A 60948-nucleotide genomic window follows, 5' to 3' on the forward strand; every position below is an offset into this window, starting at 1 on the left:
GAGAAAGACCAGCAGCACTGCTTCACTGCTCATGAAGTTTCCCTTCCTGCAGCTGGGATGCAGAGGCTTGAACCAAGATGCTTGCACATGGTAATGTGTGCACTCAACTAGAGCACCACTGCCCAACCTCCTGAATTATTATTTTATTTATTTATTTTTTTATTATCACCAAGGTTATCACTGGGGCTTGATGCTGGCACTATGAATCCACTGCTCCCAGTGGCCATTTTTTCCATTTTTTTCCCCTATTTTATTTACTAGGCTAGAGAGAAATTGAGGGGGAAGAGGAGATGCCTGGCTGCTTGTGTGAAGCATCACTCCTGCAGTTAGAGTGAGAGCTTCAATTTGGGTCCCTGTGTACGGTAATGTGTGTGCTCAATTGGGTATATCACTGCCCAACCCCCTCTGGATGATGTTTTTTTCTTTTTGTCACTAGGGTTATCACTGGGGCTCAGTGCCAGCACTACAAATCCACCAATTCCAGTGACCATTTTTTTTTCTTTTTTAAATACTTAATAGGACAGAGAGAAATTGAGAAGGGAGGGGAGATAGGGAGAAAGACAAGCAGTGAAGCAACCAACTCCCTGCAGGTGGGGAGAGGGGGCTTGAACCTATTTCCTGCACATGATAATATGCATGCTTAACCAGATGTGCCACCATCTGTTCCCCTCATTATTATCTTTTTTTCAGATTTATTTACTACATTAACTAGAAAGAGAAGTAAAGAGAAAGAACAATAGCAGCACTCTTGCACATGCAATGCCAGGGATTAAACCTGGGACATCATGTGTCAGAGTGCAACATTCTAGCCATTGTGTCACTTAGAAGTTCACTTAGAAGTTTATTTTTATTTATTTATAGGCTAGAGACAGCCAGAAATTGAGAGGCGGGGAGGTATAGAAAGAGATACAGGGAGTCGGGCGGTAGCACAACGGGTTAAGCGCACGTGGTGCAAAGCGCAAGGGCGGCGTAAGGATCCCGGTTCGAGTCCCCAGCTCCCCACCTGCAGGGGAGTCGCTTCACAGGCGGTGAAGCAGGTCTGCAGGTGTCTATCTCTCCTCCTCTCTGTCTTCCCCTCCTCTCTCCATTTCTCTCTGTCCTATCCAACAACAATGACATCAATAACAAAAACAATAATAACTACAACAATAAAACAAGGGCAACAAAAGGTAATAAATAAATATTTTTTTAAAAAGAAAGAGATACAAAGGGAGTCAAGTGGTAGTGAGCGGGTTCAGTGCAGGTGGCACAAAGCGCAGGGATCGGCATAGGGATCCTGGTTCAAGCCACCGGCTCCCTACCTACAGGGTAGTTGCTTCAAAGGCGGTCAGGCAGGTATACAGGTGTCTATCTTTCTTTCCCCCTCTGTCTTCCCCTCCTCTCTCGATTTCTCTCTCTACTATCCAACAATGATGACCTCAAAAACAACAACAACAATAACTACAAGAACAGTAAAAAAGAAGGGCAACAAAAGGGAAAATAAATAAACTTTTTAAAAAGTATATGCGGCCTGGGAGCTGGCGCATTGGATAAAGTATTGGACTCTCAAGCATGAGGTTCTCTCTCTCACTAATGAAATAAATAAAATATTTAAAAATTAAAAATGAGGGTCTGGGTGGTGGTGCACCTGGTTAAGCACATATTACAATGTGCAAGGACATGGGTTCAAGCCCCCAGTCTCCACCTGTAGAGGGAAAGCTTTGCAAGTGAAGCATTACTACAGGTATCTCTGTTTCTCTCCCTCCCCCTTCATCTCAATTTCTGGCTGTCTCTATCCAAAAATAAAGATATAATTTAAAAAATCAAAAAATTAAAAATGAATAATAAGTATTCAAGTGCTTTGTTTCATAAGTACCTGAAAAGAAATTCAATTGTGTGGTGGGGGTAGATAGCATAATGGCTATGCAAAGAGGCTTTCATGCCTGAGGATCCAAAGTCCCAGATTCAATCCCCCACACCACCATAAGCCAGAGCTGAGCAGTGCTCTAGTTAAAAAAAAAAAAAAAAAAAAAAATATATATATATATATATATACATATATATATATAAATATATAAATTCAAAAAGGATGACAGAGGACCTAGTGGGGGTTGTATTGTTATGTGGAAAACTGAAAAATGTAATGTACAAACTATTGTATTTACTGTAGAATGTAAAATGCTAATCCCCTAATAAATTTAAAAACTAATATATATATTAGTTTTTAAATTTATTAGGGGATTAATATAAATATATTCTTTAATATATATATATAACATATATATATATATATATATATATTCTCTCTTTTAATAGGACAGGGAGAAACAGAGAGGGGGAGTGGAAGACAGAAAGGGAGAGAAAAAGACACCTTCACCCATGCATCACTTCTTGGGAAGCTTACCCCTGCAGGTGGGGAATGGGGGCCGGAACCGGGGTCCTGGTAATATGTGTGCTCAACCTGTGTGCCATTGCCCAGCCCTCACCCTGTTTTTCTTTGATAGATAGTTTTCTTTTTGTAAGAGATGGGGTGGGGGAGGCACAGAGAAGAAATACCTATAGCACTGCTCCTTATGCTTCCTCTCTGCAGGTGAGGACTAAGGGTTGAACCCTGGTCTTTACACAAAGTAATGTGTTCACTCTATTGAGTGAATGACCACCCAGCCCATATTTTCAAAAGATTTTTATAGCAGCCAACCTACTTTTTCCTTTTCTTCATTTTTATATTTACTTTTATTTTAATGAGAGACATACAGAAAGAGATGAAAGCACTACTTAGCTCTGACTTATGGCAGTGCTGGGGATTGAACCTGGAATCTTGGAGCATTAAAGTTTTTTTTCAGAACCATTATGTTATCTCCCAGCCCCTTATTTTATGTTTTTCCTTTTGTTGCTCACATGTTTAGAGACATATAAAAATCTGTTGCCAAGCCCATGGCCACAAAGATTTGCTCTTGTTTTCTTCTAAGTATTCTTAAAAACTGATTTGTGGGAGCCAGGCGGTAGAGCAGCAAGTTAAGCGCACATGGCACATGGCGCAAAGTATGACAATCCTCCTAAGGATCCCCACCTGCAGAGGTGTCGCTTCACAGGCTGTGAAGCAGGTCTGCAGGTGTCTATCTTTCTCTCCCCCTCCTCTATTTTTCTCTGTCCTATTCAACAACAGCAATAACAATAATAACAACAATGATAACAAGGGCAACTAAAGGGAAAAAATAGCCTCCAGGGGCAGTAGATTCACCGGAGCCCCAGCAATAACCCTGGAGCCAAAAAAACCAAAACTGATTTGTTGAGTCCTTTTGGTATGTGTATGGGGGGGGGGCTTTATATGTTGCTTATCTTTTTTTTTTTTAAGTTTTTTAAATATACATATTTATTTATTTATCCTTTTGTTGCCCTTGTTTTTTATTGTTGTTGTATTGTAATTGATGTCGTCGTTGTTAGCTAGGGCAGAGAGAAATCCAGAGAGGAAGGGAAGACAGAGAGAGGGAAAGATAGACACCTGCAGACCTGCTTCACCGCTTGAATCAACACCCCTACAGGTGGGGAGCTGGTGGCTGGAACCGGGATCCTTCGGCCGGTCCTTGAACTTCGCGCCAAGAGTGCTTAACCCGCTGCACTACAGCCCGACTCCTGTTGCTTATCTTTTTTTAGCTGTTTTGCCACCATCATGCAGCAGGACCCCAAAGCTTTCTCCACCCCCTTCTTGTCCCTCCCCATAGTACTTTGCTTTGGTGCAATACACCACACCAGTTCAGGTTTCACTTTTGAGTTTTCCCTTTTGCCCTTTTTTCTTAAATTTTGCCCACAAGTGACATCATCCGGTAATCTAATTGACTTATCTCATTTTTAAAAATTTATTTGTTGCCCTTGTTGTAGCCATTATTGTTGTTACGATGTCTTCGTTGTTGGATAGGACAGAGAGAAACGGAGAGAGGAGGGGAGACAGAGAGGAGGAAGAGAAAGATAAGACTCCTACAGACCTGCTTCACCGCTTGTGAAGCAACTCCCCTGCAGGTGGGGAACCGGGGACTCGAACCGGTATCCTTACACCTGTCCTTGCGCTTTGCGCCACCTGCGCTTAACCTGCCGCTCTACCGCCCGACACCCGGCTTATCTCACTTAACATGATTGCTTCAAGTGTCTCCAAGAAGAGGAAGAAGAGAGGAATTTTTTTAAATTAGAGCACTGCTCAGTTCTGGTTTATGGTGGTGTGGGGGACTGAACTTGGGACTTTGGGACCTCAGGCATGAGTCTCTTTGCAAAACCACTATGCTATCTACCCTCCCAGAAGAGATTTCTGATGTGTTGGTCAGGAGCCAACAAACAGAAATGAGCTAATGCACTAGACTATTCCTCTCTAGGGTGTGGGTGGGCACACAGGGACTTTAGTGACATAGGGCATGTCCAGATGCCCAGAATGGAGTTGGGGAAGGCTCGGCTTTGCAGCACTTGGTTTACAGAAGTGGGTCTATGCTCACTTGCGTGAGACACCCTCAGCTCTACCATCTCATTGCATCTGCTCCGGAATTGCTGAGGGTTCTGCTCCCTCGTCCTGCGCCAGGAATTGGTGAAATTGGTGACCAGGCTTCGAATCTCCCAGACGGCTGTAGGCACACTGGCAGGCACCACGGCCCATACAGCCACGCTCACTGGAGGTGAGCACAGGAGGGCGGCGGCCTGAACTGCGCGTGCGCCTGGGGCGCCTCCATGCGCGCCGGCGCAGCCTCTCTTCCTGGCCTCGTACTATTACCCTGCCTCCGGAAGTTGTCCTGTCCCGCCTCCCGAAAGCAAAGTAGAAGGGCGATTAGACATTCTGGCTGTTCATCAGCCTCCCCAACAATTTCATTGGCGGTCGTGAAAAAGGTCTGCGGGCGGCCACCGCGGAAGCCGCCATTAGCGCAGGCCCGGAGCCCGGCCCCACTTCCGGCGCGGGCCTGCCCCGCCTCCGCCTCGCAGCCCCCGGGCGCCGCCCCGCCCTTCCACCATGGCCGCCTGTGTGTGGTGTGGGCAGAAGCTGGCGCTGCGTGCCTCCCCGTAGCTCTCACTGCGGCACCTTCATCTCGAGGGGCCGGACCCAAAGGAACTTCGCTCCCCAGCCCTCGGGTGCTAGCTAGGGGGGTCCCCTACCCTCACTTCAGGGGCAGGACGCCTTTGCCCTCCTCTCCTGATCTAGAAGCTTAGGGTCCCCCGCTGCTTGCAGGGGCGGGGGCTCCTCCTCAAGGGCGGGGACCCCTCCTGCCCTTCCCGGCGGTGCAGGCTCTCGCCCCGGCAGGCAGGCTCAGGGGCTCCAGGCAGGACCTGCAAGGCCGCCTGCGCGGTTGCGGCCTTCTGGCGCGGAGTGAACAGGGCGCGGGGTTCTCCAGCCTTGCCCACTGGTCCCTTCTGTCGCTGGCCAACCGGGGCCTCCAGTTTCTAGGACCTGTCACCCATCTCCTCGGCCCTCCCGCGTCTCCCGGCTGCAGCCATGGAGCTGCAGAAGGGCAAAGGAGCAGCAGCAACAACAGCTGCTTCGGGAGCAGCGGGAGGTGGAGGAGGAGCGGGAGCAGGAGCCCCAGGAGGGGGGAGGCTGCTACTGTCCACCAGTTTGGATGCCAAGGATGAGTTAGAGGAGGTAGGTGTAAGGGCGGGGAAGGGAGTTAAGAAACTGGGTTGAGGAGGGATGCTGGAGCGGATGTGGGGTGCGGGCGGGGGCTGGAGCGGGGGCAGAGTGAGGAGGCCTGCAGGTCTGGTTTTTTCCCTAAGGCCACACCGACACTGCCCCAGACATCCTGCTCCTGAAGGAATTGGTGTGGACGACTTCCTGGACGGGTTGTCATAGCGACAGCAGCCACCAGGGTGAATATGGGCAGGGATTGCTGGTGATGAGGAAGGAATCCATCATTCTTATCTACCAGATTTATTTTCGACATTCTTTTCCTCATCCAGGCCACGTTTCCCTTTATCAGACTTAGGTCAGGTAGTGAGTTGAGAAGTGTCTGAGTCGGGCAGACATTGGATTCTCCTGTTAGGTAATAGTGACTTCATGTAGTGTTCACTGGGCATTTAGAATGCGTAGTTCACAGCATTTAAGGAAAAGTGAGTCCTGTTTACTTTTATTCCTTTTTTTTAATCTGATAAAACAAATTGAAAGGGAGAGAGAGAGACACCTGCAGCACTGCTTCACCACTTGTGAAGCTTCTTCCCTCCACCCCAGGTGGGGACCGGGGACTTGAACCTGGGTCCTTGAGACTGGTAGCCACCCAGTCGGTGAGTCTTGTTTAGTTAGCATCCACTGCACGAGTGAGGTGAATGCAACCAAGGGGTCCTTGACACCAGCTCATACATATACAAGAGATCCTGGCACAGATCTGAGCAAGAGGGTGGACTGAGGCAACTAGATGGGCCTGAGTGGGAACTTGAGGCATCCAGTTCGTTGTCCCTCCTCAACCTGTTTTCTTTTTCTTTTTTTCTGCAACCAGTTACTTGTCCCTCCTCAACCTGTTTCTTTTTCTTTTTTTCTTCCCCTTCCACCCCCTTCCCCTGAGTACTACTCAGCTCTTGCTTATGCTGGTGCGGAGAACTGAACCTGGGATTTGAGAGCCTCAGGCATGAAAGTCTTTTGCAGGACCACTATGCTGTCTTCTGCCTCTTATCCACTCCTGCCCTCCCGCCTGTTTCTTTTGCCTTGTCATGGACACCCCAGAACTGGTCTTGAGTCCAATTGTACCACTATGTCCATAAGGGACATTTAGGAATAGGGGACCTGGCTAGACCTGTGCCAATTTTCTGCTTCTTACTTTGTTACTGCCTCTTATCAGATACTAGAGGTTGGGCAGGCATGTAGGTGAGACTCACAGTTCCATCGGGGAAAAAAAAAGGGGGCATCAGGTAAAAGACTTTGGGATATGTATGGGGAAATGAACTGTGTGAATCAGGTGGTGGAAGGGTAACCGTTCTGCCTCCCCCTCAGTTTATATCTCCACACAGAGGAGCAGGCAGGCCTCCAGTCTCTGTGCACGTAGACGAATCAAGGCTTGTTTTCTGTTGTTTTTGTTTTTACCAGCTGAGATAGAGGAGTGTAAACAGTGCTTTGGAAAATAATGTCCACTCCAAACAAGAAATAACTTGAGGATGGCCTCCAAATTTGGGTCACTCATCAGCTCAGAAATGGTCACAGTCCTTATCAAAGTCTGCAGGGCCATGGGCTCCAGGTCTGGGGCTTTAGACTCACAGAAAGGAAGTAACTGCCTTGGGTTCCTCCAGCTGGTGGGGTGGAGGGGAAGAGACCCAAGGGTTGGGTGGAAGTGTGTTTCCTTCCCACCCTGATTGCTCAAGGAGTCATCCTGCCTCTGCTCTTCTTTGTACCCCGGGAGAGTGCAGCATCCTGTTCCTCCAAGCAGTGACGCATGTGCTGGTAAAACAAGTGTTGGAGGGGACCCCAAGAGAGAGGAAGCATTTATTTTCTTGCTTCTTTGGGCTGTCTGAACAAGTGAACTTTCAACTCTTTCCAGGGAGGAGGGAGAGGAGGGGTCTTTTCTTTTTAATTCCCTTGACATTCTTCATGGTGTAGATGTTTCCCAGCCTGTCTTGTGCTCCCCCTTCCTTGCCCTTTGTCCTCTGCATTTGGATTTTCCAGCAAGTCTTGCCATTCTGCTTTTAACCCCGTGTTAATGGTCCTGTTATTCTCCAATAGGCCAGAGTGTCTCTCTCAGTCATACTGTGGGCTTCTTCCTCTAGATCGTATACCCCCTACACCCCCCACTCCCACATACCTCCTCAACTCAGAAGTTAGCAAAACTTCCTGTTGATTTATCTCTGTGCCGACTTGGTTACCTTGACGGCATTGGCCTACTGTGTGCTAAGGATGATGGGAAGATAGACTAGGAGACCCCAAAGACTGCAATGTAGAATTTACCCCAGGACTGAGTTTGTTGGGATGCTCCTGTCCCAGTTTTGACCCCCAGCACTCCACAGGAGGTGCAGTGGCACTGTAGGGAGCTCAGGTGTTGTGGTGTCTCTCTGTATTTCTTTCTCTGTCTGAATGAAAAAGTGGCCTAGAGCTGTGAGATTGCACAAAAGCAAATTAAACAAACAAATAAATAAATACTGAGTCAACACACCCATTAGGAACTAGGGTACCAGGCAGTGGTGTATCTGGTTGAGTGCATTACAGTGCACAAGGACCAGGTTTCAAGCCTCTGGTCTCCACTTGGCAGGGGGGAAGCTTCAGAACATTGAAGCAGTGCTACAGGTCTCTCTTCCCATCTCCCCCTTCCCTCTCAATTTCCCTGTCTCTGTATCCAAAATAAATATTTTAAATCAACAGCCACTGGATAGGAGAGTGAACAAGTTGGAGGTGATAGGTCAGGTGTCTTAGAGGTCTGGAGTATGAAACATGACTGAAGAGCCTCCCAAGCAGGAACTAACTCCTCCCCTAGGGAGCATCGGTTGTATCTCTTCTACTTGGCCCAGTTCCTTTCTTTGAAGAGGGAAGTCTTCTTGCCTGTCCCCACCCTCATTTGGGGAAAAACATAAAAATTATGCAAGAGGCAGGAGGCATTTAAAGCCTGTGTTCCTGGTCATTCATTTGCCCAGGAGGACCTGGGCCACTTCTACATGTAGCACTGTGACCCAAAGAACTTCCTCTTCAACAGCTTTCAGAGTGGTGCATGTTAGAGGTATATTCCTTACAGGTTTTCTCCAAGAAATCTGTCCTATCCATCTTAGCAGTCTCCAGGGATTAGATAGGAGTTATTTCTAGTTTTCCATTTAAATCATCCTTTCACATACTAGTAACTCTTGGCTGTGGAATACTTGAAACCAGCTTTTTGAATAATTTTCCTAATGTAGGTCCTTGGGAATTTATTGTTGTTATTGCTAGAGCTTTCCTGCTCAGGGCTAGCTTTCTTAGAGAGTAAGAGAGAGAGACACCACATAACTGAAGCTTCCGCCAGTGCTGCAGGGCCTAACTCAGGTCTCATGCATGGCAAAGTAGGTGCCTTCCCAAGTGAACTATTTCACATACCAGGTCTTTGAGGATTTTGTAGATGGGATTTTTTTTTTTTGCCTCCAGGGTTATTGTTGGGGCTCAGTGCCTGCACCATGAATCCACTGCTCCTGGAGGCCATTTTTCCCCCTTTTGTTGCCCTTGTTGTAGTCTCGTTGTGGTTATTATTGTTGTTGATGTCATTTGTTGTTGGATAGGACAGAGAGAAATGGAGAAAGGAGGAGAAGACAGGGAGAGAAAGACACCTGCAGATCTGCTTCACCTATGAAGTGACTCCCCTGCAGGTGGGGAGCCGGGGGCTTGAACCGGGATCCTTACGCCAGTCCTTTTGCTTTGCACCACGTGTGCTTAACCCACTGAGCTACTGCCTGACCCCCTATTATTATTTTTTTTTAATGAGAGCACTGCTCAACTCTAGCTTATGGTAGTGCTGGAGATTGAGTCTTACTTTGGAGCCTCAGGCATGAGTCTTTTTTTTTTTTTTTTTTAATATAGACAGGGGAGAGACAGAATTGCAGTACTGTTTCAGTGCTTGTAGAAACTCTCCCGTTCCCGCCCCCCCCCCCCCCCAGCAGCTGTGGAGCAAGGGCTTGAACCCAGGTCCTTCTGCATGGTGATGTGTGCAGTCAACTGGATGCACCACCTCCCAGCCTCGGCATGAGAGTCTTTTTGCACAACTATTATTTGATCTCCCTGGCCCAATCATGTATTTTCCCTGGGAATGGCAAAATTTGCTTCTTAAGAGTCACTGGCATCCCATAGAGGATAGTAAATAATTCATACTTTTCAGACTGTTGAAGGGGCAACACAGACTCTAGGGAGCCCTCTCCCCACTTCATTCTCCAGCTTCAGGCATCCACTGCCCAACTGCAAAACCCTTCGCACCTCCATCTATACACTAAGGTTGCAGTCCTGGGAACCATGTCCAGATAGTCTTAGTACTAGGAAAATGGATTCAGGAACTCCTGGAGATAGTAAATATTTACGCAGCTCAGAGGTGGAGGGCTGACTGAACACAGCCCTGCTGCCAGCACTTGCTGACCCACACGTACGCGTCATCTTTGCTGAGGGCCTCTGGAGATGGAGGGAGGTTCTTGCTGTCCCTTAATTGTAGGAATTGACTGCAGGCCTCTTCCAGGGGACTTGACCTTCCAGTCCCCTAGGCTCAGTTGTCATTTTTCTCACCCTCCCCCATTTATTTATTTACTTACTTACTTAACTTATGCCTCCAGGGTTATCACTGGGGCTCAGTGCTGGCTCTATGAATCCACTGCTCCTGGTGGCCATATTTACCTTTTTTTTCTTTCTGCATTATCATTATTATTATTATTTGCTCCAGGGTTATTGCTGGGGCTCGGTGCCTGCACCACGAATCCACTGCTCCTGGAGGCCATTTTTTCCCTTTTGTTACCCTGGTTGTTTTACTATTATTGTGGTTATTATCGTTGTTATTGATGTCGTTGTTAGGACAGAGAGAAATGGAGAGAGAGGGGAAGACAGACAGGGGGAGAGAAAGGTAGACACCTGCAGACCTGCTTCATCACCTGTGAAGCAACTCCCCTGCAGGTGGGGAGCCAGGGGCTCGAACTGGGATCCTTATATCAGTCCTTGAGCAATGTGCACTTAACCCACTGGTTACCGCCCCTTTGTGCATTATTTTTATTTGACAGGACAGAGAGAAATTGAGAGGAAAGGAAAAGGTAGAGAGGGGAGGGAGAAAGACACCTGCAAGCCTGCTTCACCACTCATGAAGCATCCTCACTGCAGGTGGGGAGCGGGAGCTTGAACCTGGATCTTTGCGCTTGGTGACAGGTGTTCTTAACCAAGTATACCACAGCCCCCCCACCCCCCCTTTAAAAGCTTATCTAGAAGAGAAACAGCATCCTCTGGCACAAGCAATGCTAGGGATTGAAATGAGGACCTCATGTTTGAGGGTCCAATGCTTCATCCACTGAGCTGCCTCTGGGAAAGTAATCTGCAGTACAGGAAGAGCAACTTGTATACTCCTGGTGCTGGAAGGGGCTGGCCTTCACAACTTTCCTCCTTTCCACACATCCTGATTCTAAGTGCTTCTGTTTTGTTGCATCTTTAACAGCTACTCTGTCACTTTTCTCCTTAACTAGGCAGTAACTCAGAGTTAATTGGGGCCTGTGAGTGTAACTCAGGCTGTTAGGGGAGGGACTTGGTGAATGAAACCTGGTGTGGTCCAAGGCCTTCATGTGTTGTGTCACAGGTCAGACCCCATCAGCCTGCAGGGCCATATGTCCACAGTGCTTTGAAGAGGGTCCAGGTGTGGGTCCATTGATCAGGACTCCACCCTGCCCCTCCCCTCCCTCTCTTACAGAGGGGGAGCAGGAGAGCATGCTTTGTAGCTTGATCAGCGGCCTGCCTATGTCCTCTAATGGCCAATTTGCACGACTAGTCTGGGACCTACCGTAAGACTTTGTGGTAGGAGGTGTTGATGTAGTTAGATCCTAGGTTTAGTGTGCGGTTACTGAGTGGATTCTATTCAACTGAGGTTTGCCTACATTTAATAGGTTACCTTGCTTAATCCTCAATGCAATCTTGATCTAAGACCAGGATTTAGAGAAACTAAGAAATTCACCCAGGATTAGCCTAAGGGGAGAAAGGGTCTTCTTTTTTATATTTATTTATTTGTTTCCTTTTTTTGCTCTTGTTGTTTTATTGTTGTAGTTGTTGTTATTGATGTCGTTGTTGGATAGGAGAGAGAGAAATTGAAAGAGGAGGGGAAGACAGACACCTGCAGACCTGCTTCACCGCTTGTGAAGTGACTCCCCTGCAGGTGGGGAGCCAGGGGCTCAAACCGGCATTCTTACCCTGGTCCTTGTGTTTTGCACCACGTGCACTTAACCCGCTGCTCTATCGCCCGGCTACCTGAAAAGGGTCTTTCTATATTGCCTGTGTCGCTTTTTTTTTTAATCTTTATTTATTGGGTAGAGACAGCCAGAAATCAAGAGGGAAGGGGGTGATAAAGAGAGACAGGGAGTTAAGTGCATGTGGCGCAAAGCACAAGGACAGGCATAAGGATCCTGGTTCAAGCCCCCGGCTTCTCACCTGTAGGGGAGTCGCTTCACAAGCAGTGAAGCAGGTCTGCAGGTGTCTATCTGTTTCTCCTCCTGTCTTCCCCTCCTCTCTCCATTTCTCTCTGTCCTATCCAACAATAATGACATTAATAATAATAATAACTACAACAAAACAAGGGCAACAAAAAGGAATAAATAAATATTAACAAAAATTAAGAAAAAAGAGAGACACCTGCACCACTGCTTCACCACTCGCAAAGCTTTCCCCATGCAGGTGAGGACCGGAGACTCGAATCCAGGTCCTTGCACATTGTAATAGGTGTGATGAGCCAGGTGCGCCACCACCCAGCCGGTCACATTGTTTTTTTCATTGAACTACTGTTTGTTTGGTGGTTGGTTTCTTTTGTGGAGCAGGGTGCCTTACATGTGTGCAATTTTACTGCTCCCTACATTTGTTTGTTTGTTTATATTCAGATGAGAGAGCAAAAAGGAGAAACACTACCCAGAGATTCTCCCAGTGCCACAGTTCCTTCTGAGTGGTACTGGGGCTTGAACCTGGACCATGTGTGTGGCAAGTAAAATACCTTCCTGAGTGAGCTAGCTCTCCAGCCCAGTGAGCTGCAACTGACCCCTAACAACTGATGGCTCAACAGAGCAGTGCTTCCTCTGAGTAGGAAGCAGTACCTGCCATGTTAGAAGACTCTCATTCTTTGTTCACTGCTCCCTCCACCTGGGCTGGCCAGACAGCTCAGGCATTGATCCTCCAGTCACAGATAACTGTCATGAGTGAAAGGGACTGAAAGAGAAAGCCTGCCCCAAGGTTCTCCCTTTCCTTCTCTTCTGGCTGTGGAGATGCTGGGCTAGGTGATGCTGGGTCTCAGACCTGGGGTGGTGGTGATGAGCGAGGGGCTGAGTCATAGCTTGAAATCCATGTGATCTCACAGCTCCTTTTCACAAGTGCAGAGGTGCTGGTGACTCAGGCTTGAGCTGACCTAATTGGGTAGTGGTGGTGGGGAGGAGGAGTTCAAGCCTGATGAGCTGACTTCTGCTTCAGTTTTTATCTGCATGTGGCAATCTTGTCATCCTCCTACCTCATTTTTTTTTTCCTTTTTTTTTTTTTAAATTTTTTATTTAAGAAACGATTAGTGAACAAAAGCATAAGGTAGGAGGGGTACAACTCCACACAATTCCCAACACCCAATCCCCATAACCCACCCCCTCCCCTGATAGCTTTCCCATTCTCTATCCCTCTGGGAGCATGGACTCAGGGTCGTTGAGGGATGCAGAAGGTAGAAGGTCTGGCTTCTGTAATTGCTTCCCCGCTGAACATGGGCGTTGACTGGTCGGTCCATACCCCCAGTATGCCTCTCTCTTTCCCTAGTAGGGTGTGACTCTGGGGAAGCCCTACCTCATTTTTAATCAAATCCAAGATAGGCCATTTCATCTGTAGACACTTCACCTTTTTGTCAATGAGAAAAGGATTTTTTGAACTGTCAGAATACCATACCTAAAATCATTAACAATAATTCCTTAACATAGTGAATTTTCACTGTTTACATTTTTCTCTCCATCACTCTCAACTTGGGGCCCTTGCATATTCTACTACCACCAATCAATTTTTTTTTATTCATTTTGGCTATATAGAGAGAAACAGGCAAGAGACATTGGCCATCATACAGGAAGCTTTCCCTGATGCTTAGGTGCTAGCATTTGGATACTGTTTTCAAAAAGTAGGAAATTGGGAGTCGGGCGATAGCGCAACAGGTTAAGCACTCATGGTGCAAAGCTCAAGGACTGGCCTAAGGATCCAGGTTCAACTCCCCGGCTCCCCACCTGTAGGGGAGTCCCTTCACAGGAGGTGAAGCAGGTCTGCAGGTGTCTATCTTTCTCTCCCTCTCTCTGTCTTCCCCTCCTCTCTCCATTTCTCTCTGTCCTATCCAACACGACGACAATAATAACAACAACAATAAAGCAACAAGGGCAACAAAAGGGAATAAATAAATAGTTTCTTTAAAAAGTAGGAAATTTAACGTTGTTATATTGCTACTATTTAAATCATAGTACATATTTTTAAAAAATTAAGGTTTATTATTGAGAAAGAGAACCAGAACATCACTCCAGCCCATTTACATCAGGCTCAACCTGACGCTGTTGACTGGCTACGGAAGAAGGGCAAACGCTAGAAGAAGAAGAAACTCCAGCCCACGTGTTGTTAGGGATTGAGCTCAGGACCTCATGCCTGAGGGTCCAACACTTCATCTACTGTGCCACCTCCCCAGCTGCCATATTCAGATTCTAGCAGTGGTCTTAGTAATGTCCATTATAGCAATCAAGGATTATACTCTGTTTAGGTGTGCTTCCTCTTTAATCTGAAAGAGATTCATATTTTGTCTGTCTTTATGACCTTAGACAATACTGATAGGACAGTTGTTTTATAAATCTCCCCTTTTTTCTCTTTTTTAACTTATTTTATTTTAAATTTATTATTATTATTTTTGAAGATTTTATTTATTTATTAATGAGAAAGATAGAGAAAGAACCAGACATCACTCTGGTATACGGGCAGCCGGGCATTGAACTTAAGACCTCATGCTTGAGAGTCTAGTGCCTGAGCCACTACACCACCTCCCAGACCACTATTATTATTTTTTATTGCCACCAGGATTATTGCTGGGGCTCAGTGCTGGCACTACGAATCCACCATTCTTGGCAGCCATTTTTCCTTCTGTTCTAATTTCTATTAGATAGGACAGGGAAATAGAGGGAGAGAAAGACATATAGACCTGCTTTACCACTCATGAAGCATCCTCCCTGCAGGTAGGGGCTTGAACCCGGGTCCTTGCTCTTGGTAACAGATTCGCCACCTCCCAGTCTCCTCCTTTCTCTTGTTTACAAAGATTTACTAGAAGAGAGAATGAGAGGAGACAGAGCATTGCTTAGCTCTGGCATCTAGTGGTGACTCTGATTGAACTGGAAGACTCAGCTCTAACAGGCTGAGCTATCTGGTGCTATACAATATTTCTCATTTGACTTGTCTGAAATTTCTTCAGGATTAGACTGAGGCAGGATATTAGATTCTCAGGTCCTTAGTTTTTCTTTTCTATTTTACTTACCTTTTTTTTTTTTTTTTGATTATAGAGAGAATTTGAGAGTGAAGAGAGAGAGAACTGCATCACTGCTTCACTGTTTATGAATCTGCTGTTGGAGACTGGGGGCTTGTGCACTGTAACATATGTGCTGTACTTGGTGTACTGGATGCCCATTTAATGTTTGATTATTTATTCAAAGCCTCTTGATACATCATCCCCCCCCTTCCTGTTTGTTGTTTATGTGTTAAATCAGGCCACCTGAGGCCAGGGAGGTGGCTTATTAGGGGGAGCACATATCTTGCATGTGTGAGACCCTCAATCCCAAGCATTACCAGAGAGTTGCTCTGGGTTCGATTTAATAAATTGACTAGATTATTTATTTTTCTTATAGAGACAGAGAATGGGGGGGGGATGAGACACCTGCAACACTGCTCCACCACTTGTGGAGCCCTTTCTTTCTTAAAGAAGAAGAAACCATGTCATGATTTCCATATTCTGGATTTAGCTGATTATATCCTCATCATTACTTTATTTGTAAACTGATCATTAGATCTGGAAACATGAGGTTCAAACTAGTTCATGGCTTGTGGTGTGATGCACTCTGCCTCTTCTCTACTTTCCAGAGGCTGGAACGATGTATGAGTATTGTGACCTCAATGACTACTGGTGTCTCAGAGAGAGAGGCCAATGATGCCCTCAATGCCTACGTGAGTATAACGTTTTCCCTATGCCCATTTTTGCTGCTTTGACAGATGAGGCAGGACCAGAAAGATGAAAGGTCTTAAGTGGTCAGGCATTATGGGATTAATCACAACATCTTTTCGCTTCAAACCAGGCTTCCTAGTTCCTTTTTCTTTCTTACTGTAGGATACTTACTGTGGAGAGTCTTTAAATAACAGTTGTAAAAAATAATTTATGGGGGAGGGCGGGCAGCAGTAGCGCAGTGGGATAAGTGCATGAGGCACAAAGTGCAAGGACTGGTGTAGGGATCCCGGTTCAAGTTCTTGGCTCCCTACCTACAGAGGGGGTCATTTCGCAAGCACTGAAGCAGGTCTGCAGGTGTCTATCTTTCTCTCCCCCTCTGTCTTCTCTTCCTGTATCAATTTCTTTCTGTCCTATCCAACAACGACAGCAATTTTGTAAACCAATATTAAATCACTAATAAAAAGTGAAATAAATAACTTATTGGGGCTGAGCAGTAGCACATCTAATTGATTGCACACGTGACTATGCACAAAGGACCTAAGAGCTCCTGCTCCCTACCTGCAGGGATAATGCTTCATGAGCCATGAAACAAGTCTGGCGGTCTCTCTTTCTCTCTCCCTCTGTCTCCCCTTCCCTCTCAATTTTTCTCTGTTCTATCAAATAATAGTAATATAAATAAATAAATGGCTGTCAAGAGCAATGGATTTGTGATTTGGCACAAGCCCCAGTGATAACCCTGGTAGCAATTTAAAAAAAAAAAAATAAAGAAAAAGAAAAATATCTCATGGCTCTATAATAACTTTTATTTTCAAATCATTGTCACATACCTGACCTTTTAAATCTAATAAATCCTAATAAATCTGAGGTTGAAAGGATTTTAAATATTAAGGACATATAAAGGAGTTAGAGTAATTCCTGGCATTCATTGAATGTTCAGTACCTACCTATTATTAATTCTTATTATGTCTTTACCTTCTAGATAACAGATGCTCAGTTATTTCAAGGTCTGGATTTGACAAGTGTGTTTGTCACTCTTTGCAATTCCCTTCTATTGACAATTGTTGGAGGCTGCTGACGGTGGTAAATAGGATATGCCTCCAGCCCTCCCTCTCCATTTTAAACACTTTTTGTTTTATTTATTTAGGTTTTAGGTAGAGACAGAGATAGAGTGAACGAGACCATAACACTGGAGCTTCTTTCAGTGCATCACATAGCAAAGCAGTGCATTGTCCAAAGGAGTTATTTTGCTGCCCCCCCCCAAAAAAAAAAAAAATCACTTGTAGAAGAAGGAAATCATCAGATCTAAGATGATTCTCCTTTCCAGGTTACTCAAGAGCTCTTCTCCTGTGAGTGACTAGTTTTTTCCTTCTTCATTACTTAGGTATGCAAAGGCCCACCCCAGCATGAGGAGATCTGTCTAGGACTTTTCACCCTTGTCCTCACCGAACCTGCCCAAGCTCAAAAGGTAAGAAACTCTGCTCTGGACTCAAGCCCCCCTGAAAGGCGATGATCTGGGAAGATGGTGGAACTTAAGGTCTACCCAAGGAAAATACTAGATCTTTTGCTCAGAACTGGACCACCTTATTTTAAAAATATCTTGACAGATCATTTTAAATTCTAGATTGTGAGGCAAAAAAAAAAAAAAAAAAAAAAAAAAACAAAGTAAAGACAATCCAGTTGCTAGAGTACAAAAACATTTAAATAGTTTTATTTTTGCTGCTGGGCTTTCATGCCTGCACAGTTCCACCACCATCAGTGGACTTTTTCCTCTTCTTCCTTCTTTCCTCTTTTCCAGATAGAGGTTGATAAAGAAGAGGAGAGATAACCAGAGCCATACTCTGATATACACAGTACTGGGGATTGAATTCAGGACCTCATGCTTGCAAGTCCTTCTTCTGCTGCTCCACCTCCCAAACTGTAAATAATTTTTTTTTTTTAAGAATTGGAAAGTTTTTTTTTTTATTTGATAGGACAGAGTAAATTAAGAGGGGAGTAAGAAGAAGAGAGACACTGTGCTACTTCACCACTTGTGAAGCCTCCCCCCTCCCCTGCTTGGGTGCGGACCAGGAGCTTGAGCCCAGGTCCTATGCACTGTGAGGTACACACTCAGCCAGGGACACTACCACCCAGCCCCCAGTGATTTTTTTTCTTTGTTTATTGGAGGGATTAATGGTTTACAGTCAGCAGTAAAATATAGTAGTTGGTACATGTGTAATATTTCTTGAATTTAAAAAAATATTTTATTTATTATTTATTGCATAGAGACAGAGAAATCGAGAGATAAGGGGGAAATAGAGAGGGAGAGAAACATCTGTTTCACTGCTCATGAAGTTTCCCTCCTGCAGATGGGGACCAAGGGCTTATACCTACCTGGGTCCTTGTGCATGATAACATGAGCACTCAACCAGATGCACTACCACCCAGCCCCAGTGAATTTTTTTTAAGCATCCTTGAGGACAAATGAATGTCTCCAGTTTGATGATGTTAAATAGTGGCACTCAGTCCCTCTGACCTGCAGGGGGAAAGCTCTGCGAGTGGTGAAGCAGGGATGCAGGTGTCACTCTGTCTCTCTCCCTCTCTCACTCCCCCTTCCTTCTCAATTTCTGGCTGTCTCTATCCAATAAATAAATAAAGATAATTTTAAATATTTATTTATTCATTCTCTTTTGTTGAATAAAGATAATTTTTAAAAATTAAAAAAAAGAAAGAAATAATTGCCAAAGATGGAGATAAGGGAGTTGGAATTAAGATTTTGTTTTATCTTGTGTGGATTTTTATGAATACAAGCAAAATATTGCTCAGTTACAGCCTAGGAGGTGGTAGGTACAGTGGATAACATGTTGGACTTCGGAGCATGAAGTCCCTCCCAAATTTAATTCCTGCTATCACATGTGCTGGAGTGATGCCCTGCTTTCCCTCTCCCCTTCCCCGCCTCCTCCTCATTAATAAATGAATCCTGGGGGCCAGTGGTGACACACCCAGTAGAGTGAACATATTATTATGTGGGGGACCTGGGTTTAACCCCCCCAAATTTTACCTGTGGTTGGGGTAGTGCTATAGGTGTCTCCACTTGTATCTCTCTCACCTTCTGTCAAAAATAAATATTCTTCATGCCGGAGGCTCCAAAGTCCTAGGTTCAATCCCCTGCACCACTATAAGCCAGGGATGAGCAGTGCTCTGGTAAAAAATAAGTAAATAAATATTCTGCCTCCTTTTTATTTAATAAAGGCTTAAAATTAAATAAGTCTTGGGGGTCAGAAGGTTACCGCACAGCGTGTTAAGCACATAGCACAAAGTGCAAAGACCAGCATAAAGGACCCTGGTTTGAGCTCCTGGATCACCACCTACAGGGGGGTTGTTTCACATGAGGTGAAACAAGTTTGCAGGTGTCTTTCTATCCCCCTCTCTGTCTCCCCTCCTCTCAATTTCTCTCTGTCCTATCCAACAACAATAGCAATGACAACAACAATAACAACACAACAAGGGTAACAAGGGCAACAAAAAATGGGAAAAATGGCCTCCAGGAGCAGTGGATTCATATATAGTGCAGGCACTGAGCCCTAGTGATAACCCTGTTGGCAATTTAAAAAAAGAGAGAGAGAGAACATGCTTGTAGTTCTTTGCTTGGCCTAACAATGAGAGGACTTAGAGTTCTGCATTATGAATGTTTATTATGTTATGAATTTAACCATCCAGCCATGGCAAGAAACCAGAGCTGTCTTTTGATGAGTCTGTGAGCACAGCTCAGGCTGTCGCCTTGGGTTCCAGGTAGTTGACATATGTGAACAGGTTTCCAAGTGAAATCCCTAACTGAATTTCCTGGGAGGACAGATTCCAGGTCTAACCTCTTCAGACAAAGGGACTAGCAATGGAGAAGTTGGGGCTTATAGTGGGTGGAAGCAGGTAAACTAGTAAACTAGCGAATTCAGTGGAGGAAGATGGTAGAGAGTGGAATATGATGAGGTGTATTTTGTTCCTCTTGTGCCTTTTCAACTTGGATCTGATGGTTGCTTGTGTTTGAGTTAATTTCCTAACTGGTGTCTGAACTGAGGAGCTGGGGGCACTCTGGCTTGGGGGCTGTGATGAGGGGCAGAGGAAGAGGTTAAGGTGGAGGCTCCAGCAGTCAGTAGGTTAAGGTAACAGAACAGTCCAAGAGCATTGCCTCTCTTCATCAAGGGGGCAAGGACCCAGGGACTTCTCAGCAAGCATCTTCAGAAAGAAAGTTGGGGGCTGTGAGGACCTCGCCTGGATTATCAGGACATCCCTTCTCTCCCAAGTCAGGACAAGTGTGGTTCTTTAGCATTCTTGTCAACTTTCATTTCTCTTTTTTTTTTGCCTCCAAGGTTATTGCTGGGGCTCAGTGCCTGCACTATGAATCTACTCCTAGAGGAGTAAAAATTTTTCCCATTTTTGTTGCCCTTGTTGTTATTATTGTTGGATAGGACAGAGAGAAATGGAGAGGAGGGGAAGACGGAGAGAGAAACACACCTGCAGACCTGCTTCACTGTTTCTGAAGTGACCCCCCCCCTCAGGTGGGGAGCCAGGCACTCGAACTGGGACTCTTATGCAGGTCTTTGCGCTTCGCATCATGTGCGCTTAACCCAGTGCACTACTGCCCTGCCCCAACTTTCATTTCTTTCAAGACTCTGGTGCTCCTTTCTGTCCACCTGCCCCCACCCCACCCTATCCCTGGTCCTGTCTACTGATCCTACTGCCATTCCAAGCCAGTAAGCAAACTGCATAGAACTTAGTGACAACTAACAGTGTCAGGAATATAATACTCCTGCTATCCTGCTGCCACAGGTGACCATCATGGTGGCCAGTAAGGTTCCTCACCCTCTGCCCATTCTGTGACTCATACCCCTGCCAAGGTTTCAGGGCTCATCTGACAACATGCACTGACAAGTTCATTGGCAGTACTTCACCATGTCCCCTTATCTCTTCCTTTGACCCTTGTTTATACTTTGGATCTCCCACCTCACCCCCTAATGAAGTTAGGATACTCAGTTCTCCTTGTGTGTGAAGTTAGTAACACACAGGGAGCTCTCTCTCTCTCTCTCTCTTTTTTTAATATTTATTTATTCTCTTTTTGTTGCCCTTGTTTTATTTTTGTTGTAGTTGTTATTATTATTGTTATTGATGTCGTTGTTGGATAGGACAGAGAGAAATGGAGAGAGGAGGGGAAGGCAGAGGGGGGAGAGAAAGATAGACACTTGTAGATCTGCTTCACTGCCTGTGAAGCAACCCCCCTGCAGATTGGGAGCCAGGGGTTCGAACCAGGATCCTTAAGCCTGTCCTTGTGCTTTGCACCACATGCACTTAGCCTGCTGCACTACCACCCGACTCAGAGATCTCTTAAGTGCTTGTTTTTCTGACTAGGGTTATCACTGGGGCTTGGCCACTTTTTTCTTTTTTTCTTTTTTTCTTTATATATATATATATATATATATAGAGAGAGAGAGAGAGACAGACAGACAGACAGACAGAGAGGAGTGACACCTGTAACACTACTCTACCACTTATAAGCTTCCCCCCTGTAGGTTGGGACCAAGGGCTTAATTCCAGGTCCTTGTGTATGGTAAATTGTGCGCTTACAGGGTGCACCACTAGACACAGTGCAGCCTTGCCTTGCCTTTCTTTTTCTTTAATTTTCTTAAGAATTTACATTATTGGGAGTCAGGTGATAGCACAGCAGATTAAGTGCACATGGCGTGAAGCGCAAGGACCAGCATAAGAATCCCAGTTTGAGCCCCCAGCTCCCCACCTGCAGGGGCATCGCTTCACAGGTGGTAAAGCAGGTCTGCAGGTGTCTTTCTCTTCCCCTTTTGTCTTCCCCTCCTCTCTGGATTTCTCTCTGTCCTATCTAACAACGACAACATCAATAACAACAACAACAATAACTACAACAACAATAAAAAACAACAAGGGCAACAAAAGGGAAAATAAATATTTTTTAATTTTTTTTAATTAAAAAAATGAATTTACTTTATTTAGAGACATGAGAGAGAATTTCACTTGAGACATAGAGCGAGAGAAACCAGAGTATCACTCTAGTATATGTGATGCTGTGTTAGAACCAGGAACCTCAGGCATGGTAGTCCACCAGTTGAGCCACCTCCCCAGATACAAGTGTTGGTACTTTCATCAGATCAGATGATTTGACGTCCGGATAATAGGGGCCAGAGGAGGGGACAATAGCTCTTCTTTTAGGCATCCCTCAGCTCTGGCTTATGGTTGTGTGGGAGATTGAACCTCGGACATTAGAGCCAGGGAGCAGCTCACTTGGAGAAATAATTCTTATTTGTTTATTACTTCATTATTATTATTGTTGTTGTTGATGTTATTTACCAGAGCACTGCTCAGCTCTGGCTTATGGTTGTGTGGGAGATTGAACCTCGGACATTAGAGCCTCAGGCATGAGAGTCTTTTAGCAAAACCATTATGTTGTCCCCTACCTATTCTTATTTATTTCATGAGAGAAAGATACAGAGAGAGATACCAGAGTTACATTCATCTCTGGCTTATGGTGGTCCTGGGATTAGACCTATGACCTCAGAGCCTTAGCCATGAAAATCTTGGCATAACCATTATGTTGTCTCCCCAGCCCACAAGGAATGGTTCTTTTCTGAGCACTTAGGATGAAAGAGTATAGAAAGTATCTAAAAGCCACTGTGGTCTTCCCTCCACCCCTCAGCAGCTTCTTCCCCTGTAATTTTTTTTTTTTTTTTTTTACCAGAGCACAGTTCAGCTCTGGCTTATGGTGGTGCAGGGAATTGAACCTGGGACTTTGGAGCCTCAGGCATGACAGTCTGTTTGCATAACCATTATGCTATCTACCCTCCGCCCCCCCCTGTAATTTCTAATATTGCTATAAGTAGATGGTTTAGAGCATGGAATGAAAAATCAGTCTGCCTGGTCTTTTGTGAATCCTGGCTCTTCTATCTCTGTGTGACCTGGGAGGAATTACTTTCACCTCTGCCTGTTTTCTCATCTGTAAAAATAGAAGTAGAATAAATATTCAGTAGTAGCTAATTAAAAGGGCTGTTATATGACTCAGCCGTAGTAATTTTCGTTATAGGAAGTTTGTGTGAAAGGCTAGTGCTTGTTAGCTATTGTGAATGTTAGTTCCACCCTTACTGCTCTCTCTCTCTCCCAGGTTGTAGGAGACAAAATGTCTGATATTCACCCTTTGTGTGTGACCCTATAGATAGAATAGCACTCAACAGGCTAAGGAATTTGCTTCTGAGGCTGCCCAAGGTATCCCTCCAGGAGCCTGGTCTCTGAAGAGGGCGAGAAGAGCTCCAGGAGAAGGCAGGCAGGAGCTCTCACAGAGGAAGTTGATGTGCCCTCCCGGGTGGTAGGATATACTTAAAACTTAACGTCCCCCCCCATACTTGGTAGAAGCAAAGGGCCACCCAAAGGAAAGAACAAAGGCATTTGGTTAAGGGAGTTCAGTTGGGCTTTGCCCTTTCTTTCTAGGTCCTTGACCCTGGGTATTCTTTCTTTAATTCTCCTAGCCCTGAAAACCTCTTTGGGATCTTTTCTGGGCTGCTCAACCAAATCCATGCTGCAGTGACTTTCTTCCTGGCAGATGTAAAGCAGATGGCCTCCACCTGGTTTTGTTCAGCTTGTGGCATCAATGTGACACTTCTTAAGGCAGAGATGGCGTCAGGGTTAGGACTAAGGAGCCTTTCTTTTTTTTTTTTTTTAAACTGGCCACAAAGTGAAGGGTAAATACGTTATGTAAGACTAGAGGCCTGGGCCAAGCAGTAGTAGATCCAGTTGAGAGTACAGATTGATGGAGTTGGGTGTAGCAGGTTAAGCACACCTGTTGAGAGTACAGATTGTCTCAACTGCAGGGGGAAGTTTCATGAACAATGAAGCAATGCTACAGGTGTCTCTCTTTCTCTTTTCCCTCTCTTCTCTCAATTTTTTCCCCTGTCCTATCAAGTAAAAGAAAGAAAAAACAGTCACCAGGAGTGGTTGCTTCATCATGTAGGCACAGAGCCCCAGTACTCACACTCGTTACAAGTAAGTAAGTAAATAAATGTTAAGATTAGAAGCCAGAGAACAATTAGGACATAAATTTATTTACTTCTCATCAATAAATGGGTGAGTTCTGGTGAAGGTTCACACCAAAGTAGTGACAGCAGGGCCAAGATAGTAAAGAATGAGAAGAAAAATACGAAAAAGATGAAAAGAGGATGTGGAAGCTCATAGATATTAATGTAGAGGAAAGTTAAAAGGTTTAGAAGAACCAGTGTGGTACATAGGGAAGAGCACTGACCAGGAAGAGAGCAAAGGTAAAATTCAAAGGAGAAACCCAGCTGTATGGTAGCACCCTGTCTCATAGGCAATGCCACAGCAGGAAAAAAGGGTCATGAACTGCAAACTAGCAAGAAATAGCTAAAGTCCTTTCAATGTCAAACATGTAACAGATCTGAACCGTCTGTACAGAAATTTGGCAATAGCTATAAAAGTTTGCTGGGGCTTGGTGCTAAGGAGCCTTTCTTAGCAGGCTTCTGTCTTATTCGTGAGGAACTCAGTCCCTCTCCCCTACCCTACATGACTGAGGAGAGGGTAAATTTAGGATGGCAGGGCCCTTTGAAAGGGTCTCATTGCCCACCTCAGGTGCTATTGAAGACACCAGGTGGGTAGGGGCACAATGTGGGTGAGAGCAAGAACCTGTCCTCAGCTTGCTGCCTACTCACTCCCCCCCTCCCCCCTTTCTCATAGTGCTACCGGGACTTGGCTCTGGTGAGTCGTGATGGCATGAATATTGTCCTGAATAAAATCAACCAGATACTTATGGAGAAGTACCTGAAGTTGCAGGATACCTGCCGTACTCAGGTAAGACCAGAAAGGAAAGAGAAACCCCACTCAAAGACACAATAAAGATTGAATTCTCCCTTTTAAGGAGAAGGGAGGGGGAAAATGGGGAGACATTGTGTCCATCAATTGTAATGTGACTGGACTGGCTCCTTGTAAAATTCATAACTCCTCCACATGCCATTTCCTCTCTCCAGCTGGTGTGGTTGGTGCGGGAATTAGTGAAGAGTGGGGTTCTGGGAGCCGATGGCGTTTGCATGACATTCATGAAGCAAATTGCTGGTGAGTTTGATGGCAAGAGCATGAAAAAGAAAAGAGAGGCAGCCAGAGACTGCACCCAGGCAGTGGAGAGTGACTGTCTAAGGGACTTGCCTCCCAAATTGCTTATACTCCTGCCTACTGAGACAGGTATCTCTTGGCCACACAGATTGCAGAAATGTGTTGAAAAATCAGTGCGCCTTGTGAATCTATCTGTCTTTCCTCATTTTCCTTTTTGCTGAGCCTCAGGGCCTGACAAAATAACTAGCTTATTTTGGCCAGTCCTCACTCTGTGCTCTCATGGCATATGGATTATAAAGGATTTGTAAGGAAGGGAGAAAGAAGTGAGGACAAACAACTTGTTCCCATCTTGTTACACTTTCAAAAAACCAGATATCTTCCCTACCTCCACTCCACTCTTGGTCTTAATCATGACATCCAGTTGGGGATGGTTTGAGGGATGAACGATGTCACAGAACAGACCCTGACATTTCAGTTATATTATCTTCCTGGCATTGGTGATATCTGTGTGAGCCACTAAATATCCCAGAGGTTTGCCCATGCTACCCCTTCTACTTCCAAAATCACGTGTGTCTGTTTAAAAATAACCCTGTCTCATTTGTCTCACCACTATCAAATTGGTATTTGCTGCTTGAAGATTTATATAACATTGGTGCTTCTGCTTGCTGTGTAGTCCTCTATAATGTGTGACTATGTGAACATTGGATTTTTAAATTAGGACCCTGGGGCAAGGCAGAGTGTAGTGCTGACTATTTTTATCCATTCTTCTGGCACTTTCTTTTCTTTTTGGCACTCCCAGTCCCCGCTTTTCATCCTTGGGTCTGCCATGTTATTCTGCCTCAGGAAATTCTAGAGCAAATTCTTGAAAACTCTGATCCCAGGAAACAAGAACCCCTTGACCTGTCAAGAGTCTGATATAGGATTTGGAATATAAACCAACCTGTTCCTCAGATCCTGAGTTCCTTTTCTATCCAGTCATAGGCTTTTCATGTCATATTGCTAGACATTCCCTTTCAAAAGCGGTGGAGTATAGCCCCTCCCTCCCTCCCTTCCTCCCTTCCTTCTCCCCTTTTAATATTTTATTTCTATTTATTGGATAATGTCAGAGAGAGGTAAGGGGGAGATAGGAAGAGAGAAAAGAGAAGTACCTACAATACTGTTTTACCACTTATGGAATTTCTCCCCTGCAGATGGGAACCAGGGCCTTGAACTTGGGACCGTATGCACTGTAACATGCGTGCTCTACTGGTGTAATGTGCCACTGCTGGGCTCCCAAGAGTCAGAGTAGTCTCATGCCAACCCCCAGTTTGTGGAAATGTAGCAACTCTGGTTGGGGAAAAAAAAAAGAAAAAAAAACCCTCAAAGGTGGGAACTTTGAAGCCTGACAGAGCAGAAGGTAGTTTTTCCAGTGCTCAGAACAACAGTGATGGGATCAGAGGGCTGGAGCAGCAAGATGGGTGAAGAAAAGGAAGTCAGTTGGGCAGTAGCACAGTGGGTTAAGCACACATGATGCAAATAACAAGGATCGGCTTAAGGATCCCGATTTGAGCCCCAGCTCCCCACCTGCTGGGGGTGTCGCTTCATAAGCAGTGAAGCAGGTCTGCAGGTGTCTTTCTTTCTCTCCCCTTCTCTGTCTTCCCCTCCTCTCTCCATTTCTCTCTGTCCTATTCGGCAACAACAATATCAATAACAATAATAATAATAACCAGAACAATGATAAAAACAACAAGGGCAACAAAAAAAGGAAAATAAATAAAACATATAAAAAAGATGGGTGAGGAAAAGAATTAGATTAGCTGAGTCGCTTAGAAGATCTGTTCTGATTCTTTTGTTTTCTCCATTAAAATCAGGTGGGGATGTTACAGCCAAAAATATCTGGTTGGCGGAGAGTGTTCTGGATATCCTGACGGAGCAAAGGTAGGGTCTACCATGAAAGGTGGGGCAAAAGGCCAGATATGATAATGATGGGTGTAACTGTGGGAAACCGGAAATATGTGAGGATTGTTAGGTGGCCCAAGAGGTGGCCCAAGAGAGGATGAAGGGGGTAGGGGGTGAGGACAAGTGTATGGTGGCAGATAGTAGAGATTTTTTTTTCCATCAGTGTTATTACTAGGGCTCAGTGACAAATCCAGCATCCCCACTGGCCATTTTTCCTTTTCCTCCCCACCTCTTCATTTTCCTTATTTGACAGAATAGAGAAAAAAAATTGGGAGCAGAGGGAGAGGTAGGGAGAGAAAGAGAGAGACACCTGCAGACCTGTTTTATCACTCATGAAGCTTCACTCATGAAGCTTCCTCCCTACAGGTCATGAAGCTTCCCCCCTGCAGGTAGAGTGAGGAGGCTTGAACCTAGATCCTCATGTATGGTAATGTTTGCGCTCAACCTGGTACACCACCTGACTCCACAAGTGGAGAAATTAATGCCATGCTACTAGCCAAGGAATGAAGGAGTGGGAAAGAACGTCTTTACTAACATATCTCAGAGCCCAGGAAAAACTAGTTTCATCTGATAAGGGTTTATTTTTGATCCAGACCTCCTTGGAATGTTTATCTTTGGAGGGAGGTGGAGGAGGGTGAACTCAGCTGAATTGGGCCAGCCAACCACCCAGGCCTGGCAGGTACCCCTTCTCTCCCTCCCAAGGCCTATTCTTTCTTTGGAAGTAACACGGTGAGGAAAGGGAAGTAGGGGCAGCAGGGGTGTCAGTGAAGGGTGAGGAGGCCATCAGAACCACCAAATCTGCTAGGGCTTGCATGTATGATCTGGAAGCTTCAGTGCTGAAGAGGCCATGGGGGGACCTACTGAACTTTCTCACTGTTTCTTTCCGTTTTCATCAAAGTAAAGGGTTAGACATTTTTTAGGGCTATTCTGTATGAATCTTGTTTGGGGGAGTGATTTCAAAATCTATTTCTAGGTGATGCAGCATAGTTGCAAATGATTGAAAGTGCTAATAGATTTAGAAGACTTTACCTCCCCCTTATTTCCAATTTGTAGAGAGATTCTGCCCAAGCCAGAGAATTGCGCCTGGCCTGCTGTGCAGCGTCACCTAGTGCTCAGCTTGGGCTGTGCAAAAGTGGTTCAGCTGAGGTTGTAGGGACCTGCTTCCATTATTTGGTACTTGACATGGCATGAGGCCCTAGAAATTTCCCATCAGGATGACTCCTATCTCTCTCTTTCTCTCTCTTTTAATTATTTAGTAAAAAAGATAGAGGAGGCAGGGGGAAAGAGACCAAGCCACTGCTCAGCTCTGGTGCTTGGAATTAAACCTGAGACCTCAGAGCCACAGGCATGACAGTCTTTTGCAAAACCATTATGCTGCCTCCCCAGCCCAGGACTCTGCTTTTAGTGTCCTGGGTCAGAGATCACTTGCATCGCTTTCTGACTTCACTCCAGAATTCACCTACTCATCATCTCTGCTTAGCAACCTCCCTAAAATGTGTTTCTTTTTCACTTTGTGCCAGGCAGTGCCAGGTACCTCCTGTCCCAATACCTCATTGGGATGTTTGAAGCACAGTTTTAATGTACAGGTATCAGCTGCCCCACCTTTCCTCCTGCCCTCCAGAAACACTTGCAACAGTTCCTAGGAATGTGTCTTGTTGTTCTACTACCCCTTCCCTCTCACCCCCTCCATATGTCTCTGGGGCTGTGTGGCTGAAAGGTAACAGGTGGGGGAGGGGCCCTCCTCTGGTGTCCTTGGCTATTGCTTTCATTCTCTGAAAGGAAAAGGTCAGAGTCTTTTAATTAGGTGACTTGTATGCTTTTCCGGAATCAGTATGTTGCCTGCTTAGATTAATTAAATTCCCTGTCTTCCTCTAGTTCACTGCTTTCCAGCAGAGCTGCCAAAGCCATTAACAACTACTTGCTTGGCGGAGAGACAGCTCCCCAATTTTGACTCTCCACCCCAATTTTTCTCCCCCACCCTTTATTATAGCATTGAGGAACATGTAACTTTTTCATTACCTCTTCTTTCCCCAGGGAGATTTCTCAGACTCCTGAGAAAATGGGTGTTGCTATCCAAAAATCATGTTCTGTTTAGATTGTGATTTAGAACAGGTGACTAGGACTGGAATCAGTTGCTAGAAAAATATTTGTGATTTGTGGCATGATGGCCTACTAATGGCTTGTGTGAAAGAAGGGTAATACAGTGCGTTGTAAAACCTCCAGGTCCTGAAAGGGTCTTGGTAGTCCCCAGAGGTCCTTAAACCACTTTTAAAGAACTACTGATAAAAGGACATTTTAACCAAAGTTTGAGTTGGGGAGGTACTGTGGTTTATTTTGCACAGTATTTGGCACATGTAAAACTCAGTAAATGTTGAGTGAGTAAATAAATCTTTTTATTGGGAGCTAAGTAGTTCTGTGGAAAAGGCAAATTGTGGGGCCGGGTGGTGGGTCACGTTACAGTGCACAAGGACCTAGGTTTGAGCTCTTGTTCCCCACCTGCAAGGGGAAAGCTTCACAAGTGGTGAAGCAGGTGTCTCTCTGTCACTCCCTTCCCTCTCAGTTTCTGGCTGTCTCAAGCCAATAAATAAATAAAGACAATTTAAACATTTAAAAAAGAAAGAAAGAAAAGGCAAATTGCTTCCATTCATCAAGACAACCTTTTTTTTTTTTGGGGGGGTGACACATCTATTAGAGTGATAGAAGTTGTTCCCACCTTAGTTTGAGAGAATTACAACAGGAGCAAACAGTCGAGCAAACAGAGACTGTACTCCCAACACTAGTCCCCAGACAATGCTGAGCACTGCATGAGTGTGGGGATAGCAGGTCCAGGCTCAGTGCCAATAACAGTGTCTCCCCCCCACACACACACAGGGAATGGGTATTGAAGAGCAGCATCCTCATCGCCATGGCTGTTTACACTTACCTCCGCCTCATTGTGGACCACCATGGGACCAGCCAGCTTCAAGCCCTGCGGCAGAAGGAAGTGGAGTTCTGCATCTCCCTGCTGCGGGAACGGGTGAGAATAGCAGCCTGTAGAAGTGAGGGTGCTCGCAGGCTTTGTTGGCCTAGGCCAGGGGTGGAAGGGCTTCAGGGTCTGGTGTTACTCCATCATTCTGAGAGAGAGGAGGGAAATCTGTGTAGTCTAGCCCAAGTTCCTAAAAATGCTGTTGCTTAGACTGAACACTTAAGACACCTGAGCCAGAGTGGTCCTTTGTGTCTGCTGCTGTGTCAAAATACACACGCACACACACACACACACACACACTGTTGCTGTGGTCAAGTGAGATTGCAAATTGTTCACTCTCAGATCTTCTGAGGGGGAGAGAGGTTCTAGAGTTATTCTCTACCATACTAACCTCATAGAAATTTTAATTGAAAGTGAAATTTAAAGTACATCTTTGTTTAAATTAGTCCCATTTCAAGTGCTTATTTGCCACGTATGGCTAATATGTATCTCTCTCCCCAACCAGAGTACTATTCAGCTTTGGCTGATGTGATATGGTGCTGGTGCTGGGGATGAAATCATGGAAGGCTCTTTGCATAACTACTTTGCTATCACTTCAGCCCATAAAAGTCTTTATGTATAACCATTGTGCTATCTTCTCGTGAATGTTCTTTTGAGGAACAGAGATATACAGCATTTATTTATTTTATATAGATAGTTTTGTGATATATATATATATATTTTTTTTTCCCTTTTGTTGCCCTTGTTTTTTTATTGTTGTAGTTGTTATTGATGCCATCACTGTTACATAAGACAGAGAGAATTGGAGAGGGGGGGAAGACAGAGGGGAGAGAAAGATAGACACCTGCAGACCTGCTTCACTGCCTGTGAAGCGACTCCCCTGTAGTTGGGGAGCTAGGGGCTTGAACTGGGATCCTTACACTGGTCCTTGCACTTAACCCAACTCCTGTTTTTTTTTTTTTTAACCAGAGCACTACTCAGCTCTGGCATATTGAACCTGGGACTTTGAAGTTAATATTTTATTTATTTATTTATTTTTATTTTAATTAGGGAGAGTGAGCTACAGAGAGAGAGTCCATAGCACTGTTCAGCTCTGCCTTACGGTAATGTTATGGGATTGAACCTGGGACCTTTGGTGCTGCAGGCATGAGTTTTTTGCTTGTTTTTTTTTTTTAATTTTTAAATTATCCTTATTTATTTATTGGATAGAGACAGCCAGAAATCGAGAGGGAAGGGGGTGATAGTGAAAAAGAGACACCTGTGGTCCAGGAGGTGGCACCGTGGATAAAGCACTGGATTCTCAACCATGAGGTCCTGAGTTCAATCCTCGGCAGGCAGCACATGTACAGAGTGATGTCTGGTTCTTTCTCTCTCTGCCTGTCTTTTTCGTAAATAAATAAAATAAAATTCTTTAAAAAAAAAAAGGAAAAAAAAAAGAAAAAGACATTTGCAACACTGCTTCACCACTCACAGAACTTTCTCCCTGCAGATGGGGACGGGGGATTGAACCCAGGTCCTTGCACACTATAACATTTGCACTCAGCCAGGTGCATCACCACCCGGCCCTGATATACATCATTTTTAAAAAATGTTTTTATTTATTTTGAATAAAGGTAGATAAACTGAGAGGTAGAAGAGATAGCAAGAATAAGAAAGATACCTGCAGCACTGCTTCACCAGACATGAAGCTCCCCCCCTGCAGGTAGGGACCTGGGGCTTGAACCTGGGTCCTCGTGCACTGTAATATGTGTGCTCAACCAGGTATGGCCCCACTCTACAGCGTTTTGTTTTGTTTTGTTTTGTTTTGTTTTGTTTTGTTTTGTTTTGCCTCCAGGGTTATTGCTGGGGCTCAGTGCCTGCACCACAAATCCACTGCTCCTGGAGGCTTTTTTCCCTTTTGTTGCCCTTATTGTTTTATCATTGTTGTGGTTATTGATGTTGTTGTTGTTGGATAGGACAGAGAGAAATGGAGAGAGGGGGAGAGAAAGATAGACACGTGCAGACCTGCACCACCACCACCACCACCACCCCCCCGCGTGCAGGTGGGGAGCCGGGGGCTCAAACCTGGATCCTTGTGCAGTCCTTGTGTTTTGTGCCAAGTGCGTTTAACCCATTTCACTACCACCCGGCCTCCTCTACAGCATTTTTGTTACCACTGAGTTGTTTTGGAGAAAGGCTACCGGGGCTCAGTTGGCCAGTTCTCCCCTTTTGGAACCTTAGTCTCCCTTGACCTGGACAGAAACGATGCAGGGAAGAAAAGGAAGTAGCTTGCTGTGAAAACCAGCAGGGCTTCAGCTGTTCTCAGCAACCTCTCACCCCTGATATCAGACCTCAGCTTCCCCTGAATAATTATTCCAGAAAAAATTATGCAGCCTCTCCGACCCTCTTCCTTCCTTCCCTGGAACATGCTGTTCCTCCATCCTTCCTGCAGCAGGTAAACAGTCCATGTTTTCATCCTCTTTCCTGTTTCTCTCCTGACCCTGTCCAGTTTATGGAGTGTTTGATGATTGGCCGGGACCTTGTGAGACTGCTTCAGAATGTTGCCAGGATACCAGAATTCGAGCTGCTTTGGAAAGATATCATCCATAACCCTCAAGCCTTAAGCCCCCAGTTCACAGGTAAATAAGTGCTGGGGCGTCCTGTTGGGATGAGGGAGTTCAGTAATTGTGTACTGCTTAAACCCAGAGACTGAGGTGTGGGTGGGAGAGCCTTTGGCACTCAGATATGGGAAACCTGGGGCAGGGCAAACTATCAGGTATGGCTGAGTCTGGGACCACCGAAGTTCAGAACATCCCTGTGCATTCCCGACTGCACTTCCTTGCTGTCCTTACTTCCAAGCAAAGTGAAACAGAATGCAGTCTCCTCTGCCTGTCCTAGCAGCTCGTTGCCTTCAGAGGTGAGCCAATGGCCAGTTTTGAGTTGACTTGGTTGGCATGGAAGACGAAAACTTAGTCAATAGAGGGACTCCTCCTTGATAGTGATCTTGCCTCTGAATTCTAAGCATCTGGATGGCTAAGATGATCCTCACTAGGGGAGGGAACAAGTCTCTGTGTCTCCCCACACAAGGTTATTTTTCAGTTCCTTCCCTTTCTCCAGGGCTCTGCTTATTGGCTGAATAAAAATAACTATGCGGCTCTGCTTCCTGCCCCTCCAGCATGCACGTATATTTATGCATGTATGCCCCTGTGCATGCTGGAGGGGCAGGATGTGCATGCATGCAAAGTGAGAGCAGTTGTCCAGGAGAGGCAAGTACTGGTGCTGCTTTGTGCTATGCTAGTCTTATACTGAACATATATCGAGTTGGTCTGCATGCCTGCTATGTCCTCAGCACATGTATGTTGACCCATTTAATTCTCAGGACACCCCCTATAAGGAGGAGTTATACTCTACAGATAAAGGAAATCAGGTTCAGGGCCAGGTGATGGCACACCTAGTTAACTGCAAGGACCCAGCTTCAAGCCTCCGCTCCCTGCCTACAGCGGGTCTGTTTCACGAGCAGTAAACAGGTCTGCAGGTGTCTTGGTATCTTTTTCTCCCTCTCTATTTCCCCTCCTTTCTCAATTTCTGTCCATCCTATCCAATAAAAAAAGAAAAAATAAGGAGTCGGGTGGTAACGCAGTGGGTTAAGCGCACATGGTGAGAAGCACAAAGACCAGTGTAAGGATCCTAGTTTGAGCCCCTGGCTCCCTACCTGCAGGGGAGTCGCTTCACAGGTGGTGAAGCAGGTCTGCAGGTGTCTGTCTTTCTCTCCCCCTCTCTGTCTTCCCCTCCTCTTTCCATTTCTTTCTGTCCTAACGATGACATAAATAACAACAATAAAAAATTTAAAAATAATAGAAAGAAAGAAAAAATGGCCACTAGGAGCAGTGGATTTGTAGTGCTGGCCCCTGCAACAACACTGGTGGCAGTAAAACAAAATGAAGTTCATGGGGTAGGTGGGGACAGGGGAGAGTACAGGTTCTGGAACAGGATGACAGAGGACCTACTGGGGGTTGTATTGTTATGTGGAAAACTGAGAAATATTATGTATGTACAAGCTATTGTATTTACTGTTGACTGCAAAACATTAATCCCCCAATAAAGAAAAAGAAAGAAAATGAAGTTTAGTGAAATCAAGTAATTTGCCAGGGCCTCACAGCTAGCAGGTATCAGAGGTGGGGTTTAGACCAGGTCTTTGTGACTCCAGAGCCCGTGCCTATACCACAACACCACATTGATCCCAGGGCCCAGTGATGGGACTGTGCAAAGCAGGAAGAGAGACTATTTGCCCCCTAACTGTCCCCCATATTATCAGATGAAATAATGTGAGTAAGAGGCTCTAGAAGGCCAGCAAAAAGACTTAACATACCTGGGGAGATGGTGGTTGATTGGAACAGAAGTACAGATGTTGGTTGGAACCCTAGTAGTTTCTATACTTGATCTGTCTTGGTCTTGTCTTACAGTTTCCCTGTCACTATCTGGCCCAAGCTCCCCACCTGATTTCTTCAGGGACTCAGACTTGACTCTAACGCCCTAACCAGAGTGCTGCTCAGCTCTGACTTATGGTGGTGCTGGGAATTGAGCCTGGTTCCTTTGGTGCCACAAGCATGAAAGATAACCATTAAGCTGCCTCCAGCTCAGGCTTTTCTCTCTTCTCTTCCCTTCCACCTTTGGTTCAGGTATCCTGCAGCTTCTTCAGTCAAGAACATCCCGAAAATTCCTAGCATGTCGTCTCACCCCAGACATGGAGACTAAGCTCCTCTTCATGACGTCCCGGGTAAGCCGGCCTCCCCAGATACATGCTGGGCTTCTGCTTTCACCTGCCACTTTGTGATCTGAGTCAAGTGGAGGTCCCTGATTGACCTGTGCTTAGAACTAGGGATACAGTGTCAAATAAGAAGAGAACTACAGGGGGGGAGGGTAGATAGCATAATGGTTATGCAAACAGACTCTCATGCCTGAGGCTCCAAAGTCTCAGGTTCAATCCCCACACCACCATAAGCCTGAACTGAGCAGTGCTCTGGGTAAAAAAAAAAAAAAAAAAAGAAGAGAACTACATTTCAGCGCTTTGGTTCTCTTAAGTCTGCCAGATTATAACAATTGGAGAGCAGTAATTAAACCAATTATTGTATACAAATACTATTATTTACATGTATGAATGTGCTGTGAGATGGTAGGGTCTAGCCTTTTGGTTTAAATTATGACAAAATTACTTGATGAGTGTCTTTTAAATACATCTTTAGTCCAGGAGGTAGCTCAGTGGATAAAAAGGGAAATATGGGGTCAGGCGGTAGTGCAGTGGGTTAAGTGCACATGGCGCAAAGCGCAAGGACCAGTGTGAAAATCCCGGTGTCTGTCTTTCTCTCCCTCTCTCTGTCTTCTCCCCCCCCCCCCATTTCTCTCTGTCCTCTCCAACAACAATGGCAACAATAATAATACCACAACAATGATAGAACAACAAGGGCAACAAAAGGGGAAAAATAAATAAATATAAAGAGGGAAATATATATCATATATATAAAATACAGACTAGAAACTGGGCTCAGGGAGGCTGCTCAGCAGTACTGTACATGCATAAGAGTAGGGTTTAATTTCCGAGTACCACGCTGATTCAAAAACACTTCCTGGTTCTCACTATCCTGGAGAATCTGTTTGGGGAAAAAATGTGTGTGTGTGTGTGTGTGTGTGTGTGTGTGTGTGTGTGTTTTTAACCTGAGGCATCAGAGCCTTGGACATATATTGTCTCCTCAGCCCAAGATACCTGTATTTTATTTATTTATTTATTTGCCTCCAGGATTATTGCTGGGGCTTGGTGTCTGCACTACCAATCCACTGCTCCTGGAGGCTATTTTTTTCCTTTTTTTTTTTTTAATACTTATTTTCCCTTTTGTTGCCCTTGTGTTTTTTTTTTTTCTTGTTGTTGTAGTTATTGTTGTTGTTATTGATGTAGTCATTGTTAGATAGGACAGAGAGAAATGGAGAGAGTAGGGGAAGCCAAAAGGGTGAAGAGAAAGAGACACACCTGCAGATCTGCTTCACCACCTGTGAAGTGACTCCCCTGCAGGTGGGGAGCCAGGGTCTTGAACTGGGATTCTTATGCTGGTCCTTGCACTTTGCGCCATGTGCGCCTAGCCCGCTGCGCTACCACCCAACTGCCATTTTTTTTCCCTTTTGTTGCCCTGGTTGTTTTTCATTGTTGTTGTAGTTATTATTGTTGTTATTGATGTCAACATTGTTGGATAGGACAGAGAGAAATGGAGAGAGGAGGGGAAGACAGAGGGGGAGAGAAAGATAGACACCTGGAGACCTGCTTCACTGCCTGTGAAGTGACTCCCCTGCAGGGGGCTCGGACTGGGATCCTTATGCCGATCCTTGTGCTTTGCGCAATATGCACTTAACCCGCTGCACTACCGCCCGACTCCCAGAATCTATATTTTTAACTGAGTTCCAGGCCACCACTTCTCTGCAGCCCATCTGACATTAGGGAACCATTGCTGTAGCCAACTTTCAGTTTCCCTATCCATCGAAGAGAACGTCTTGATCTGTGTAGCCATTTGCCATAAATTGAAATTAGAGGTTGGGATCATACCTGTAGATCATGCTCATTACTGTGAGTGAGCCCTGAGTTCAAACCCTGGCACCACATGGAATCACCATGGATGGCACTAGCAAAGCTCCACAAATGGTGGAATGATGCTGAGGTGTTTGTTTTCTCTGTCTCCCTATCTCCCTTTCTCTCTCTGTCTTTTTGAAATTATGAAAGAAAAGTTGACCTGGGGAGGCCACTCAGTAGTAGTGTCTTGCACTCATGAAGCCCTGGGGTCATTTCCATTGAGAGAGAGAGAGAGAGAGAGAGAGACTGTGTGTGTGTTTTGGGTTGTCGGAAAAGTCATGATGCATTTTTTAATAGAAAAATAAAGGTCCTTATGCATTATAACATGTGCGCTCAACCAGGTGTACCACCACCCAGCCCTGAACCTAGGACTTTGGAATTTCAGGCGTGAGAGTCTCATGGCTTAATCTGGCCCAGATTATGCTTTTCTTCTAGAAAAGTGAGCAATGTTAAGAGTCAGAGGCTGTAATTGGGCTGCAGCTACACTAGGGATAAATGTGAGATCACACAGGTGGCACGGGAGGTAAGCTGGGAAGACTCAGCATATTTACATATTTAGGAAGTCTTCCTAAATTAGAGGAGCCTTGAGAGACTGTACATGTTGATGAGCAGAGCAGGGGAAGAACCTGTGGTCTAAATCAAGCTTAAGAGTTAAAGTCTTCGGGAACTGGGTGGTAGCACAGCAGGTTAAGCGCAGGTGGCACAAAGCACAAGGACAGCGTAAGGATCCAGTTTGGGCCCCCAGCTCCCCACCTACAGAGGAGTTGCTTCACAGGTGGTGAAACAGGTCTGCAGGTGTCTATCTTTCTCTCTCCCTTTCTATCTTAACCTCCTCTTTTCATTTCTCTCTGTCCTATCAAACAATGACGACATCAATAACTACAACAATAAACAAGGGCAACAAAAGGGAATAAATAAATAAATTTTTTTTAAATCATAATAATAAAAAGTTAAAGTCTGTTTTCTTCTACTCACAGACCCACCCTTCCTTCCAAGTTTCTTTGGGGTGGGGGAATTCCCTCCTTTAAAAGAGAAGTAAAGGGGAAGTCGGGTTAAGCGCACATGGCGCGAAGCGCAAGGACCGGAGTAAAGATCCCAGTTCGAGCCCCCAGCTCCTCACCTCCAGGGGAGTCACTTCACAAGTGGTGAAGCAGGTCTACAGGTGTCTCTCTTTATCTCCTCCTCTCTGTCTTCCCCCCCCTCCATTTCTCTCTGTCCTGTCTAACAATGACGACATCAATAACAACAATAATAACTACAACCATAAAAAGACAGTAAGGGCAAAAAAAGGGAAAATAAATAAAATTAAAAAAAAAAAAGAGAGAGAGAGAAGTAATGGGTGGGGGTAGATAGCATAATGGTTATGCAAAGAAACTCAAACCTGAGGCTCTAAAGTCCCAAATTCAATACCCCTCCTCCCACCATCAAGAGCTGAGCAGTGCTCCGGTAAACAATACAAAATAAAAGTAAAAATAATAATAAAATAAAATAAATGTATTGCATATGAGAAAGATAGGCCAGAACCCTGCTCTTGCATATATGGTGCCAGGGATGGAACCTGGGACTTCACACAGGCAAGTCCATTGCTCTACTGCTGAGCCACCTCCCTGGCCTTGGAAAAGATTTTCTCTCTCTCTCTCTCCCCCTCCAATATCACTTAATTGAGGGAATGTTATTTACAAGGTGGTTGTTGTCATGGAGGTACTTCACACTTTTTTAAGAAAAAGAGTCTCTTTCCCTAGGTGCGGTTTGGCCAGCAGAAGCGATATCAGGACTGGTTCCAGCGCCAGTACCTGTCAACCCCAGACAGTCAATCTCTGCGCTGTGACCTCATCCGCTACATCTGTGGGGTGGTCCACCCTTCTAATGAGGTGCTGAGTTCAGACATCTTGCCTCGGTGGGCCATCATTGGCTGGCTCCTGACGACATGCACGGTAAGGGACTGGGTCCCTGCTTGGAGTGAAGATGGGGGGTGGTAAAGACACCTCCTCTCCTGCAATTATGTTCCTCTGCACCTTCCTGATTCTGCAAGCCCCTAACCTCTGAGGGCAATTCTTTCATTCTCTTTCTTCTGAATGTCCTCCCCCCACTCCCTGCCCCCCCATGCCTCTAGAAATTCACTTACAAAAAAAAAAAAAGAAAGAAATTCACTTACACTCATTTGCCATCTGGGCTCAGGGTTGAACTGGTTCATCTATAGCTTGGCTGCTACCTCAAGTCTGGATTCTTGAGACATCTTACTTAATAGTAGTTATTTCCTGAATTGTTACTTTCTCACACTCAGACTTTTTGCTCTTCCTTTCTCTCTCTCCTATAAGTTATCACTAGGGCTCAGTGCCAACACTGTGAATCCACCGCTCCCGACCACCTTTTTTTTTTTTTCCATTTTCTTTTTTCTTCCTATTTTATTTGTTAAGACAGAAATTGAGAGGGGAAGGGAAACAGAAAGGGAGAGAGAAAGACACTGTAAACCTGCTTCACTGCTTGTGAAGTGTCTTCCCTGCTGGTATGGAGCAGAGGCTTGAACCTAGGTCACAGTGGAGCTATTTCCTTCCTCCTTGTGCCCAGAGTGGACGCTTCTGAGACATCCAGCTGTCCTCTGAGACTCTTCTAGCAAGGCTTCCCTCCCCCATTCAACCAGGCTCTTGGAATGTACAGACTCAGATACAATAACAAGCTGTTCTAGGGGTCTTTCCTTTACGACTGTGCCTGAGTATCCAGCAGTGGCCACCCAGTGACTCATTTCAAGTTTTCTTGCCTCAAAGATGGTCAGGGAACTCTCAGACTCTAGTGTTCAGCTGTATGGAGTCAGGGATGTATCTGGGTGGATCATGGGACACTCACTCATGCATCACAGATTTGGGTACCACCCCTTGCTGTGGGGGTTTCTGCCTTGTCTCACTAGGGCCTTGGGCTTCTGAAAGAAATAAAGAAGGTTGGTGAAACTCACCCTCTCCTCCCCCATCCATCCACCCTTTCTTTCAGTCAAATGTCGCCGCCTCGAATGCTAAGCTGGCTTTGTTTTATGACTGGCTATTCTTTAGCCCAGAGAAGGATAGCATCATGAACATAGGTATGTGGCCGGGATCAGGCAGTACCATTCTCCACCCCCTCACATGCCCTCCCCCTTGTCCCCATGATGGGTCATAAATCTCTGGGCAGCTTATCTGGGAGCAGTTCCTTTGTTCCTTGTCAGCACTGCCTTGACCTAGAAGGAAACCAGCTTTGATGAGGCCAAACAATAGCTCCACCCCTGCTGCCCCACAGCTTCATGCCTGAGCTTGGGCATGGGGGGGTGGGATGGCTTAGGCTTCTCCTCCCCACCTCCAACCTGAGTGTCATGGGCAGAAAGGAAGATGAGAACCAGTCTATTTGGGGGGGTTGTCTGCCTTTGGTTCTGATTATGAGAATAGTGGTGTGAGTATAGACAAGCCCTTTTTAGTGCCATGCACATATACATATATATTGACACCTGCTTTGTGGAGCTGGGAGCAAATGACCTGGTGGGGGGGGGAACTCTTTATCTCGCCTTTTGCAGAACCAGCCATCTTGGTCATGCATCACTCCATGAAGCCCCACCCAGCCATCACTGCCACACTCCTGGATTTTATGTGTCGTGTAAGTGCTACAGCCCCTCCCTCCCCCGCCTGGCCAGGCAAAGCCGAGTATGTATCCCTTTTTACCTTGTTGCCCAGTGCCCCTCAGTCAAGAGTATGAAGTGGGTGTAGGTCCTTGTCTTCCAAGTGAACATGTCTGTATTCCTAATGCCTCTAGCTTCATCTTCCTATGTCCCCATGGCAGTCTCTTCAAGGATGACAGCTCAAAAAGAGTTCCAGCTCCTTGAGGCATAGCCAGGTTCAATAAGAGTTTCCCACTTTAACAGTTGGAAATAGTCAGGAATATTACACTTCATTCTGAGGACCCAAGGTCCTCAGATCAAAACCAAAACAGCCTTTTGTATGTAGTTGAGCAGAGCACTCTAGATGGTAGAGAGTCTTATACTCATGCTCCTCCCTCACTTTCCTTCCAGATTATTCCTAACTTTTACCCACCATTGGAGAGCCATGTGCGACAGGGTGTCTTCTCCTCCCTCAACCACATCGTGGAGAAGCGGGTCTTGGCGTAAGGACTTTTTGTTCAGGAGTTGGGGAGAGAAGGGGACTGTTCTCTCATCTCTGGGCTGGGCATCTCCAGACCTCACCATTCCACAGCTGACCTTCTCTAGACTGCAAAGTTTAAAGGGTCTTCAGCCTGCTTGGCCCTGGGCCCCTGTACTCTTAGGCATTTCTTTCCTGCCATTGTAAATAGCTTTGGCTGCTTCTCTGTGCCCTGGTAGCACTTTCCAAGAATCCAAGTGTGGCTTGATTGTACTGGTTGGCTCAGACCTATTAGTAACTAACTCCATATGGGTTTGGAAGTGAGGACCAATGGTGTTGACCTCTCCTCTTCCCCAACCTCCTTTAGACATCTGGCTCCCCTATTTGACAACCCTAAACTGGATAAGGAGCTACGGGCAATGCTGAGGGAGAAGTTTCCTGAGTTCTGCAGCTCACCATCTCCACCTGTGGAAGGTATGGTACCTTCCCAGTCCACTACCTGTGTCACCTCTCGGTGTCATCTTGCCTGCTCTTTCCTTGCCTTCTGGTCTTAATCTGACTGATGTTGCTCTCTCCTCTTCTCTGGACTACTTTTTCTCCTGTTTCTTCAGTGGGTAGGAGCCAGAGAAGATTTTCATGGAATGTGTGTTTATCACTTGAACTTTGCCCATCTTCTCCTTTTCCAACACTAAGCACTGGCCTCTGATGAAGATTTGTTAGGCTGAGTCTTAAATCTTGCTCGCAGTCCCAGATAGACAGATAATGTGAGCACACACATACTTTATTTGGGGGTAAAGTCTTAAACCAAGCAGAACTTCCCAACTTGGCTTTGATTTATTTTAATTAATGTATAAGCTATTTCATTATAAGAAATTGAGAGGGAAGTGGTCCAGGAGGTGGCGCAGTGGATGAAGCATTGGATTCTCAGTCACGAGGTCCTGAGTTAATCCCTGGCAGCACATGTACCAGAGTGATGTCTTGTTCTTTCTCTCCCTCTCCTTCTATCTTAATGAATAAATAAATAAAATCTAAAATAAAAAGAAAGAAAGAAATTGAGAGGGAAGGGAGATAGAAAGAATAGAAAGGGAGAAAAAGATGCTTATTCCATCACCACTCAAAATTTCTTCCCTGCAGGTTGGGACCAGGGCCTTGAACCTGGGTCCTTGTGTATGGTAGTGTGTGCACTCAACCAAGTGCACCACCTCTCAACCCCGAAAGATTTTACCAGAACACTGCTCAGCTCTAGATTATGGTGGTGCTGGAGACTGAACCTGGAACCGTGGTGCCTCAGGCATGAAAGTTGTTTACAGAACTATTATACTATCTCCTCAACCCCCTTTCATTTTTTCCTTTCATTTATTTACTTATTTTCCCTTTTGTTGCCCTTGTTGTTTTTCATTGTTGTTGTAGTTATTGTTGTTGCTATTGATGTTGTCGTTGTTAGATAGGACAGAGAGAAATGGAGAGAGAAAGGGAAGACAGTGGGAGAGAAAGAGCAACATCTGCAGACCTGCTTCACCGCCTGTGAAGCAATTCCCCTGCAGGTGGGGAGCCAGGGGCTCGAACCAGGACCCTTAATGCCGGTCCTTGCGCTTTGCGCCATATGCGCTTAGCCCGCTGTGCTACCCTCCGACTCCCTTTTTTTTTCTTTTTCTTTTTCTTTTCTTTTTTTTTTTTATTTACCACCAGGGTTACTGCTGGGGCTCAGTGCCTTTACTTATTTATTATTTTCTATTTTTATTTGATAGAACAGAGAGAATTTGAAAGGGAAGAGAGAGAAAGACAAACACTGCAGACCTGCTTCACCACTCATGAAGTGTCCCCCCAGCAGGTAGGGAACAGGGGCTTGAACCCAGGTCCTTGTGCATGATGATATGTGTGCTCAGCCAGGCCAACACCAAGCCCCCTAGCTTGCTTTTTTTTTTTTTAAGTTTTTAAAAAATATTTATTCCCCTTTGTGCCCTTGTTGTTTTATTATTGTTATTGATGTCGTCATTGTTGGATAGGACACAGAGAAATGGAGAGAGGATGGGAAGTCAAGGGGGAGAAAGACAGACACCTGTAGACTTGCTTCACTGCCTATGAAGTGACTCCCCTGCAGGTAGGGAGCCAGGGGGCTCAAACCAGGATCCTTACAGCCAGTCTTTCTGCTTTGCACCACATGCGCTTAACCCATTGTGCTACAGCCTGACTCCCTGAGAAAGAGGAAGGAACCAGATGTGATGCTGGGGTCAAACTTGGGACCCCATGAGAATCCAGTGCCTCATCCACTACACCACTTCCTGAGTGGCTTTAACTTGGTTTTAAATCAAAGAGCCCTGGGGACTGCCTCCAGCCTCATCCACTTACTCACCCATCCTGAGATGAGAATAGAGGAAACATGCCCCATGTTAGTCTTACTCCCAGCAGAGTTTCCTTGTAAATCCTGAAGAGTCATCCTTCCAGGATCACTATTCCACTTAGGCCATGAAAACGTACTTCTACCCACCCTCCAGTCTCCTCTTCCTTCCTGGAAGCAGTGGACATGTTAGAGGACGTGAGATATCACATGTTCCATCTTTCTTTTCAAGTCAAAATTGAGGAGCCAGTTTCCATGGAGATGGACAACCATCTGTCAGACAAGGATGAGAGTTGCTACGACAATGCAGAAGCAGCCTTCAGTGATGATGAGGAAGATCTCAACAGCAAAGGTGAGGCAGCCGCAGAATAGAACAGGATGGTGCTGACTCTGAGAGGACCTGTTGGCAAGAGGGGTCCTCACCCCTTCTGGGCTGGTTGCTCCTAAGGGTTGAGGGCCATACACTGGGTCCACCTGAGTAAACACTGTACACTGGGACTTGGGGGTCTGTTATCTCACTCAACACCATTTCTTCTAAACCACTGCCTTTAGGAAAGAAGAGAGAATTCCGCTTCCACCCTATCAAGGAGACAGTTGTAGAGGAGCCAGTCGACATCACCCCTTACCTTGACCAGCTGGACGAGTCCCTAAGGGACAAAGTACTCCAGCTACAGAAGGGCAGGTAGGTAGAGCCCTCTGGCCTTAGAGGGCCAGTCCTGGCCACACCCCTTGGAGCTTAGTAGGGTAGTAGGCATGGACAGGTGCGTGTGGGCAGGTGGCTGAAGCTGCATTAGAATGGACTAATTCTTCAGGGCAGGGTAGATAGCATAATGGTTATACAAATAGACTCTCATGCCTGAGGCTCCTGAGTCCTGGGTTCAATCCCCTGCACCACCATAAGCCGGAGCTGAGCAGTGCTCTGGTGTTCTCTCTGCATCTCTTTCAAAAAATAAAATAAAATATTTTTTAAAAAAGGACTTCTGCGGGGGCTGAGTGGTGGCACAGTGGGTTAAGCGCACATGTCGCAAGGCTGCAAGGACCTGCATAAGGATCCCAGTTCGAGCCCTGGCTCCCCACCTGCAGGGGAGTCGCTTCACAAGCAGTGAAGCAGATATGTAGGTGTCTTGTCTTTCTCTCCCCCTTTCTGTCTTCCTATACTCTCTCCATTTCTCTCTTTCCTATCCAACAACAACAGCAATAACAACAACAGTGATGCAACAAAATGGGAAAAAATATCCTCCATAAGCAGTGGATTCGTTGTGCAGGCACCGAGCCCCAGCAATAACCCTGGAGGCAAAAAAAAAAAGGCTTCTGCAGTGCATATAGCCATCACCCCACTCCAGTATACCACATTCTCGCTCTTGAGCACTGGAGCAGGAGTATGGGGACTTCCTCCTCTTTGTGCTGTTGCCCAGAGAGCAGCAAGATGTGTGCCCTCTAGTCTACCCCCACCAGCCCCTTTGTGTGTGTGCGTATGCATGCTGTGTGCACTGTTGTGGTTGGTGTCCTGCCCTCTGCTATCTTCTCCCTCCCTGAGGTTTCCTCCTGCTCTGCAGTGATACTGAGGCCCAGTGTGAGGTCATGCAGGAAATTGTGGACCAGGTCTTGGAGGTGAGGAGAAACTCAGCCCAAGGGAGGAAGTAGCCCCGCCCACTCGGCTAGAATACCACCTCCTCCACCCCAGACTCCCCACCATCAGCTATCTCCCTTCTTGCCCTGGCAGGGGGTGGGGGATGCTGATCCCAGAACTGGAGCTCAGGGGTACTACATAGGGAACACTAAGACAGGGCCTGGGTGGTAAATCCCTTCACCCTCCTTTTCTCACTACTCAGGAAGACTTTGACTCGGAGCAGCTGTCTGTCCTTGCTTCTTGCCTCCAGGAGCTCTTCAAGGCCCACTTCCGTGGAGAAGTGCTCCCCGAGGAGATCACTGAAGAGTAAGGCTTCTGGTTCCAGAACTCACACACACACCCACATGCCGCACCATCAGCCTCAGGGATCCTTAAGTGGGCTATCGAAACTTAAGACTAGGAAACACTTGGCTATGGACTTGAGTGCTTTCTTGTTTCCAGTCTCACAGACATGAAGTCCATTTAAACAGGAATAAAAATTTGGCTGCTGAAGGCCAAGCATTAGAGGACAGTGAACTGGCCCCCTCCATTGTGTCCTGTCCCTGCTACCACAGCAGTAGCCCTAGCCTTTGCTGCTCACGTGGGTGGACACCTTGCCTAGAGGACAGGAATCACTTTTTTTTTTTTTATAAAACAGAGAGAAATTGAAAGGGGAAGGGAAGATAAAGAGGGTCGGGAGAAAGATAGGCACCTGCAGACCTGCTTCACTGCTTGTGAGGCAACCCCCCTGTAGGTGGAGAGCCGGGAGTTTGAACCAGGATCCTTGCACAGGTTCTTGTGCTTCGTACTATGTGCTTCGTATTGTGCCACTGCCCAGTCCCAGACAGGAATCACTTTTAATTCTGATGACAGCCCAGTATGTGGCTCCATTAGGAACTGTTACCTCTGGCCAAGCCTCTGGGGCAGGCAGGAAGTTGCCCTTCAGTAAGGAAAGGAGCTGCTCCTCAACAGTCTCTGCCTTCCATGCAGAAACTCATGTGTATTGGATGATGATGCACCTGGCTGAGTGCACATGTTATAATGCATAAGGACCCAGGTTCAAGCCCCCGGTTCCTAGCTGTAGGGGGAAAGCTTTGTGAGTGATGAAGCAGTGCTGCAGGTGTCACTCTATTTCTTTTTATGCCACCTAAGGTTTTTTAACTCTTTTTTTGAAAAAAAATTTGTTGGATATAGAGAGAAATTGAGAGGGGAGAGGGTGATACTGAGTCAGAGAAACACCTACAGCCCTGCTTCACCACTCGTGAAGCTTTCCCCCTGCAGGTGGGGACCAGGGGCTTGAACCTGGGTCCTCACGCACTGTGCTATGTGCATTTAACCAGGTGCACCACCACCTGGCCTCACTGTCTCTCTCTCTCTCTATGCCTCCCTTCCCTTTCGATTTCTGGCTGTCTATATCTAATAAATAAATAAATAATTAAAGGGAGTTGGGTGATAGCACAGTGGGTTAAGTGCAGGTGGCGCAAAGCACAAGGACTGGCATAAGGATCCCGGTTCAAGCCCCCGGCTCTCCACCTGCAGGGGGGTTGCTTTACAAGCAGTGAAGCAGGTCTGTAGGTGTCTTATCTTTCTCTCCCCCTCTCTGCCTTCCCCTCCTCTCTCCATTTCTCTCTGTCCTATCCAACAGCAATAACAACAATGATAACTACAACAATAAAACAACAAGGGCAACAAAAGAAAAGAAATAAATATTAAAAGAAATACATATAAAAGTAATAAAAATAAATAAAAAAGGGGAAAAAATTACCTGTAACCTTCTCTTGTAGGTCCCTAGAGGAGTCTGTGGGGAAGCCTCTCTACCTAATATTTAGGTAAGTGTGGGCTGCCACCCCCCTACCAGCATGCCTGTGCCACAGTAGTGTTGGTCCTAGGAAAACTGCTTCCTTGCTCTCCCTCCTCCAGGAACCTATGCCAGATGCAGGAAGATAATAGCAGCTTCTCTCTGCTCCTGGACCTTCTCTCTGAGCTCTATCAGAAGCAGCCAAAGATTGGCTACCACCTGCTTTACTACCTGAGGGCCAGGTAATTCTGTCAGCACCTGTAAGGCCTCAGCAAGCCCCCAGGAGCATCTCTGACACATGCTCAAGTTCCCACACTCAGTGGGTATCACCAACCTTGCTTTGTTCTCAATGCTAGCTTTATTGAGATATAATTCACAAACCATAAAATCCCCACTTTTTTAAAAAATAAAATCCCCACTTTTTAAATTATTTATTCCCTTTTGTTGCCCTTATTTTATTGTTCTGGTTATTATTATTGTTATTATTGTTGGTATTGATGTCGTTGTTGGATAGGACAGAGAAAAATGGAAAGAGGAGGGGAAGACAGAGAGGGGGAGAGAAAGATAGACACCTGCAGACCTGCTTCACCGCTTGTGAAGTGACCACCCTGCAGATGAGGAGCCAGGTGCTCGAACTGGGATCCTTACACTGGTCCTTGTGCTTTGCACCACCTGCATTTAACTGCTGCACTACCGCCCGACTCCCTAAAATCCCCACTTTTAAAAATAGTGAGTTCACCTTCCACCTTCTGCACCCCATAATGATCCTGGGTCCATACTTCTAGAGGGTTAAAGAATAGGAAAGCTATCAGGGGAGGGGACGGGATACAGAGTTCTAGTGGTGGGAATTGTACCCCTTTATCCTATGGGGTTTTTTTTATACATTTTATTTATTTATTAATGAGAAATATAGGAGGAGAGAGAGAAAGAACCAGATATAACTCTGGTACATGTGCTGCCAGGGATTGAACTCAGAACCTCATGCCTGAGAGTCTAGTACCTTAGCCATTGCACCACCTCCTGGACCACTATCCTATGGTTTTGTCAGTGTTTCCTTTTTATAAATAAAAATTAAATATATATATATATATATATGTATATATATATATGTATATATATATATATAGTTCAAGGCTCTTTTAGCATATTCACAAAGTCACATAATTGTTGTCTTACTTAGAACATTTCATCACCCCATAAAGTAGCCCCATACCTCTCAGCAGTCACTTTTCCATTCTCCTACCCTATGCTTGTCTGCCCCCACCTCCCTCAGTTTATGTGGACATTTCACCCTGTGACTTTTTTTTTTTTTTTTTTTTTACCAGAGCACTGTTCATCTCTGGCTTATGGTGGTACAGGGGATTGAACCTGGGACTTTGAAGCCTCAGGCATGAGAGTCTGTTTGCATAACCATTATGCTATCTACCCTCTGCCCTTGACTGTTTTTTTTCACTGTGCATGTTTTCAGGGTTTATCACTGTTACACCATCTATGGGACTTTGTGGTTTTTTTTGTTTTTGTTTGTTTGTTTGTTTATTGTTGGATAGGACAGAAAGAAATGGAGAGAGGAGAGGAGACGGGGAGAGAAAGATAGACACCTGCAGACTTGCTTCACCACTTGTGAAGTGACTTCCCTGCAGGTGGGGAGCCGGGGGCTCAAACCAGGATCCTTACACCAGTCATTGTGCTTGGTGCCACATGCGCTTAACCTGCTGTGCTGCCGCCCAACTCCGAACTTCGTTTTTTTGTTTGTTTTTTAACTTTTTTAAAAATTGGATAGAGGAAAAAAAAACATTGAAAAGGAAGGGGAGATAGTGAGGGAAAGAGACAGAGAGACACCTGCAGCTCGACCTCACCACCCATGAAGTGAAGCTTTCCCCCTGCTGGTGGGTACCAGGGACTTGAACCCAGGCCCTTGTGCACTGTAATATGTGTGCTTAACCAGGTGTGCCACCACCTGGCCCTTTTTAAAAAAATTATTATTATTATTATTATTCCCTTTTGTTGTCTCTGCTGTTTTATTGCTGTAGTTACTGTTGTTATTGATGTCATCATTGTTGGATAGGACAGAGAGAAATGTGGAGAGAGAAGGGGAAGACAGAGAAGGGGAGAGAAAGATAGACACCTGCAGACCTGCTTCACTGCTTGTGAAGTGACTCCTCTGCAGGTGGAGAGCCGGGGTCCCGAACCAGGATCCTTATGCCGGTCCTTGTGCTTTGTGCCACGTGCGCTTAGCCCGCTAATTAACCTGCCCAACTCCATAATTATTATTTTATTTGTTAGCGAGGAAGAGAAAGAAACAGCACCATGCTGACATATATGATGCCAGGGGTTGAACTCAGGACCTCATGCTTGAGAGTCTTAAGGCTTTATCCAGTATACCACTTCCTGAGTCCCTTCCATTTTTTTATAGTCAAAATAATAAATAGTGTGTTGTGCAGATAAGCCTTAATTTCTCATTTTGCCCATTTATGGATACTTGAGTTGATTCCACTTTTTTTTTCTGTCATCAGTAGAACTGCTATGAATACTCATATACATATTTTGGCCATATGTTCTACAGTTTTCTTGGGAAGCAACTCTAAAAGTAGAATTGCTGGGTGAAATGGTAATCTACTTTTTAAATTTGTGAAGAACTATCAAACTCATATAAAAAGTTTGGGGGTAGGAGATCTAGCATAATAGTTATGCAAAGGGGGTCAGATGGTAGCGCAGCGGGTTAAGCGCACGTGGCACGAAGCGCAAGGACCAGCATAAGGATCCTGGTTTGAGCCCCCAGCTCCCCACCTGCAGGGGAGTTGCTTCACAAGTGTTCTCTCCCCTCTGTCTTCCTCTTCTCTCTCCATTTCTCTCTGTCCTATCCAACAACGATGCCATCAGTAACAACAATAACTACAACAACAATAAAACACCAAGGGCAACAAAAGGGAAAATAAGTAGTAATAAAAAAGTTTTAAAAGTTATGCAAAGAGACTCACATGCTTGGAAGTCTCAGGTTCAAATCCCCCCTCCCTCCCACCACCATAAGCCAGAGCTGAGCTTCTCATTGTGGTCAGAGTTCTGCCTGGAGAAGAGGAATGTGTCCTGGTTATGATCAGTCAAGTCTTTGGGGGGCTGTGTGGGATGTGAGAATATCAGGAGCATTTAGGACAGCTGCAGGGGCCCTGGGGTGTTTGGGGCTAGGGGGTGGGTGGGGTCAGGCTTCTGGCTTAGGCTCACCTGGTCTTGCAGCAAAGCCGCCGCAGGGAAGATGAATCTGTATGAGTCCTTTGCCCAGGCCACCCAGCTGGGTGACCTGCACACCTGCCTGATGATGGACATGAAGGCCTGCCAGGAGGATGATGTACGGCTGCTGTGCCACCTAACTCCCTCCATCTATACAGAGGTCAGCACCTCCACTGTGTGCCCTAGATGGGGTGCCCCGGGGGGGGGGGGTTGCCCCATCCCTGCACACAAGCCTGTAACAATGTGGGCTATTCCTCACCTCAGCTGTACCCTCTCTCCTCCATTTTTATTAAATGAAAAGGTAAACAGTCTGAGCCCCAGAACCCCTTTCCTGTGGTTGGTGATATAAGCAGGTGTCTGAATTTCTGGTGTCCTGGGCCCCATCCTCTGGATCCAGTATATGTTCTCCATGCTCACCTGTTCACCTGTCATAAGCTTTATGCTCTTCCAGTGACTCAGTCCGAGAATCTTATGGTCCCCACATCCCATTCTGCAGTGGTAACTGTCCTGTCTCTGACACAGACAGTCTTCTCTGGGAACAGAGCTGTAGGAGGAAGTATCAGCTCTTCCTGCTCTTGGGGAATGTTTCCTAAGGCAGGGGTATGGCCCTAGGGGGTGCCAGGCGTGGAAATTAGTCTCTCCAGGAGGTTGCTATCTACACAACCTCCCCCACACACATACACTCTCCTCACCTTTCCCTCTGTGACTGAGGATCAGTATAGACTAGATCTCTTTGCTTCCATGATCTATGGGGCTTATTCTGTTACATTCCTCTGTGTGTATGTGGGGGTGTGAAGGGAGAGAGAATGGGGCCTCAAGTATTGGCAATCTCACCACTGCAGGCCACTATTTTCATTCATAGAAACGGAGAGACACCATAGCACCAAGGCTTCCTCTTGTCATGGCACCTACCAAGTGGTGCTAGGGCTCAAGCCCGAGTCCCGCACACAGCAGTGTAGGCACCCTACTGACAAGAGCTGTCCCTGAAGCCTAGTCACCATTCTCACAGAACTGACTATTGTACTCTATTTTTCTCCACTCTAGCTCTGCTTCTGTCATATCTTTCCTTACCTACAGCCCTCAGTGCACACAGCAGAGTTTGGATTTCTCCAGGGTTTATATGAAGATTCGTGTCTGTCTAAGCTGGACTCCCAGGGCAAGGAAGAGGAGTGAGAAAAGAGATGGAAGCCAAGGGCTGCACCCTGGACACCTGCACTCACTTCCCTCTCTTGCTTTTTTTGTCCAGTTTCCAGATGAGACCTTGCGGAGCGGGGAGCTGCTGAACATGATTGTAGCAGTTATTGACTCTGCACAGGTCAGTGGACAGACTGCTAAACTCCTGCAGCTGGGGCCTCTGCAAGCCAGACTTTTAAGAAGGAGCATGGGCCCTCGAGAAACAGCCAGGCCCTCCTGAAGTTTCCCAGGTTCTCTGGTCTTTGGGAATTCTTATCCCCACAGGGAAAACCCAAAGGTGTGTATCTCTTAGCTGGCCTTCCCCTTGGCTCAAGAGTGAAACCAGTCAGATCCTTTGTGTTTGACCTTTTCACTGGGCACAGGCCCCAAAGAAATTGCAGTTTGCTTCTATCTGTCCTCAGGCCTGAACTGGGGCCACATTTCTCCATACAGTTGTCCCATGAGAAGAGGAAGCTCAGCACTTAACGGAGCTTCCTTCCTTTCCCCCTTTCACACCTGTGCTACAGCCCCTAGCAGTCCCTTCCTCCTCAGACAGATTGGAGTGGACCTGAGGTCCAGCTATAGTGGGCAATGGTGTCACTCCTCCCTTTACCACCAGAGCAGGGACACTTCCCTTCACTGTGTTTGCTCACAAAAGGTGCATGGGTATTATTCAGTCCTGCTGCTCCTTACCAGAGCCCCATCTTTACTGTGGGTCATTTCATTTCCTTTCCATCCCTTATTTATTTATTGGATAGAGACAGAAATTCAGAGGGAAAGAGGAGATGGGGAGAGCAGCAGAAAGCTACCTGCAGCACTGCTTTACCACTTGTGAAGTTTCCCTCCTGCAGATAAGGAGATATATGCTCAACCTTTAAGGCTGGTTTTTCTCTTCCCCTGGCTCTTCTCCAAAGGCACCTCCTGCTTCTCTTTCCACACTAGTGCTCTGGCTTCAGTTAAAGCTAACAGGTTCTGCCTTCGTCCTCAGCTCCAGGAGCTGGTCTGCCACGTGATGATGGGGAACCTGGTCATGTTTCGAAAAGACTCTGTCCTCAATATCCTCAGTAAGTGAGCAGACTGTTTAGATACACTGCATGGGGCTAGGGCCACAGTCTACAACAGGAAGTTGGTATCTTGGGCAATGCCTCTGGATCTCTGTTTCTTGCTCTGTAAAATGAGAATATAGAAGCAATGGAAGACTTTAGAGATGTTTGTGTGAAAGGGGAAGTATCTGTAGTCTTAGAACCCGTTTGCACCAGATGAGCTGTGTGTGAGAGAAAGAATGTGTTCCTTCTCTGTCTTTTCTAGTCCAGAGTCTGGACTGGGAGACCTTCGAGCAGTACTGTGCCTGGCAGCTCTTCCTTGCCCACAATATCCCCCTAGAGACCATAATTCCCATTCTGCAGCATCTGAAATACAAGGGTGAGTGGGGTGAGGAGGAGTGGGGCTCCAAGTCCTCCTGGGGCAAGGCTGAGCCCTGAGGCTTTAAGAATAAGTTCAGGTCCACCACTCACTTTCCTGCCTTGGTGGGGAAAGTCAGGAGCCTGGCAAGCCAACACTGACTGGGCCAAGAGCTGTTTCCTGGCTCCTTGTCCAGCACTGTTATTGTGCCTTCCAGAGACTGTTGCCTCAGGGGTGGGAGAGGTGTCACAGGAATGCTTTCTGGAAGTGTGCGTGCCTCTGAATAACCCTTCCTCCCCACCAGAGCACCCAGAGGCCCTGTCATGCCTGCTGCTTCAGCTCCGGAGAGAGAAGTGAGTTCTGCCCGGAGGCCCTATCGGAATATCCATGTGGTTTCCTAGAGTTGACATCTGCTTGGTTTGCCCTTCCCTAGCGTGATTTACAGACCACAACTCCCCTGGGATCTGGGCTTCTTTTGGGTTCACCCCAGCCCACCGGGAGCTGCCCTTGGGTTGGAGAACCAGACATCCTTGTTTCTTGCTGCCACAGCATTCCTGATCCTGGGTGAATGCCAGGGGAGGGTCAGAGTGGGGGGTTGGGGGGGTCACACACACCCTCCCTCATCCTGCATAGATGCTCCAACAGCCTAGCCAGAACACCCACAGACATGTCTTTTCCTTCTACCTTCTTGCTTTCCTTCCACCTTTCCTCTACTTGCTCAAGAGTTAGAAATGATGAAGATTGGGAGTCGGGCGGTAGTGCAGCGGGTTAAGTGCACATGGTGCAAAGTGCAAGGACCGACGTAGGGATCCCGGTTCAAGCCCACGGCTCCCCACCTGCAGGGGAGTCAATTCACGAGCGGTGAAGCAGGTCTGCAGGTGTCTATCTTTCTCCTCTCCTCTCTGTCTTCCCCTCCTCCCTCCATTTCTCTCTGTCCTATCCAACAACGAACGACAGCAACAGTGATGACCACAACAAGGCTACAACAACAAGGGCAACAAAAGGGGGGAAAATGGCCTCCAGGAGTAGTGGATTCATGGTGCAGGAACTGAACCCCAGCAATAACTCTGTAGGAAAAAAAAAAAAGAAAAATGGTGAAGATCATCCTAAAGGGAGTGGGGAGACTGGTTCCTTTTGCATCCCCCCAATTTCTTCATCTGGGCAAAGTGGGTGTGATTTGGCAGGCTCACACATAGACACACACACCTCTTACAACAGAAACTGAAGACTCTCACTACTTCTGCTCTTCTGGTTTCTGCAGAGCATAGAACCAGGTGTTCCTAGCCCCGAAGAGGGAGAGGGATGTGAGAATGGGGGAGGGGGGGTGCTGGCGGAGCCCCAGGAATTCCTAGGCCCATGTGGGCCCAACTGGCTATGCCCCTTGCCCCACCCCAGGCCCAGTGAGGAGATGGTGAAGATGGTGCTGAGTCGGCCCTGCCACCCAGAGGACCAGTTCACCACCAGCATCCTGCGGCACTGGTGCATGAAGCATGATGAGCTGTTGGCTGAGCATATCAAGTCGCTACTCATCAAGAATAATAGCCTGCCCCGCAAGAGACAGAGGTGGGTGCTCCTCAAGGAGACCTGCCCGAGGCCTGCTGGCCCACACCCTGCAGCACCCCAGTCCTCCCCTCTCATGGACTCCCCTCTTTGACTCCTGCTCTCCAGTCCCTATGCTCTACATGCTCTGGTCCTGGCTGCCTGGCTGTGGAGGGTGGATCACATGTCCACAACCCTGCTGTGGCTCAGGTGGGTGCCTGTGCCTTCCACAGCCTAAGGAGCTCTAGCAGCAAGCTGGCCCAGCTGACCCTTGAGCAGATCCTGGAACATCTGGACAACCTGCGACTCAACCTCACCAACACCAAGCAGAACTGTATGCTCCCATACAGTCAGGCCACCCCGACCAAGGGAGGATGGGACACGGGCACTAAGCAGACCCAGAGCCATTCGGCAAACAGCCCAGGTTCTCTGCCCTCTCACTAGTTTATTCCTATGTTCTCCCCCTTTTCTCCCTCTAGTTTTCAGCCAGACCCCAATTCTTCAGGCTCTGCAGCATGTCCAGGCCAGCTGTGATGAAGCCCACAAGATGAAGTGAGATTCCTTGCACTTTGGGCCTTAGTGGAAGGGGATAGCACAGTAGCTCACTTGGGTAGTGTGCTGCTTTGTCTTGTGTATAACACAGGTTTGAGCCCAGCCCCCACCACACTGCAGGAGGCTTCCATGCTATGGCCTCTTTCCCTCCTTCTATGCTTGTCTCTATAAAAAAAAAAAGAAGAAGAAGAAGAAGAAAAGGAAGGAAAGAGTAGTTAGGAACTAAGGAGAAGGGGGGCAACACAAATCCACTGGCCATTAAGACTAAGGGCTCATTCAGTAGAAGCCTGAGGGTGTGTTGGGAAGGGTGTGAGGGGGCCACAGGCCCAGGGGCCCAGCACTGAGAGCTGACTTTCTTTCACTCAGGTTCAGTGATCTCTTCTCCCTGGCTGAGGAATATGAAGACTCTTCTACCAAACCACCCAAGAGCCGGCGAAAAGCTGCTCTGTCCAGCCCCCGGAGTCGAAAGAACGCCTCCCAGCCCCCCAACGCTGAGGAAGAGTCTGGCTCCAGCAGTGCCTCGGTGAGCCCCCAGCCCCTGCCTAGGAGGAGTAGGGCTGCAGGTGGAGGGGGGCTACCAACTGATGCCCCCTAACTCTCTTCCAGGAGGAGGAAGACACAAAACCGAAGCCCACCAAGCGGAAACGGAAGGGGTCCTCTGCCGTGGGGTCTGACAGTGACTGAGGCCCATGCCCCCCATCCCACTCCCAGTCAGGATGCCCTCTCCTCCTCAGTGAATCACAAGTTGATGGGGGCTGGGAAGTAGCAAGGGGAGTACTTTCTCTCCAGACTCCTGTTAGAGGATCCACCAGCCCAGCCTGAGAAGCTGCTGTGCAGCCCAGCCCTCCCTTTGGGCCTCAACCCATCATGCTGCTGCTCCTACCAGCAGGGTGTCCACTCAGCCAGAAATTGTGGAGGACCCCCAGTCCCTGCCCTTCCCCAGCCTCCCAGAGAGCTCTGAGCACAGGGGGTCCCTAGCTGGGGGGCTGCAACCAGTGCAGAAAGTGTACGTGCACGATGCCACCCCAGGTCTGAATTGCTTTGAGCAGGGGGTTTCATAGTCTCTCCCCATGCACCAGTGTGAAGTGTTTAAGCAGTGGTGAGGCTGCTGAGGCCTCACCATGGAATGGGTGCCACAAGCATTGCAAAAGGGTGCCTGAGGGGGCTGCAGATCCACTGCTGTGCCCTGGAGCTTGTGTTGGCCTGAGAGCCTCAGGAGGTACTAGATACATGTGCCACAAGACTGTCAGAGGGGCCTACTTCCTAAGTTTTGTCTTTTTTCTGACAGAGATGATCACATTTTCAAAGCTGTTTTCAATGACAATAAAACAAACCAGAACTTCTCTTGTGCTTGGTGATGCCCCACTTCCCCTGAGTTCACACAGGTGGTCCCTCTCACTGTCACTTCCCAACTTACCTTTCCCAGTTCTCCCCCCACCACCCCCAAAATGCCGGCTCTGCCCCCTTCCTACTGCAGTAGGCTGGCTAGTGGGTACAGGAGTGATGGCCCACGTCCCTCAGGAAACCAGAGATTTTCCAAAACTAGTGCTTCTGCCCTATCAAGTCTATATCCAGACCGGTGAGTGGAGAGGACTGAATGCCTGAGTGTGAGGATCAGAAGTGTGTCTGGTGTAGTCAAACCAGGGCAAAGGAGTCTCTACCTTCCAGACTGGCCACTTATCCATCCATTTGTCCAGCAGAAGAGAGCTGTCCAGGAAGGGTGGGCCTTTGAGAGGAGTGACATCTGGGTTGATTGCAGCAGACTTAATCAGCCTGCACTCATGTTGTCTCCTCTCTCAAACTTGTTACCCAGGCCTTTGAAAGTTGTAAACCATCAGCCACTGCCTTTCTACTTCCTGTCGCCTTCCAGGGTTTCCTCTGCTCCTAAATTAAAGCCAGAATGGAAAGCGTTTGCCTCCTGGCCCTAATTACCACGCCCTGGTCCAGAAGGAGGGGCCCCCAGAAATGGGGGTGGGGGAGGGGAGCAGAGCCTCCACCTTGCCTTGCTTGACTGGGCCCGCACCCCTGCTTGAGGTTCTGGCGCAGGGCTGGCTCTCCTGCTGGGACTTGCAGTGGCCCAGCAAGGGGCCAGTTCTCGCTGTTTTGGGGTGCGTGGTGTAGCCTCCCTTCACGGTTGAGTAGGATGTGTACGGGCAAGGCGATCACGACCCGCAGACATTGGCAAGGCTCCAGCTTAGCGCTGCCTAAACTGCCTTCGAGGGTAAGGAGCCTAAAGCAGGACTCCGGACCGAGACTGTAGAGGGCGGGAGCGCAGCCCTGACGGGGCAGGGGGCGGGCTGGGGCGTGGGCCTCCAGGCAGCCGGGGGTGGGGAAGGGGCGTGTGTCGGCGCGCGCCCGCCTGGGAGGGAAAGGGCTGGAGCGCAGCGGGTGTCCCGGCCTAGGGAGGGAGCGGCTGTGCCGAGGGCGCCATGGGGGCCCTGCTGCTGCCCCTGCTGCTGCTGCTGCTGCCGCTGCTACCCCTGTTACCGCTGCTGCTGCCCCGGCTGCCCTTGTGGCCGCGCCTGCGCTGGCTGACCGCCGACCTGGCCTTCGCGGTGCGCGCCCAGCGCTGCAAGCGGGCCCTGCGCGCACGCGCCCTGGCCGCGGCGGCGGCCGACCCACAGGGCCCCGAGAGCGGCTGCAGCCTGGCCTGGCGCCTCGCCCAGCTGGCCCGCCAGCGACCCGCGCACGCCTTCCTGCTGCACGCCGGCCGGCGCTTCAGCTACGCCGAGGCCGAGCGCCGAAGCAACCGCGCGGCGCGCGCCTTCCTGCGCACTCGAAACGGGCCGGCGGGCCTGGCCCCCGGGGACACCGTGGCGCTGCTGCTGCCCGCCGGCCCCGACTTCCTGTGGCTGTGGTTCGGGCTGGCCAAGGCAGGCCTGCGCGCGGCCTTTGTGCCCACCGCGCTGCGCCGCGCGCCCCTGCTGCACTGCCTGCGCTGCTGCGGCGCGCGCGCGCTCGTGCTGGCGCCAGGTGAGAGGCGGGGCCGGGGGGCTGGCTGCTGGGGGCCGGGGGTCCTCCAGTTTAGGAATCCGCTGAATAGCCCGGGCCTCTATACCCTCCGCCTGGCAGAGTTCCTCCCGTCCCTGGAGGCTGATTTGCCCGCTCTCCAAGCCATGGGGCTGCACCTGTGGGCAACGGGCCCCGAAGCCCTTCCCGCCCTCATGTGCGACCTACTGGCTGAGGCCGAGGCAGAAGCAGACGAGCCAGTGCCTGGGTACCTGTCGGCTCCTCAGGACATGACAGACACAAGCCTGTACATCTTCACCTCCGGCACTACAGGTGAAGCTGCACCTTGTGCTCACGGCTCAGAAACCAAGATGGGTGGGACACCCCGCTCCCCACCTACCCTCCAGCACCTCGATCCCACAGGCTGTCCACCCTCCCATTTCCACACAGCTCTCAGCTCCCCAAGGACTGAAAAAGCTTGAGCTCTGCCTCTGGGGGACCCAGCAGGTCGGAGAGAGATGAGCTAAACACACACTTGACTCTCCTCCCCCAGGGCTCCCCAAGGCTGCAAGGATCAGCCACCTGAAGGTCCTGCAGTGCCAGGGCTTCTACCAGCTGTGCGGAGCCCACCAGGATGACATCATCTACCTGGCCCTCCCACTCTACCACATGTCTGGCTCCCTACTGGGCATCGTGGGCTGCCTGGGCATCGGTCAGTCAGTCCCCTCACCGGCCTCCACTTGGGCCTCTAGCCCACACTGGCAAAGTGGGGTGGTTGCCAGATCAGGGAGCTCAGAGGAGGCACAGGTGGGAGGAAGGGTCTGTACAGTGTGTCTGTCACTGTTCCCCACTCCAGAGAAGCCGGGTGTACAGGAAGGAGGGATTCAGGACTCCCACACACACACAGCACCTCACCTGCTTTTCTCCATGCCTCCCGTCACTAGGGGCCACCGTGGTGCTAAAGACCAAGTTCTCAGCCGGCCAGTTCTGGGAGGACTGCCAGCAGCACGGGGTGACAGTGTTCCAGTACATCGGGGAGTTGTGCCGCTACCTCGTCAACCAGCCCCCAGTGTGTGGAGGCAGCTCCTGGCTGGGCGGGTGGTGATGGAGGCACTAGTCTGGGAAGGCGCAGAAGGAAAAGGGGTCTCCATGGAGGGGGGGGGATCGGACATGGTGGTGGGGGCTGGCATCTTGTGGTGTTTTTTTTCTTAAATATTTTATTTGCTTTTATTTTAATGAAAGAGATACAAAGAAACCAGAGCACTGCTCAGCTCTGGCTTACCGTGGTGCTGGGGACTGAAACTGGGACCAAGGAGTCTCAGGCTAGAAAGACTTTTTGCAGAACTATTATGCTATCTCCTCTGCCCATGGCATCTTGGTGTTGAAGCTCCTTCTCATCCCCCTACCCCCAGACCAAGGCGGAGCGGGGACACAAGGTGCGGCTGGCCGTGGGCAGCGGGCTGCGCCCGGATACCTGGGAGCGCTTTGTGCGGCGCTTTGGGCCTCTGCAGGTGCTGGAGACATATGGCCTGACCGAAGGCAACGTGGCTACATTCAACTACACTGGCCAGCCGGGCGCTGTGGGACGTGCTTCCTGGCTCTACAAGGTGGGGGGGCAAGGGGGAAAAGCTGGCCAGCCCGGGATCCCAGGGCCAAGGGCAGGCAGGAAGGGGCTCCTGCACTTGAAGTGACCTTGCCTGGGCCTCCTTCCCCCAGCAAGTCTTCCCCTTCTCTTTGATTCGCTATGATGTCGCCACAGGGGAGCCCGTTCGCAACAGCTGGGGCCACTGTATAACCACCACCCCAGGTGGGTGCCAGGGAGGGGGGCACATAGGGGAAGAAACACAGTAAGGATCCCCTGACCCCAGCCACTCCCACAGGTGAGCCAGGGCTGCTGGTGGCCCCAGTGAGCCCACAGTCCCCTTTTCTGGGCTATGCTGGGGGCCCTGAGCTGGCCCAGGGCAAGCTGCTACAGGATGTCTTCCGGCCAGGGGACATCTTCTTCAACACCGGGGACTTGCTGGTGTGTGATCACCAGGGCTTCCTCCACTTCCATGACCGGACTGGGGACACGTTCAGGTACTGTGACCTCTGACCTGGGAGGCCCAACCTCAATGTCCCAGCCTACCTAGCTCTCTGAGTTGTCACTTCCAGGCACCCTGACCCCGTCCCCCTGGATCCCAGGAAGCCTTGGCCTTAACATCCAGCTTGGGGCCCCTGCCCTGTGACAGGTGGAAGGGGGAGAACGTGGCCACCACTGAGGTGGCACAAGTCCTGGAGACCCTGGACTTCCTGCAAGACGTGAATGTATACGGTGTCACTGTACCAGGTGCCTGGGGGTGAGGGGACACTGGCTGCCCATCCCTTGAGCCCTGGGGTGGGTGGTTGTCACACTGATACTGCCCCCCACCCCCAGGGCACGAGGGCAGGGCTGGGATGGCAGCCCTGGTGCTTCGGCCCCCACACAAGCTGGACCTGGAGCAGCTCTATGCCCACGTTGCTGAGAACTTGCCACCCTATGCCCGACCCCGCTTCCTGAGGCTACAGGTAAGCAGCCTGTACCCCAGTACCTGCCGCCCTTGATGGGGTCCCCAGAGAGGAGGAACAGCTGCTCGCTGTCACCCTAGTGCCACCTCTCCTCAACCTGCCCTTACGACTCAGTCCTTGGGGCGGGTGGAATAGCTCACCTGGATAGTGCTCTGCTTTGCCATGTGCACAACCCAGGTTCCAGCCCAGCTAGCTCCTACCTCACTGGAGGAAGTTTGTATCTGTCTAAAAAAAACCTCATGCCTTGTGCTCAGAGGACCAGGGGCTCAGAGTATCCTTCTTGCCACCACCACCCCCTGTGTCCCCACTGCAGAACTCTCTGGCCACCACAGAGACCTTCAAGCAGCAGAAGGTCCGCGTGGCCATGGAAGGCTTTGACCCGAGAGCACTGTCTGATCCCCTCTATGTGCTGGACCAGGCGGAGGCTACCTACTTGCCCCTCACCCCTGCCCGCTACACTGACCTCCTATCAGGGCACCTCCGCATCTGACAGCCCTCCTGCCTGAGGTGTGAGGGAAGGACTTCAAAGGGTAGGGATACTAAAGGGGTAGCTTGGGGGTTGGGAATCTTTTCTAAACCAGATTTGTAACTGTTCTTTTATAATAAAGGAGCCAGAGCAGTGTGGCTCTCTTTCACCCCCTGCAGTGTTGGTCTGACTGTCTGTGGAGCTGCTACCCTGCCCATGTGAGCCTAAGCCCCTGTCACCTCTCTTTTCAAGTGGCCCCTGTGGTCCCCCTCCTTGGAGAAGCTATGGTGACAGATGTCTGATCTATGCAGCCCTGTGTCTGTCCCAACCTGGCTTCTCAGGTTTGGGCCCTCAATGCTCTCTCAAGGGTAGAGAGGACCTAGGAAGGAGCTGAGGAACCTGGGGGAGGCCCCCTGTCTTGGGGACCAGCCAGAGGAGTCACCAGGGGCTTATTTGGCCAGGAAGGAGGAGGTGCCTGTAGCCCCGCCTTTGGCTCCTTCACGGATTGGCTGTGGGGCGGGCGGGACCCTTGGAAGGACGTGGCCTGTCTGCCTGGCACTGGCTGCTGGGGCCCTCCATGTTGCACTGAGGGAGGATGGACACCAGGAAGTGGCTCAGCTGGTAGAGCATCAGACTTGCGTGCCTGAGGCTCCAGGCTCCACTCTCAGCGTGGCATGTGCCAAAGTGGTGCTCTGGTTTGCCTTTCTCTCATGTGTAATAAATAAACATTTAAAAAAGAAATGGGGCGGGGGGCAGTGGTGGCGCACCTGGTTGAGTGCACAAGGACCGGGGTTCGACTCCCCTGCAGGAGGCTAGCTTTGCCAGTGGTGAAGCAGGGCTGCAGG

General features: G+C 47.8%; 2 protein-coding genes across 3 annotated transcripts; both read left to right on the plus strand.

Annotated features, from left to right (window-relative positions):
* Positions 1-4932: 4932 nt before the first annotated feature.
* Positions 4933-55484, plus strand: INTS3 (integrator complex subunit 3). The gene is made up of 30 exons (XM_060201452.1): positions 4933-5593; positions 15725-15808; positions 17188-17271; positions 24543-24656; positions 24833-24917; positions 26765-26831; positions 29724-29868; positions 32306-32435; positions 34476-34573; positions 38152-38343; positions 39395-39482; positions 39948-40027; positions 40440-40531; positions 40874-40980; positions 43077-43196; positions 43397-43526; positions 44401-44455; positions 44677-44780; positions 46238-46282; positions 46374-46493; positions 49483-49636; positions 50723-50791; positions 51638-51713; positions 51958-52071; positions 52355-52403; positions 53446-53613; positions 53823-53923; positions 54069-54141; positions 54508-54664; positions 54748-55484. Exons 1-30 carry the CDS (start codon positions 5447-5449, stop codon positions 54823-54825), a joined length of 3126 nt encoding a protein of 1041 aa, XP_060057435.1. The 5' UTR covers positions 4933-5446; the 3' UTR covers positions 54826-55484.
* Positions 55485-56422: 938 nt separating this feature from the next.
* SLC27A3 (solute carrier family 27 member 3) lies at positions 56423-60272 on the plus strand. 2 transcript variants are annotated; one of them, XM_060201455.1, is made up of 10 exons: positions 56423-57114; positions 57214-57423; positions 57644-57802; positions 58035-58159; positions 58503-58697; positions 58807-58897; positions 59082-59169; positions 59322-59419; positions 59507-59637; positions 59951-60272. In XM_060201455.1, exons 1-10 carry the CDS (start codon positions 56571-56573, stop codon positions 60125-60127), a joined length of 1818 nt encoding a protein of 605 aa, XP_060057438.1. In that variant the 5' UTR covers positions 56423-56570; the 3' UTR covers positions 60128-60272. The 2 variants fall into 2 exon arrangements, with proteins under 2 accessions (XP_060057438.1, XP_060057437.1); XM_060201454.1 differs by having other exon boundaries at positions 56425-57114; positions 58971-59169.
* Positions 60273-60948: the final 676 nt, after the last annotated feature.

The sequence above is a fragment of the Erinaceus europaeus genome, chromosome 11, assembly GCF_950295315.1.
Source record: "Erinaceus europaeus chromosome 11, mEriEur2.1, whole genome shotgun sequence".
NCBI classification, from domain to species: domain Eukaryota; kingdom Metazoa; phylum Chordata; class Mammalia; order Eulipotyphla; family Erinaceidae; genus Erinaceus; species Erinaceus europaeus.

Bases quoted from the DNA above. Each gene is read 5' to 3' on its own strand.
- INTS3 (XM_060201452.1), top strand. From the start codon at position 5,447: ATGGAGCTGCAGAAGGGCAAAGGAGCAGCAGCAACAACAGCTGCTTCG. The intron at 24,918-26,764 runs GTGAGTTTGATG...CATTAAAATCAG, and splicing joins ATTCATGAAGCAAATTGCTG to GTGGGGATGTTACAGCCAAA. The intron at 40,028-40,439 runs GTAAGTGCTACA...CTTTCCTTCCAG, and splicing joins TCCTGGATTTTATGTGTCGT to ATTATTCCTAACTTTTACCC.
- SLC27A3 (XM_060201454.1), top strand. From the start codon at position 56,571: ATGGGGGCCCTGCTGCTGCCCCTGCTGCTGCTGCTGCTGCCGCTGCTA. The intron at 57,803-58,034 runs GTCAGTCAGTCC...TCCCGTCACTAG, and splicing joins CGTGGGCTGCCTGGGCATCG to GGGCCACCGTGGTGCTAAAG. The intron at 58,698-58,806 runs GTGGGGGGGCAA...TCCTTCCCCCAG, and splicing joins GTGCTTCCTGGCTCTACAAG to CAAGTCTTCCCCTTCTCTTT.